General features: G+C 44.7%; 4 non-coding genes across 4 annotated transcripts; all 4 read right to left on the bottom strand.

Annotated features, from left to right (window-relative positions):
* Positions 1 to 20,949: 20,949 nt before the first annotated feature.
* LOC132212935 (5S ribosomal RNA) lies at positions 20,950 to 21,068 on the bottom strand. Its single transcript, XR_009447864.1, has one exon. It is a non-coding gene; the product is annotated as a 5S ribosomal RNA (ribosomal RNA).
* Positions 21,069 to 24,783: 3,715 nt separating this feature from the next.
* Positions 24,784 to 24,902, bottom strand: LOC132212925 (5S ribosomal RNA). Its single transcript, XR_009447860.1, has one exon. It is a non-coding gene; the product is annotated as a 5S ribosomal RNA (ribosomal RNA).
* A 3,715-nt stretch (positions 24,903 to 28,617) lies between these two features.
* On the bottom strand, positions 28,618 to 28,736 carry LOC132212839 (5S ribosomal RNA). The gene has a single exon (XR_009447786.1). It is a non-coding gene; the product is annotated as a 5S ribosomal RNA (ribosomal RNA).
* A 3,749-nt stretch (positions 28,737 to 32,485) lies between these two features.
* LOC132212946 (5S ribosomal RNA) lies at positions 32,486 to 32,604 on the bottom strand. Its single transcript, XR_009447866.1, has one exon. It is a non-coding gene; the product is annotated as a 5S ribosomal RNA (ribosomal RNA).
* Between the last annotated feature and the right edge of the window lie 39,485 nt (positions 32,605 to 72,089).

Raw genomic sequence — 72,089 nt, 5'->3', positions numbered from 1 at the left:
GGCAGGGGTGGCTGGAGAGTCCCAGCTGTTACCTCAGGGCACCCTGGGTGGATGTGAGGCTGGGCCCTCAGTTACATCAGCTCTCCCCTTTGAAAAGGCGAGGCCTCTGAAGAGGAGCTGGCCTCACAGTACTGTTTGCAATGGTCGCTGCGGCTGCTTAGTTAGGCTGCCCGGTTAGCCTGTCCCTGAAGGTCCTGCGGGGTTTAACTGCGTCTCAGTCTCACACACACACACTCCTCTTTTGCTCCCTCGCTGCCGCCTTCTTCCTGCCTCTGTAGCTGGGTCTAGGGCAGGGGTGGGCAAACTTTTTGACTCGAGGGCCACAATGGGTTCTTAAACTGGACTCAGAAGAAGGAGCTGCGGCCGTGATTCCCAACGTTGCCATGTTAACACTGCTGCTGGTGAAGGAGCGGAGGGGAGAGCAAGAGAACCCTCCGCTCTTTCGGCTCCACGGGCCGGATAGAACAGCCGAACGGGCCCGATCCGGCCCGCGGGCCGTAGTTTGCCCACGGCTGGTCTAGGGTGTAATTGACCCATTTGTTAATGAAGTTTCCTTTCCAGGTGTCTGGTTATGTGGCTTGTTCTCTAGCACTTTAGCCAGACAGGATAAAATTCACCTTAGCAAGACATGACCCAAAGGGAACAAAGCATGAATGTACTCACGACACTGATAGCCCCAATATAAGTAACCGCCTGAGAAAAGAGAATTAGGGGAGAGAAAAGGGAGCACCAATGATATCTAAGAGAGAAAGAAAAAACAAGATAGGAGAGAAAAGAAAGAGGAAGAATATATCCTATCTAATAATAGACAAACATGGTAATTGACCATACCTTTGCTACACCTCCCATGGGCTAATCAGCACGATATGCAAATTAACCACCAACAAAGATGGCAGATAATTTGCATACTGCAGGCAGGGCAGGACACTGCAGCCGCCAGCGCAAGAGCTGCCATCCAGGCCCCCGTGTGCGACCCCAGTACCTGCCTGCCTGCCGCCCGTGATTGAATCTGATCCCCGGCCACAGGCCGGCCCCAGAAGCCCCAGAAGCCAGTGATCAGGGGGAGATGGGTGTCCCCTACCCAGGCCAGACACCTTTGGCGGAGGCGTCAGGCCTGGGCAAGGGGCCGATTCGGCGATCGGAGGGTGATGGGGGTCGACGCTTCTAGTCGAAGCGTCAGGCCTGGGCGAGGGTGGAGCCGGTGATCAGGGGGGTGATGGGGTTCCCCTGCCCAGGCCTGACACCTCTGGTGGAGGCGTCAGGCCTGGGCAAGGGGCCGATCCAGTGATTGGAGGGTGATGGGGATCAATGCCTCTGGCCGAGGTGTCAGGCCTGGGCGGGGGGTGGAGCTGGTGATCGGGGGGAGATGGGGGTCCCCTGCCCAGGCCTAAAGCCTGGGCCAGAGTTGTCAGGCCTGGGCCAGGGGGGCCAAGCCAGGATCGGTGTGAACGACAGAGGAAACACCTTTTCTGACCTGTTATTGGCTAAGCTCCCTGTATGCCACTGGTAATATTCTTAGTAACTTGGGTAATAAGAATCCAAAAAGGTGATCTAGGGTTTTTCACCACACTCCTGGCGAAAAAAACGGAGGTCTGCTGTTGGAGGGCTAAGAAATGTCATATCCTGCCCTAGCCACTTTGGCTCAGTGGATAATGCCTTGGCCTGCCGATGGCAGGGTCTGGGTTCAATTCTGACCAAGGGCATGTACCTAGGTTGCAGGCTCCTCCCTGGCCAGGGCCCAGGTCAGGGCTCATGCAGGAGGCAACCAATCAAAGTGTTCCTCTCACTTTGATGTTTCTCTCTGTCTTTCCCTTTCTCTTCCACATTCTCTAAAAATCAGTGGAAACATATCCTCAGGTGAGGATAAAAAAATAATAATAAAGAAATTATTATTTGAAAGACACATCTTGAAAATGCCTAAAGAAAGTTGTCGTTTTTTCATGGTGAAGGGACTGGAGTCCGTGTTGATGAGAAAACCTTGCTGGCTGCGGTGACTGGCAGTGGCTGCAGCAACAGGGTGATGGGGCTGGTGCCTTCCCCTGATCAGCCCGGTCACCTCCCACAAAGGGAGGCCAGACTTCGGTTTAGGCCCTATCCCCAAGGGGAGCAGGGAGCGGGCCTAAGCCGTCACTAGGACATCCCCTCAGGGCTCCCAGTATGTGAGAGGGGGCAGGCTGGGCTGAGGGACACCCCCCCCCCCAGTGCATGAATTTTGTGCACCGGGCCATCCATATATAGAGGGGGGGGGGGGAGGGAGAGAGAGAGAGAACACCACAGAACCAATAGATAAACCAAACACCAAACACCCAGTAAAGAGGGTGGGGACAGAATCTCACCCATAATAAATCTTGATGTATAATGCAATACATATGATGAATCTTTGGACCCATCATAAATTTCACTTTTTCTTTTTGCAGTAATGCCACGAAACCATTGTTTTTTCCAGTCATCAAAGGAGCTCTATCTGTAGCTACAGAAGTTAATTTTGAGAGAGGTAGATTGTATTTTTGCAGAAGTTTAGAAACAAATATATCTTGTCCTGTAGTTTTATGTGTCGGTACTAGTTCCAGTAATTCCTCAAAAATGTTGAAATCCATGTCACAAGCACGAAAAAACACAGCTAACTGAGCTACGCCTCTAATGTCTATACTCTCGTTACAGTCAATGGAAAAGCTTTGAAACTAGGTGATTTTGCTTTGATCTGAATACTTAAATTGTCAGCCAAATCAGTAACTCTTTCTGCAACTGTATTTTGAGACAAAGAGATTATTTGAAAAGACTTCACATTTCCAGGACTAACAATTTCTGCAGCTTTAATTAGACATTCCTTGATGAAATCACCTTCAGTAAAAGGTGAGTGTTTTAGCTATCAACTCCGACAAGATGTAGCTTGCATGCTCCCCCCGCTTCTTGTGATACTTTAGTAAACGTGAACTGTTGTTTTTTCAGTCCCAACTTGAGCTCTTTCAACTTTTCTTGTCTCATTAATCCCTCGTAATTATATTTTGATTTATGTTGTTCATAGTGACGATTAATGTTGTGTAACTTTGGTACACTAATAGCATTTTTACACATCAAGTAGATTACTTTAGTTTTTTATTTCACAGCAAAAATACTTCAATTCCCACTTTTCTTAGAAATTCTGATGTTCGTCAGTAATTTTTCGTTTATTTTTACTACCACTTGATTTAGATAGAGATATGCTGAATACAGAGGACTGAAATAAATGAGTAATCATTAACATAAAATAATAGAACATTTTAATAAAAATATTTTTTCTTGAACAGTAACTTACCAGACACTGAATAACTGCACAAATTTTTTTTAAATATATTTTATTGATTTTTTTACAGAGAGGAAGGGAGAGAGGTAGTCAGAAACATCGATGAGAGAGAAACATCGATCAGCTGCCTCCTGCACATCTCCCACTGGGGATGTGCCCGCAACCCAGGTACATGCCCTTGACCGGAATCGAACCTGGGACCTTTCAGTCTGCAGGCCGACGCTCTATCCACTGAGCCAAACCGGTTTCGGCAACTGCACAAATTAATAAGCATAATGCAAATAAACCTATTTTTCTTGTTCTCCGGAAGCAAAATATTTCCTGTTGCGCACACCAAACAACATTAATGATGTGCCAATCAACTGCTAAAATATTCACTGCTAGTATTAGTAAGGCACATAAGAGAAATGAATGCAACACCATGATAGTAGTCATTAGCGAATGTTGTCATTCATTTTAATAATTATGTGTAACACGATATTGTAAACATTAAGTTATGAATTTTTTATTAAAACGTTCATATATACCGTTATATTGGTTGGGCCGCAAAAATATTCGTTGTGAGTTTGACATGCTTGGTCTAAACTAAATTACAGCAGCTGGATCGTGAGAGAGAGAGACAGGGACAGTGGCCCAGGCGATGCTGACAGTGGGCACCTTCCTGTGTGTGCCTTAGGGCTTTGGATCAACACCATTCAAGGACAGTGTGTCCCACACGCGTACAAACTTACTGAAGCTTGTCTGTAGCCAACTAGAGGCAGTAACTGTTCCTTCAGACGGTGCTGCCCTGCTTCACCTTTCCCCACCCCCTTATCTGCAGCTGATGTAAATTCTCTCAAGACAAACTAGAACTTTCTTCCTGGTACTTGTACTTATAGAGAGCCCTCACCTCCAGAAAGGGCGGCATGTTGCCTTTGCACGCAGTGCTGCTGCTGGTGGCTTAGACTTCATGCCCCAGGACATGGTCCTTTTTTTCTTGCTAGCACATGGCTCAATAAACTCATTTAAAAAGACTTTCAGCCCTGGGCGGTGTGACTCAGGTGGCTGGAGCATCATCCCATGCACTGAGGGTAGGAGGTTCAATTCCAGGTCAGGGCACATATCAGGTTGTGAGTTCGATCCCCGATCAGAGTGAGCATGTGTGAGAGGCAGCTGATGGATGTTTCTCTCTCCCTCTCCTCTGTTAAATCAATAAAAAATAATAAAAAGGACTCAGCTGTGGAAGTTAAGATTTGTGTTTGACAAACATAGCCAATACCCTTAGTTCATTTGGGCTGCTAGAACAAAAGACCAAATAAGTGGCTTATAAACAACAAATTCTGGAGGCTGGGCTTCAAGATCAGGTTGCCAGCATGATTGGGAGAGCGCCTTCTTCCTGGAGCATATTCCCTGCTGTGTCCTCAGGTGCAAGGGGTGAGGAGCCCACTTGGGCTTCTTTCATAAGGGACTCCTGGTCATTCAGATCACAGCAACTATCTAAAACAGACTCCACATGATGGCACAGATCCCATAAAAAAGGATAAAATCATAGCAGTAGACATGATTTTATGGAAGGGAATTTATACTCTCTAGTTTCAACTATCAGCTGCATGTTTATAGTCCTCAAATCTGTGCATGCAGCTCATATTTTTCTTTTTTAAATTTTATTTTATTGTTTAAGGTATTACAAATAGTAGTACATATGTCTCCTTTTTTTTCCTCATTGATCTCCCTCCGGCCTCCCCTAACCCCCGGCACTTGCCCTCCCCCCTCCCCCACAAGTGTCTTACGCCTGTTGGTTGTGTTTATATACAAGCATACAAGTCCTTCGGTTGATCTCTTAACACCCCCCACCCCACCTCCCCTACCTTCCCCCTGTAGTTTGACAGTCTGTTCAATGATGCTTTGCCTCTATCTATTTTTGTGCATCAGTTTATAATGTTCTTTAATAAATGAGTGAGATCATGTGGTATTTATCTTTCACAGACTGGCTTATTTCACTTAGCATAATGCTCTCCAGTTCCATCCATGCTGTTGCAAATGGTAAGAATTCCTTCGTTTTTACAGCAGCATAGTATTCCATTGTGTAGGTGTACCACTGTTTTCTAATCCATTTATCTGCTGATGGGCACTTACGCTGTTTCCAAATCTTAGCTATTGTAAATTGTGCTGCTATGAACATAGGGGTGCATATATCCTTTCTGATTAGTGTTTCTGGTTTCTTGGGATAGAGTCCTCGAAGTGGGATCACTGGGTCAAATGGGAGTTCCACTTTAAATATATTGAGGTGCCGAGACCGGTTTGGCTCAGTGGATAGAGCGTCGGCCTGCGGACTGAAGGGTCCCAGGTTCGATTCCGGTCGGGGGGCATGTACCTGGGTCGTGGGCACATCCCCAGTGGGAGATGTGCAGGAGGCAGCTGATCGATGTTTCTCTCTCATCGATGTTTCTGACTCTCTATCTCTCTCCCTTCCTCTCTGTGAAAAATCAATAAAATATATTGAAAAATATATATATATTGAGGAAACACCATACTGTTTTCCAGTGGCTGCACCAGTCTGCATTCCCACCAGCAGTGTATGAGGGTTCCTTTTTCTCTGCATCCTCGCCAGCACTTGCCATTTGTTGATGGTAGCCATTCTGACAGGTGTGAGGTGATACCTCGTTGTTGTGATTTGCATTTCTCGGATAATTAGTGACTTTGAGCATGTTTTCATATGTCTCTTGGTTTTCTGAATGTCCTCTTTAGACAAGTGTCTATTTAGGTCTTTTGCCCATTTTTTTATTGGATTGTTTATCTTCCTTTTGTTAAGTTGTATGAGTTCCCTATAAATATTAGAGATTAAACCCTTATTGGTGATAACATTGGCAAATATGTTCTCTCATGCAGTGGGCTTTCTTGTTGTTTTGTTGATGGTTTCTTTTGCTGTGCATAAGCTTTTTATTTTGATGTAGCCCCATTTGTTTATTTTCTCTTTAGTCTCCATTGCCCTAGGAAAGTGATGGCGAACCTTTTGAGCTCGGTGTGTCAGCATTTTGAAAAATCCTAACTTAACTCTGGTGCCGTGTCACATATAGAAATTTTTTGATATTTACAACCATAGTAAAACAAAGATTTATATTTTTGATATTTATTTTATATATTTAAATGACATTTAACAAAGAAAAGTCAACCAAAAAAATTAGTTCGTGTGTCACCTCTGACATGTGTGTCATAGGTTTGCCATCACTGCCCTAGGAGCTGTATTGGTAAAGATATTGCTACGACAAATGTCTGCTATTTTGCTGCCTATGGCTTCTTCAAGATTTTTATGGTTTCCCATCTTACATTTTGAGTTTATTTTTATGTATGGTGTAAGTTGGTGGTCTAGTTTCATTTTTTTTGCATGTATCTGTCCAGTTTCCCCAACACCATTTATTGAAGAGACTGTCTTGTCTCCATTGCATACTCTTTCCTCCTTTGTCAAATATTAATTGAGCATACTGGCTTGTGTTGATTTTTCGGTTCTCTGTTCTGTTCCATTGTCTGTATGTCTCTTCTTGTGCAATTACCAGGCAGTTTTGAGAACAGTGGCTTTGTAGTATAGCTTGATAACTGGTATTGTGATCCCTCCAACATTGTTCTTCTTTCTCAAGATTGCTGCAGCTATTTGGGGTCTTTTTTATTCCAGATGAATTTTTAGAGAATTTGTTCGAGGTCTTTGAAGTATGCCGTTGATATTTTAATGGGGATTGCGTTGAATTTATAGATTGCTTTGGGTAGTATGGACATTTTAATGATGTTGATTCTACCAATCCATGAACATGGTATATTCTTCCACTTGTACATGTCTTCCTCTATCTCTTTTTTTAGTGTCCTGAAATGTTCTGAGTACAAGTCCTTTGTCTCCTCGGTTAAGTTTATTCCTAGGTATCTTAATTTTTTTGTTGCAATGGTAAATGGGATTGCTTTTTTAATTTCTCTTTCTGTGAGTTCTATATTGGTGTATAGAAAAGCCATAGACTTTTGGGTGTTAATGTTGTATCCGGCCACATTGCCTAATTGATCTATTAAGTCTAGTAGTTTTTTGATAGAGTCTTGGGGGTTTTCTATGTACAATATCATGTCATCTGCGAATAAGGACAGTTTTACTTCTTTTCCAATTTGGATGCCTTTTATTTCTTCTTGTCTAATTGCAATGGCTAGTACTTCTAGTACTATGTCAAACAGGAGTGGTGAGAGTGGGCATCCCTGTCTTGTTTCTTTCTTAGGGGAAGTGGTTTTAGTTTTTGCCCATTGAGTATGATGTTGGCTGAGGATTTGTCATATATGGCTTTTATTATGTTGAGGTATGATCCTTCTAAAGGGTGTCCCAAAATTCATGCAAGATTTGAATTTTGCATGAGCATTAACAACAACAACAACAACAAAATAAAAGCCTAATTTTACTTGGTTTATTGAATCAGATTCTAATATCTGTTGCCCTTTGATTTCAATCCCTTCAATTTGATAGGCATTACCAAATACCAATTATGGCCCAGGAGCAGGGACAATGAAGACCAATGAAGACCAGGGGTTTGCGTATGTGCCAGCAAAGCCGTGGAGGCTATTTACCTGATGTGCTATTCCATACATAACCCTATACTTTATACTTTATGAATCAATAAAAAATTTACAATTTTTAATTATAAACCTGTGTTTTCTATCAAAATAACTTCTTGCGTGAATTTTGGGACACCCTTTATATATGGGTCATGTTTTCTTTTCTTTTTTTAAAAGTAGATTTTATTGATTTTTTAGAGAGGAAGGGAGAGGGAAAGAGAGTTAGAAACATCGATAAGAGAGAAACATCGACCAGCTGCCTCCTGCACACCCCTCCTGCACTGGGGATGTGCCTGCAACCAAGGTACATATCCTTGACCGGAATTGAACCTGGGACCCTTGAGTCCGCAGGCCAACACTCTATCCACTGAGCCAAACCGGTTAGGGCGGGTCATGTTTTCTTATCCATTCACTCACTCGATGTCTTTTGATTGGAGCATTTAATCTATTTAAGTTTAATGTTGTTATCGATAGGTACTTGTTTGTAGCCATTTCTGTACTTTATGCCTGTGTTCCTTCCTCCCTTTCTATTTCTTCTTTTTACAGCATTCCCTTTAGTATTTCATTGCTGGCTTGGTAGTGATAAACTACCTTAGACTTTTTTTTTTTTGTCTACGAAGCTGCTGATTTCCCCTTCAATTTTTTTTTAATTAAATCTTTATTGTTCAGATTATTACATTTGTTCCTCTTTTTTTTTCCCCCCATAACTCCCCTCCTCCCAGTTCCCACCCCACCCTCCGCCCTCACTCCCCACCCACTGTCCTCATCCATAGGTGCACGATTTTTGTCCAGTTTCTTCCCACATCTCCCACACCCCTTTCCCCCCCAAGAATAGTCAGTCCATTCCCTTTCTATGTCCCTGATTCTATTATAATCAACAGTTCATTCTGTTCATCAGATTATTTATTCACTTGATTCTTAGATTCACTTGTTGATAGATGCATATTTGTTGTTCATAATTTGTATCTTTACCTTTTTCTTCCTCTTCCTCTTCTTAAAGGATACCTTTCAGCATTTCATATAATCCTGGTTTGGTGGTGATGAATTCCTTTAGCTTTTCCTGATCTGTGAAGCTCTTTATCTGACCTTCAATTCTGAATGATAGCTTTGCTGGATAAAGTAATCTTGGTTGTAGGTTCTTGGTATTCATCTCTGAATATTTCTTGCCACTCCCTTCTGGCCTGCAAAGTTTCTGTTGAGAAATCAGCTGACAGTCGTATGGGTATTCCCTTGTAGGTAACTGAGTTACTTTCTCTTGTTGTTTTTAAGATTCTCTCTTTATCTTTTGCTCTTGGCATTTTAATTATGATGTGTCTTGGTGTGGTCCTCTTTGGATTCCTTTTGTTTGGGGTTCTCCGCGCTTCTTGGACCTGTAAGTCTATTTCTTTCACCAGGTGGGGGAAGTTTTCTGTCATTATTTCTTCAAATAGGTTTTCAATATCTTGCACTCTCTCATCTTCTGGCACCCCTATAATTCTGATGTTGGTACGCTTGAAGCCGTCCCAGAGGCTCCTTACACTATCCTCGCATTTTTGGATTCTTCTTTCATTTTGCTTTTCCGGTTGGATGTTTTTTGCTTCCTCGCATTTCAAATCATTGACTTGATTCTTGTGCTCCTCTGGTCTGCTGTCGGGCGTCTGTATAATATTCGTTATTTCAGTCCGTGTATGCTTAATTTCTAGTTGGTTCCCCAATATAAGATCGAGGGTCTTATTAGTTTTCGTGTAGATCTCATTAAGTTTATCGGCAGCTTCTAAACAGTTCTTGAGAGACCTTAAAAGTGTGGTTCTGAACTCTATATCTTCCTTTGACAATTTTGTCCTGTTTCTTTGTCTCCGCATTTTGTTATACTTCCTTGGTGCACCCCCTAGTGGTCTTTGTTCGCAGTCTTATAGTTAAATCTTGATTGTTGTAGCTAATTCCAGGGAGGGTTTGACCTCCAGGCCAAGTGGCTATGAGAATCAGCTGTGTCAGCAGTGAGAGAACTTCTGTCCTCTAGGGAGGTGCTAATCTAGCCTTTGCCTGAGGCTATCCGGCAAATGCCTCTGTGCAGGGCTTGGGGGGGGCGGGTCGCACAGGATCAACTGGGTGGGCCGGAGAGAGCAGTTATGGCGGCTCTCAGTCCTGTCCCCAGGGGTTCTGCCTCTCTGAGTCCCAGCACCTGCTGCAAAGCTCGGAGAGAAAGCTGCACTCGCTCTGACCGAAGCCAGACAGTCCCGCTTCTCCCGTTTGAGTCTGGGTCCCTAAAGACTCGCCCGGATCTGGTGCTCAGAGTCTGCAACTCCCTCCCGATTGAAAACAACAACGGCGCCCTCCGCCGCCAGCCCGCTCCGCACACTCCGCACCTCAGAATTTGACTTCAGCACTGCGCCTCCTCTGAGTGTCCGTGTGCGTTTCTCTTTCCTCCTAGTTGTAGGACTTCCACTCAGCCAGCGTTCCTGTGGTTCTGGGTGATGTCCCTTCCGTTTTTTGGTTTCACTTTTGAAGTAGTTGTTCAAAGCAGCAAACTCCCGCGTTAACCTATGCCGCCATCTTGGTTCTCTCCTCCCCTTCAATTTTGATTGATAGTCTTGCTGGATAGAGTATTCTTGGATTCAGTCCTTTGCTTTGCATCACTTTGTATACCTCCTTCCATTCCCTTCTAGCTTGATGTGTTTCTGTTGAGAAATCATTTGATAATCTAATGGGGGATCCTTTGTAGGTAACTCTGTCTCTCTCTTGCAGCCTTTAAGATTCTCTCCTTGTCGTTAACATTTGCCATCGTTATTATGACATGTCTTGGTGTGGGTTTTTGGGGGATTCATCTTGCTTGGGACTCTCTGTACTTGTGTAACTTTTTTCTTCCCCATATCAGGGAACTTTTCTGTCATTATTTCTCCAAATAGATTTTCTAATCCTTGCTCTTCCTGTCCTTCTGGCAGCCCTATTATAGGTATGTTACTTTGTTTTGTGTTGTCCCAAAGCTCCCTTAGGCTCTCCTCCTGCTTTTTAATTTTTTTCTCCTGTTGCTGTTCAGATTGAGCTTGTTTCTCAACCTTATCTTCTAAATCACTAATTCGGTCCTCTGCTTCTTCTAGTCTACTGTTGAAACCTTCCATGGTGTTTTTTATTGTAGCTATATCACTTTTGGTTTCTTCCTGATTTTTGCATAGGTTGTTGATTGTCTCATCCATCCGGTGTAGGAACTGTACGACCATTAATCTGAATTCTTTTTCAGTCATGTTGCATGCTTCCGTTTCACTTATTTGCTATCTTGGCAATTCCTCATTTTCTTTCCTCTGGTGATTGTTTCATTGTCTCCCCATTCTGTCACCAGAATGTTCAAACGTCAAGTTGTGTGGGCCTGGGCCATGTGCAATGGGAGCTTCGCACCACCTGAGTGTCACTGAAGAGCTCCAACACTTCCAAACGAAGATGTGTGGCTGCCGTGAGTTGGTGGGAGCCATGCTCGCCCAGGATCCTAGTCACTGGTGCTCAATGTGGCCTTGTGTGCGCACCTAGAATCAGGGACCACTGCCTGCGCTGCACTGAAAAAGAGACCCCTGCTGGTGTGTGTCGAAAATCAGAGTTCCCTAGTGCGTGCCAGGAGTCAGAGTCCCCCTAGTCCTGCACCAAGAATTGAGTATCAGAGTGTCTGTTGCTTGGTGTGGCCTTGCACCGAGAATCAGGGTCCCTGTGTGCACATGCACCGAGAATTGGAGTCAGTGGCTGTAAGTGTGCGTGCACTGGAAATCAGGGATCCCGGGTGCACGTGATGAGAAACAGAGTCAAGTCACTGGTGCTCAGTGCTGCCTCTCGTGTGGAGAATCAGGGTCCCTGGTCTGCTTGGGGGATTGGGTTGCACAGCCGCCCTGTGTTGGCAGGAGGTCCACTCCTGCGCTGCAGAGAACAGACTTCCCTGTGCACTTTCCAGAATCGAAGTCAGGTAGCACTGCCACCCTGAGTGGGCATGGGGCCTAGTCACATAATTTCACACTGCGGGGGAGAGATTCCCAGTGGGTGCGCATGCACCCAGGCTCAAATTCTGGCAGCATATCCGCCCTGTGTGGGCATGGGGCCTGGTCACACAATTGCGCACTGCAGGGAACAGATTCCCAGCCGCTACACACACGCCCAGGCTCAAATTCTGGTAGTGGAGCCGCAGCCCTGTGCCAGGGGCAGGTCTAGCAGTTCCTGTGGCGCTGCAGCGAGCCTGCAGGGAGTGGGATGGGTTCTGTGACTCACAGAAATCTGCGGCCAGGATTTCTGGATCCTTGGTGTCTGTGGGTCTGCAGCTGTGGTTGCAGGTCTTTGTCCCTAGTGGCTGTAGGGTCCTGGTTTGCATCTGAGACCAGATTCGGTGGTGGTGAGGCTAGGATCCTAGTCTCAAGCAGTTCTGTTTTTCAAGATGGCGTGGTCTCTGTGCCCATGCTAGCTGCCCCCGGAGTGTCTGTGGTGGCAGCGGGGTTTGGCTGTCTAAGACTGCCCGGTTTGGCAGCCCCTTGGAAGACCTGCAGGATCTAACTGTCCCTAGCTCATAAACACAGCACACACATCCACACACTCCTCTATCGCTCCCCTACTCTCTCACACTCTCTCCTTCTCTACCTTCTTGCCGGTCGCCATCTTCTGATTCAAGATAGCAATTCTTTTTTTCTTTTTTTTTTATTGCTTAAAGTATTACAAAGGGTATTACATATGTGTCCCTTTTTTTTCCCCGCCCTTGACAATCGCCTGGCCTTCCCTACCCGCCAGTGTCTTATGTTCATTGGTTATGCTTATATGCATGCATACAAGTCCTTTGGTTGATCTCTTACCCCCCTACCTCCTGTCCCCCAACCCTCCACGGCCTTCCCGCTGCAGTTTGACAATCTGTTTGAGGCAGCTCTGCTTCTGTATCTATTATTATTCATAAGTTTATATTGGTCTTTATTATCCATAAATGAGTGAGATCATGTGGTATTTTTCCTTCATTGACTGGCTTATTTCACTTAGCATAATGCTCTCCAGTTCCATCCATGACGTTGCAAATGGTAAGAGTTCCTTCCTTTTTAGAGCAGCATAGTATTCCATCGTGTAGATGTACCACAGTTTTCTAATCCATTCATCTACTGATGGGCACTTAGGCTGTTTCCAGATCTTAGCTATGGTGAATTGTGCTGCTATAAACATAGAGATGCATATATCCTTTCTGATTGGTGTTTCTGGTTTCTTGGGATATATTCCTAGAAGTGGGATCACTGGGTCAAATGGGAGTTCCATTTTTAGTTTTTTGAGGAAACTCCATACTGTCTTCCATAGTGGCTGCACCAGTCTGCATTCCCACCAGCAGTGCACAAGTGTTCCTTTTTCTCCACATCCTCTCCAGCACTTGTCGTTTGTTGATTTGTTGATGTCTGACAGGTGTGAGATGGTACCTCATTGTTGTTTTGATTTGCATCTCTCAGATGATTAGTGACTTTGAGCATGTTTTCATATGTCTCTTGGCTTTCTGAATTTCCTCTTTTGAAAGGTATCTATTTAGATCCTTTGCCCATTTTTTGATTGGATTGTTTATCTTCCTTTTGTTAAGTTGTATGAGTTCCCTATAAATTTTGGAGATTAGGCCCTTATCAGATATGACATTGGCAAATATGTCTTCCCATGCAATGGGTTTTCTTATTGTTTTTTGATGGTTTCTTTTGCTGTGCAGAAGCTTTTTCTTTTGATGTAGTCCCATTTGTTCATTTTCTCTTTAGTTTCAAGTGCCCTAGGAGCTGTATCAGTGAAGAAATTGCTTCGGCATATGTCTGAGATTTTGTTGCCTTTGGATTCTTCTAGAACTTTTATGATTTCCCGTTGTACATTTAAGTCCTCTATCCATTTTGAGTTTATTTTTGTGTATGGTGTAAGTTGGTGGTCTAGCTTCATTTTCTTGCATTTATCTGTCCAATTTTCCCAACACCATTTATTGAAGAGACTATCTTGACTCTATTGTATGTTCTTGCCTCCTTTGTCAAATATTAATTGAGCATATTGGTTCGGGCCGTACCAATGTCCGTTCTTGTGCCAGTACCAGGCAGTTTTGAGAACAGTGGCTTTGTAATACAGCTTGATATCTGGTATTGAGATCCCACCTACTTTGTTCTTCTTTCTCAGGATCGCTGCAGCTATTCGGGGTCTTTTTTTATTCCCAATGAATTTTTGGAGAGTTCGTTCTAGATCTGTGAAGTATGCCGTTGGTATTTTAATGGGAAGTGCGTTGAATTTATAGATTGCTTTGGGTAGTATGGACATTTTAATGATGTTGATTCTACCAATCCATGAACACGGTATGTTCTTCCATCTGTTTATGTCTTCCTCTATCTCTTTTTTCAACATCCTGCAGTTTTCTGAGTAGAGGTCTTTTACCTCTTTAGTTAAGTTTATTCCTAGGTAGCTTAATTTTTTTGGTGCTATGGTAAATGGGATTTTTTTTTGGTCTCTCTTTCTGAAAGTTCACTATTGGTGTATAGAAATGCCTCAGATTTCTTGAGGTTAATTTTGTATCCTGCTACATTGCCAAATTCATGTATTAAGTCTAGTAGTTTTTTGATGGAGTCTCTAGGGTTTTGCATGTATAATATCATGTCGTCTGCAAATAAGGACAGTTTTACTTCCTCTTTTCCAATTTGGATGCTTTTTATTTCTTTTTCTTGTCTAATTGCAATGGCTAATACTTCCAGTACCATGTTGAACAGAAGTGGTGAGAGTGGGCATCCCTGCCTTGTTCCTGTTCTTAGGGGAAATGGTGTTAGTTTTTTTTTTTTTTTTAATATATTTTATTGATTTTTCACAGAGAGGAAGGGAGAGAGATAGAGAGAGTTAGAAACATCGATGAGAGAGAAACATCGATCAGCCGCCTCCTGCACATCCCCCACCGGGGATGTGCCCGCAACCCAGGTACATGCCCTTGACCGGAATCGAACCTGGGACCTCTCAGTCCGCAGGCCGACGCTCTATCCACTGAGCCAAACCGGTTTCGGCATGGTGTTAGTTTTTGTCCATTGAGTATGATGTTGGCTGTGGGCCTGTCATACATGGCTTTTATTATGTTGAAGTATGATCCTTCTAGTCCCACCTTACTGAGAGTTTTTTATCAAAAATGGGTGTTGGATTTTGTCAAAGGCTTTTTCTGCATTAATTGATATGACTATGTGGTTTTTTTCTTTCAGTTTGTTTATGTGATGTATCACGTTTATTGATTTGTGGATATTGTACCATCCTTGCATTCCTGGGATAAATCCTACTTGGTCATGGTGTATGACAAGATAGCAATTCTTTATCACTGAGTGTCCTGACAGTCCTGTCTTAGCTTGGGGTCCTGCCTGGTCAACCCTGGCTCTGCCACCTTCAGACGTCACACCTCTTTAAACGCGAATTGTCAGTGTTTCAACTCTTTACATATTTCACAGCTCTGTAAGCACAAATTCTAAGGACTTCAACGACTTACCTACATATATCCCAGCACTTGCAGCATGAATTATAACTCTTTCAAACACTTTCGTGCATATTTTCCAGGGCTTTCAACATGAGTTTTAAGTATTTTATACACCATCCTACGCATTTCACAGTTTATTGAATGCTAATTCTCAGTGTTTCAACAATTTTGTACAGATATCAGAGCTCTGTAATCATGTATTCCAAGTGTTTCAAAAACTCTCCTAAACATTTCCTCACTCTATCAATGTGAATTCTAAGTGTTTGATACACTTTCCTACAGTTTTCTAAGCTCTTTCAACATGAATTTTAAGTATTTGAAACAAAATCCTACACATTTCACAGCCCTTTGAACTCAGATTCTCGCTGTTTCAACACTTCCCTACAGGTATCACAGCTCTATCAACAAGTATTCCATGTGTTTCAAACATTTTTCATAACATTTCTTGGCTCTATCAATGTCAATTCTAACTGTTTTATACATTTTTGTACAGTTTTCTAGCTTCTTGAAACTGAATTCTGAGGGTTTAAACCACTTTATTACATCAATCCCAGCTTAATTAGCATGAATTATCAGTTTTTTGAACATTGTGGTACACACTTCACAGCCCTTTGAACATTAATTCTTGGTGTTTCACATTTCCCAACAGATGTCAGAACTCTTATCAACATGTATTCTAAGAGTTTCAAACACATTCCTAAATGTTTCTCAGCTCTGTCAATATAAGTTCCAAGTGTTTTATAGATTTTCATACAGCTTTCTAAGCTCTTTAAATGAGAATTCTAAGTGTTTAAACCACTTACTTACATATATCCTAGCACTTTCAGCATGAACTACAAGTGTTTCAAACACTCTCCTACACATTTCCTAACCCTAACACTAAATGCTAACCCTAATTCTAACCCTACCCCTAACTCCTAACACTAACCCTAACGCAATACCTAACTCTAACCTTAACACAACCCTGACCCTAAATCCCCTAACCCTAACCTTAACCTACCCCTACCCCTAACCTTACCATAACTGGGCCTTGCATTGGCCAGGGGACGTGGTTTGGGCCAGGAAAAACAAAACAAAACACAAAAAAGCCTACAAGCACCCTGTATTCCCAGGAGGTCTCCCATCCAAGTGCCAACCAGGTCTACCCTGCTTAGCGTCCAAGATCAGAGGAGGTGGGGCTCATTCAGGGTGGTATGGCTGTGGACACTGGGGCAGGCCTCCGGGAGCCCCAAGAGTCCCCGCCAGGCCTTCAGGCCATTCAGCCCCGGGCCCCTCACTGACCTGGTGCTCAGCCCCCCACTCCCCACACCAGCCCCCCAGTCCCCCAGCGGGGCCCAGATCTCTTCTTCCTGAGCCATCTGCTGTCTCTCCCCGCCCATCTTCTGAGTTTCCAAAAGATGTGGGAGGGTGCCTCCCATAGGGGGTGCGATTGCCAGAAAAGCTGGGAAGGGGGTGTCCATCCCAATGGGCAGGAAAAAGCCCCCTAGGGATAGCAAAAAGTGAGGGGTGGTGTGGGGCCTTTGGTGGGGGACTGCGGGGTTCCCTTAGCAGTTTGGGAAGCTACCTCCCTCTTCACCATCAGGGGTTCCATCCTTTCCCCAGGTTGTGGGGCGCCTGAAGAGCACTGGGGGCTTCCACCGGTTGTGAGAATATAATAGACACGCCCCTCCAATCAAGAGGTGCTGTCAGTAAGGCACCAGACCCCATTTTCTGATTTTTGGCAGCAAACAAGGGCAGGGGGCGCACTACGGGGGTGGGCTCAGTTCCAAGAGTAGCTCTGAGGATGGATGGTCTCCCCTCACACTGCCAAAGGGAGATGGGGCAGGATAAAAAGAAATAAAAAACAAAAAAAACCTATCACACCCTAACCAGGCCCCACTCTGCTTAGCTTCCTAGATCGGGCGCGTTCAGGGTGGTATGGCCGTAGACGCGGGAGCCGGCCTCCGGGAGCCTCAAGAGCCCGCGGCGCCGGGGCTCCAGGCCCGCTGAGCCCTGGGCCCCCCTGGCTGACCTGGTGCTCAGCTCCCCCCACCCTCCGCCCCGCCCCGCCCCGCCCCGCCCCGCCCGGCCGCCCTCTAGCCGGGACTAGATCTGTCCCTGCGGAGCCACCAGCTGCCTCCCGTCCACCTTCTGAGCTTCCCGGAGAGCGGCTCCCCGGGGGGTGCGATGTCCCGGTGAGCCCGGAAGGGGGCGCCCTCCCCAACTGGGCTCCGCTAGGGAGTCCGCTTCACATCCCCATGGCAGCATTGTGTTGGGGAGAATCCAATGGCCAAACGCTTAGTTGGGACCAAAAATGTGCGAAGGCAGGGCCCAGGGGGAGTGGAGGGAGAGGCGCCCACCAAGTAGGCCCAGCTGGGGTTCCTGTCCCAGCATCCAGAAGGGTTCAGGAATCTGGAGGAGGCTGTGTGTAGATGTGAGATGAGAGGAGCCCAGGGACGAAGAAAGAGTCTGGAGAGGAGACATCATTTTGAAAGGCATTTGGGGGTCAGAGGAGCTTAGCTAAAGGAGCTAAGTTCTAAGGTCTTAAGTCTAAGGCCTTAGGTGCTCCCCGTCCCCAGGACCCCATGCTTTTTATTAACACAACTTGTCCTGAGGCAAGGCAGAGATAGACACGTCAAAGGGTTTACAGAAACATGGTCAGAATGGGGGAATTCGCCTACGGCTGTTCAGGCGTTTGGCCAGTAGGAGGCGATAACATGTAGATTAAGATGCCTTTTAACTGTCTGGCAGCCCAGAATCATCCCTTGTCAGGTTTGGGGAAATGCCTTCAGCCATTCCCAACATGTGGCTTCATGTGTGACTCAACCCTGTTGAGTTCCCAAGTCTCATCAACGTTCTAAAGAAACTCTTGAAATTATGACATGCTGGAATTGGTCTCCGGGAGGCCCACAGCCAGCCCAAGGTCTGATGCGACGTGTCCTGGGAGACCCTAGGAGGGGATATGGCCTGGGTGGTCACCCCTTAGTGTCCTCCATTTCACCCTCTTCCAGGTGGAGACCTAGCCAGGTGGCCCAGGGCGGTGTGCCTCTCCCAGGACCGCAGTGCTGAAGCCCGGGCCTGTTGAAAGCGGCCGTCCAGGCCACATCCCCCACCCTGTCTAGCGACCTGGCCCTCTCTGAGTTTTTGCATCCGGCGCAGGTCACCAGGCCCACAGGTGTGGCAGGTGTGATGTCATATGCACCGGTGCAGGTCAATAGAAAAGTGTTTCTTGAATCATCCCTCATGTGTGTGCCGGCAGGGTCCCTGGGAAGGCCCAGGAGGACACAGTGGCTTTGCCAGGACACTAAACCGATCAGACAGCACAGGTCTCACGGGGCTCTCCTGAACCCTAGGACCCTGGTGGCAAGAACGGGGAGCTGGGGGAGGGGAAAGCTGAGTTGGAGAACTTGGAGTATTTCTGGGGGTGTCAGTCAAAAGCCCAGAGGGCTTTCTGGGCAAGTGTGCTTAAAGGAACACGGACAGGTAATGGAACCCTGCAAACTTTATGCCACTTCCTCAGTGACAGGACAATGCAGAAGCTAGAACTCTGGTCACCAGGCACCACATTGCTGAGACAGGCCCCTATCACCTCACTTGACGGGATGCTCTCCACTGGTCTCCAGATGTCCTTGGGGTGTGCCTTTGGAAAAGCTCACAGCAAAACTGTTTCCCTCACGCAGACAGTGGCTCTAGTCTCCCTTCTGACGCCTGCTGACCTTGAGCGGTGTGTAGCCCTCAGGTAACTTAGGACAGCCTAGCGTTGGCCAATCCCAGGTAGGCCACAACTGGGGGCACTTGAGGGCGTCATATCTGTCCTTGCCACTGTGTGTGCGTGCGTGCGTGCCTGCGTGCGTGCGTGCGTGCGTTGTGTGTGTGTCTGTGTTTGTGTGTGGGTGTGTGTGTGTGTGTGTGTGTGTTTGTGCTGGAGTGGAAGAAACTGCAGGAGGGGTGGTTTGCTGGGTCTCTCTAGTGCCTACCTCAGGTCATGGGGGGCATAAGAGGAAGTGAGTGCTGGGGACCAAGGTCCCGTACCCTCTGGAAATCCTAGGGGTTGAGGGCTCATTTTATTCCTTCATGGCTGGAAGTCTATTCAGACAACCCTGTGCACCTGATCAGGGAAAATGACTTCATGGTGGGTTTTCCTACTGTGGTGAGACCCAGGCAATTTTCCAATGGCCCGGACACCAGGCGTTGCCTTATCAGAGCTCCACCCAGGTGGTCATGGAGACTCAGTTGCACTAGTACAACTCCTTCCAATCCTTGTCCGGGAGCTAGAGACCAGAGCACCGGCAGTCGGAGTGGGCCCAGGGTTGAGGGTGGGTACAGAGGGCGCTGTCCCCGGGGGATGAAGAGGACCCAGGAGAGCCACATATCAGATTCCCCCGAGAGTGTTCAGCGGTTCCGCCTGCATTTATTTATAATTTATTAATTAATTAATTTATTCATTCATTCATTCATTTCTTTCTTTCTTTCTTTCTCGTAATCCTCGGCCAGGATATCTCTCCCTTGACTTTTAGGGAGACTGGAAAAAAGCGGGAGAGGCAGAGAGAAACATGGATGTGAGGGAGACACCTGGATTGGTTGCCTCCGAGGGGGCAGGGATCCGGCCTGCAAGGGAGGTAAGTGCCCTTGACCCCAATCGAACCCGAGACCCTTCCATCCACAGGCCTGCGCTCTGTCCACTGAGCCAAACCCGCTGGAGCCTCCTCCACTGGCGTCACAGACACATCCCTCCCATCCAGGGGTGCCCTCTGTCAGGCGGGAGACCCCTTTCCCTGCCTGATTGGGGGTGGAGGTCGTGGTGGCCGGGGGTGGGGGATCCAAGAGTAGCCCCAGGGGTCCCCCCACCAAACCCTCAACACCGCCAAGGCGAGGCGGGGAGTGGCCCAGCCGCTCTCCTGGGCCCAGGGTGGGTGTTTGGGGGTGGGGAGGTGGAGTGCTGCAGAGTGGCGGGAAGGGGGCGGGCGTCCTATAGTGGACCTCAGGGCCGGCCCTGCCTTGGCCACGGGGCGGAGCTTGGGCAAGGAAAACAGAAACATCCCAAAGCCCTGTCCCCGCACCCGGCACCCCGCACCCCGCACCCCGCTCCCCGACCTGGTGCTCCGCCACCCGACTCCGCACACCCGCCGCCCCGGCCCGGCCCGGACCAGATCTCTTCTTGCAGAGCCATCAGCTGTCTCTGGCCCGCCCATCTCCTGAGCTTCGACAAGACGCAGGAGGGCGCCTTCCTTTGGGGGTGCGATTGCCTGAAAGGCGCAAGGGGGTGTCCACCGCCACCGGGTAGGACGAAGCCCCCCGAGGGATGGCACAAAGCGAGGGGCGGCCTGGGCCTGTGGTGGGGCCCGCGGGGTTCCCTTAGCGGTTGGGGAGCTACCTCCGTCCGCAGCACCGGGGGTTCCATGGGTTCCCCCGGGTGTGGGTGTGGGTGTGGGTCCCCTGTTGCCCCCGCAGAGCACGGAGCGCTTGGGGCTTGCGCGGGGGCGGGAGAAGGGAAGAGACACGCCCCTGCAACGCAGGGCTGCTGTCTGTTGGGCGCGAGACACCACCTCCTAAGTTTGGACGGCCCATGAGGGGGGGCGGGGGCGGGGGCGGGGGTTCGGTTCTGAGAGCAGCCCCGCGGGGGGCGATGGGAGGTTCCCCCCACACCGCCAAAGGGCGGATGGGGCGGGCTCCAAAAATGGCCATCAAAAGCCTACAGCACCCGGTATTCCCAGGCGGTCTCCCATCCAAGTACTAACCAGGCCCGACCCTGCTTAGCTTCCGAGATCAGACGAGATCGGGCGCGTTCAGGGTGGTATGGCCGTAGACACCGGAGCCGGCCTCCGGGAGCCTCAAGAGCCCGCGGCGCCGGGGCTCCAGGCCCGCTGAGCCCTGGGCCCCCCTGGCTGACCTGGTGCTCAGCTCCCCCCACCCTCCGCCCCGCCCCGCCCCGCCCCGCCCCGCCCGGCCGCCCTCTAGCCGGGACTAGATCTGTCCCTGCGGAGCCGCCAGCTGCCTCCCGTCCACCTTCGGAGCTTCCCGGAGAGCGGCTCCCCGGGGGGCGCGATGTCCCGGTGAGCCCGGAAGGGGGCGCCCTCCCCAACTGGGCTCCGCTAGGGAGTCGGCTTCACATCCCCATGGCAGCATTGTGTTGGGGAGAATCCAATGGCCAAACGCTTAGTTGGGACCAAAAATGTGCGAAGGCAGGGCCCAGGGGGAGTGGAGGGAGAGGCGCCCACCAAGTAGGCCCAGCTGGGGTTCCTGTCCCAGCATCCAGAAGGGTTCAGGAATCTGGAGGAGGCTGTGTGTAGATGTGAGATGAGAGGAGCCCAGGGACGAAGAAAGAGTCTGGAGAGGAGACATCATTTTGAAAGGCATTTGGGGGTCAGAGGAGCTTAGCTAAAGGAGCTAAGTTCTAAGGTCTTAAGTCTAAGGCCTTAGGTGCTCCCCGTCCCCAGGACCCCATGCTTTTTATTAACACAACTTGTCCTGAGGCAAGGCAGAGATAGACACGTCAAAGGGTTTACAGAAACATGGTCAGAATGGGGGAATTAGCCTACGGCTGTTCAGGCGTTTGGCCAGTAGGAGGCGATAACATGTAGATTAAGATGCCTTTTAACTGTCTGGCAGCCCAGAATCATCCCTTGTCAGGTTTGGGGAAATGCCTTCAGCCATTCCCAACATGTGACTACATGTGTGACTCAACCCTGTTGAGTTCCCAAGTCTCATCAACGTTCTAAAGAAACTCTTGAAATTATGACATGCTGGAATTGGTCTCCGGGAGGCCCACAGCCAGCCCAAGGTCTGATGCGACGTGTCCTGGGAGACCCTAGGAGGGGATATGGCCTGGGTGGTCACCCCTTCGTGTCCTCCATTTCACCCTCTTCCAGGTGGAGACCTAGCCAGGTGGCCCAGGGCGGCGTGCCTCTCCCAGGACCGCAGTGCTGAAGCCCGGGCCTGTTGGAAGCGGCCGTCCAGGCCACATCCCCCACCCTGTCTAGCGACCTGGCCCTCTCTGAGTTTTTGCATCCGGCGCAGGTCACCAGGCCCACAGGTGTGGCAGGTGTGATGTCAGATGCACCGGTCCAGGTCAATAGAAAAGTGTTTCTTGAATCATCCCTCATGTGTGTGCCGGCAGGGTCCCTGGGAAGGCCCAGGAGGACACAGTGGCTTTGCCAGGACACTAAACCGATCAGACAACACAGGTCTCACGGGGCTCTCCTGAACGCTAGGCCCCTGGTGGCAAGAACGGGGAGCTGGGGGAGGGGAAAGCTGAGTTGGAGAACTTGGAGTATTTCTGGGGGTGTCAGTCAAAAGCCCAGAGGGCTTTCCGGGCAAGTGTGCTTAAAGGAACACGTACAGGTAATGGAACCCTGCAAACTTTATGCCACTTCCTCAGTGACAGGACAATACAGAAGCTAGAACTCTGGTCACCAGGCACCACATTGCTGAGACAGGCCCCTATCACCTCACTTGACAGGATGCTCTCCACTGGTCTCCAGATGTCCTTGGGGTGTGCCTTTGGAAAAGCTCACAGCAAAACTGTTTCCCTCACGCAGACAGTGGCTCTAGTCTCCCTTCTGACGCCTGCTGACCTTGAGCGGTGTGTAGCCCTCAGGTAACTTAGGACAGCCTAGCGTTGGCCAATCCCAGGTAGGCCACAACTGGGGGCACTTGAGGGCGTCATATCCGTCCTTGCCACTGTGTGTGTGTGTGCGTGCGTGCGTGCGTGCGTGCGTGCGTGCGTGCCTGTGTGTGTGTGCGTTGTGTGTGTGTGTGTGTGTGTGTGTGTGTGTGTGTGTGTGTGTTTGTGCTGGAGCGGAAGAAACTGCAGGAGGGGTGGTTTGCTGGGTCTCTCAAGTGCCTACCTCAGGTCATGGGGGGCATAAGAGGAAGTGAGTGCTGGGGACCAAGGTCCCGTACCCTCTGGAAATCCTAGGGGTTGAGGGCTCATTTTATTCCTTCATGGCTGGAAGTCTATTCAGACAACCCTGTGCACCTGATCAGGGAAAATGACTTCATGGTGGGTTTTCCTACTGTGGTGAGACCCAGGCAATTTTCCAATGGCCCGGACACCAGGCGTTGCCTTATCAGAGCTCCACCCAGGTGGTCATGGAGACTCAGTTGCACTAGTACAACTCCTTCCAATCCTTGTCCGGGAGCTAGAGACCAGAGCACCGGCAGTGGGAGTGGGCCCAGCGTTGAGGGTGGGTACAGAGGGCGCTGTCCCCACGGGATGAAGAGGACCCAGGAGAGCCACATATCAGATTCCCCCGAGAGTGTTCAGCGGTTCCGCCTGCATTTATTTATAATTTATTAATTTATTTCTTTCTCGTAATCCTCGGCCAGGATATCTCTCCCTTGACTTTTAGGGAGACTGGAAAAAAGCGGGAGAGGCAGAGAGAAACATGGATGTGAGGGAGACACCTGGATTGGTTGCCTCCGAGGGGGCAGGGATCCAGCCTGCAAGGGAGGTAAGTGCCCTTGACCCCAATCGAACCCGAGACCCTTCCATCCACAGGCCTGCGCTCTGTCCACTGAGCCAAACCCGCTGGAGCCTCCTCCACTGGCGTCACAGACACATCCCTCCCATCCAGGGGTGCCCTCTGTCAGGCGGGAGACCCCTTTCCCTGCCTGATTGGGGGTGGAGGTCGTGGTGGCCGGGGGTGGGGGATCCAAGAGTAGCCCCAGGGGTCCCCCCACCAAACCCTCAACACCGCCAAGGCGAGGCGGGGAGTGGCCCAGCCGCTCTCCTGGGCCCAGGGTGGGTGTTTGGGGGTGGGGAGGTAGAGTGCTGCAGAGTGGCGGGAAGGGGGCGGGCGTCCTATAGTGGACCTCAGGGCCGGCCCTGCCTTGGCCACGGGGCGGAGCTTGGGCAAGGAAAACAGAAACATCCCAAAGCCCTGTCCCCGCACCCGGCACCCCGCACCCCGCACCCCGCTCCCCGACCTGGTGCTCCGCCACCCGACTCCGCACACCCGCCGCCCCGGCCCGGCCCGGACCAGATCTCTTCTTGCAGAGCCATCAGCTGTCTCTGGCCCGCCCATCTCCTGAGCTTCGACAAGACGCAGGAGGGCGCCTTCCTTTGGGGGTGCGATTGCCTGAAAGGCGCAAGGGGGTGTCCACCGCCACCGGGTAGGACGAAGCCCCCCGAGGGATGGCACAAAGCGAGGGGCGGCCTGGGCCTGTGGTGGGGCCCGCGGGGTTCCCTTAGCGGTTGGGGAGCTACCTCCGTCCGCAGCACCGGGGGTCCCATGGGTTCCCCCGGGTGTGGGTGTGGGTGTGGGTCCCCTGTTGCCCCCGCAGAGCACGGAGCGCTTGGGGCTTGCGCGGGGGCGGGAGAAGGGAAGAGACACGCCCCTGCAACGCAGGGCTGCTGTCTGTTGGGCGCGAGACACCACCTCCTAAGTTTGGACGGCCCATGAGGGGGGGCGGGGGCGGGGGCGGGGGTTCGGTTCTGAGAGCAGCCCCGCGGGGGGCGATGGGAGGTTCCCCCCACACCGCCAAAGGGCGGATGGGGCGGGCTCCAAAAATGGCCATCAAAAGCCTACAGCACCCGGTATTCCCAGGCGGTCTCCCATCCAAGTACTAACCAGGCCCGACCCTGCTTAGCTTCCGAGATCAGACGAGATCGGGCGCGTTCAGGGTGGTATGGCCGTAGACACCGGAGCCGGCCTCCGGGAGCCTCAAGAGCCCGCGGCGCCGGGGCTCCAGGCCCGCTGAGCCCTGGGCCCCCCTGGCTGACCTGGTGCTCAGCTCCCCCCACCCTCCGCCCCGCCCCGCCCCGCCCCGCCCCGCCCGGCCGCCCTCTAGCCGGGACTAGATCTGTCCCTGCGGAGCCGCCAGCTGCCTCCCGTCCACCTTCGGAGCTTCCCGGAGAGCGGCTCCCCGGGGGGCGCGATGTCCCGGTGAGCCCGGAAGGGGGCGCCCTCCCCAACTGGGCTCCGCTAGGGAGTCGGCTTCACATCCCCATGGCAGCATTGTGTTGGGGAGAATCCAATGGCCAAACGCTTAGTTGGGACCAAAAATGTGCGAAGGCAGGGCCCAGGGGGAGTGGAGGGAGAGGCGCCCACCAAGTAGGCCCAGCTGGGGTTCCTGTCCCAGCATCCAGAAGGGTTCAGGAATCTGGAGGAGGCTGTGTGTAGATGTGAGATGAGAGGAGCCCAGGGACGAAGAAAGAGTCTGGAGAGGAGACATCATTTTGAAAGGCATTTGGGGGTCAGAGGAGCTTAGCTAAAGGAGCTAAGTTCTAAGGTCTTAAGTCTAAGGCCTTAGGTGCTCCCCGTCCCCAGGACCCCATGCTTTTTATTAACACAACTTGTCCTGAGGCAAGGCAGAGATAGACACGTCAAAGGGTTTACAGAAACATGGTCAGAATGGGGGAATTAGCCTACGGCTGTTCAGGCGTTTGGCCAGTAGGAGGCGATAACATGTAGATTAAGATGCCTTTTAACTGTCTGGCAGCCCAGAATCATCCCTTGTCAGGTTTGGGGAAATGCCTTCAGCCATTCCCAACATGTGACTACATGTGTGACTCAACCCTGTTGAGTTCCCAAGTCTCATCAACGTTCTAAAGAAACTCTTGAAATTATGACATGCTGGAATTGGTCTCCGGGAGGCCCACAGCCAGCCCAAGGTCTGATGCGACGTGTCCTGGGAGACCCTAGGAGGGGATATGGCCTGGGTGGTCACCCCTTCGTGTCCTCCATTTCACCCTCTTCCAGGTGGAGACCTAGCCAGGTGGCCCAGGGCGGCGTGCCTCTCCCAGGACCGCAGTGCTGAAGCCCGGGCCTGTTGGAAGCGGCCGTCCAGGCCACATCCCCCACCCTGTCTAGCGACCTGGCCCTCTCTGAGTTTTTGCATCCGGCGCAGGTCACCAGGCCCACAGGTGTGGCAGGTGTGATGTCAGATGCACCGGTCCAGGTCAATAGAAAAGTGTTTCTTGAATCATCCCTCATGTGTGTGCCGGCAGGGTCCCTGGGAAGGCCCAGGAGGACACAGTGGCTTTGCCAGGACACTAAACCGATCAGACAACACAGGTCTCACGGGGCTCTCCTGAACGCTAGGCCCCTGGTGGCAAGAACGGGGAGCTGGGGGAGGGGAAAGCTGAGTTGGAGAACTTGGAGTATTTCTGGGGGTGTCAGTCAAAAGCCCAGAGGGCTTTCCGGGCAAGTGTGCTTAAAGGAACACGTACAGGTAATGGAACCCTGCAAACTTTATGCCACTTCCTCAGTGACAGGACAATACAGAAGCTAGAACTCTGGTCACCAGGCACCACATTGCTGAGACAGGCCCCTATCACCTCACTTGACAGGATGCTCTCCACTGGTCTCCAGATGTCCTTGGGGTGTGCCTTTGGAAAAGCTCACAGCAAAACTGTTTCCCTCACGCAGACAGTGGCTCTAGTCTCCCTTCTGACGCCTGCTGACCTTGAGCGGTGTGTAGCCCTCAGGTAACTTAGGACAGCCTAGCGTTGGCCAATCCCAGGTAGGCCACAACTGGGGGCACTTGAGGGCGTCATATCCGTCCTTGCCACTGTGTGTGTGTGTGCGTGCGTGCGTGCGTGCGTGCGTGCGTGCGTGCCTGTGTGTGTGTGCGTTGTGTGTGTGTGTGTGTGTGTGTGTGTGTGTGTGTGTGTGTGTTTGTGCTGGAGCGGAAGAAACTGCAGGAGGGGTGGTTTGCTGGGTCTCTCAAGTGCCTACCTCAGGTCATGGGGGGCATAAGAGGAAGTGAGTGCTGGGGACCAAGGTCCCGTACCCTCTGGAAATCCTAGGGGTTGAGGGCTCATTTTATTCCTTCATGGCTGGAAGTCTATTCAGACAACCCTGTGCACCTGATCAGGGAAAATGACTTCATGGTGGGTTTTCCTACTGTGGTGAGACCCAGGCAATTTTCCAATGGCCCGGACACCAGGCGTTGCCTTATCAGAGCTCCACCCAGGTGGTCATGGAGACTCAGTTGCACTAGTACAACTCCTTCCAATCCTTGTCCGGGAGCTAGAGACCAGAGCACCGGCAGTGGGAGTGGGCCCAGCGTTGAGGGTGGGTACAGAGGGCGCTGTCCCCACGGGATGAAGAGGACCCAGGAGAGCCACATATCAGATTCCCCCGAGAGTGTTCAGCGGTTCCGCCTGCATTTATTTATAATTTATTAATTTATTTCTTTCTCGTAATCCTCGGCCAGGATATCTCTCCCTTGACTTTTAGGGAGACTGGAAAAAAGCGGGAGAGGCAGAGAGAAACATGGATGTGAGGGAGACACCTGGATTGGTTGCCTCCGAGGGGGCAGGGATCCAGCCTGCAAGGGAGGTAAGTGCCCTTGACCCCAATCGAACCCGAGACCCTTCCATCCACAGGCCTGCGCTCTGTCCACTGAGCCAAACCCGCTGGAGCCTCCTCCACTGGCGTCACAGACACATCCCTCCCATCCAGGGGTGCCCTCTGTCAGGCGGGAGACCCCTTTCCCTGCCTGATTGGGGGTGGAGGTCGTGGTGGCCGGGGGTGGGGGATCCAAGAGTAGCCCCAGGGGTCCCCCCACCAAACCCTCAACACCGCCAAGGCGAGGCGGGGAGTGGCCCAGCCGCTCTCCTGGGCCCAGGGTGGGTGTTTGGGGGTGGGGAGGTAGAGTGCTGCAGAGTGGCGGGAAGGGGGCGGGCGTCCTATAGTGGACCTCAGGGCCGGCCCTGCCTTGGCCACGGGGCGGAGCTTGGGCAAGGAAAACAGAAACATCCCAAAGCCCTGTCCCCGCACCCGGCACCCCGCACCCCGCACCCCGCTCCCCGACCTGGTGCTCCGCCACCCGACTCCGCACACCCGCCGCCCCGGCCCGGCCCGGACCAGATCTCTTCTTGCAGAGCCATCAGCTGTCTCTGGCCCGCCCATCTCCTGAGCTTCGACAAGACGCAGGAGGGCGCCTTCCTTTGGGGGTGCGATTGCCTGAAAGGCGCAAGGGGGTGTCCACCGCCACCGGGTAGGACGAAGCCCCCCGAGGGATGGCACAAAGCGAGGGGCGGCCTGGGCCTGTGGTGGGGCCCGCGGGGTTCCCTTAGCGGTTGGGGAGCTACCTCCGTCCGCAGCACCGGGGGTCCCATGGGTTCCCCCGGGTGTGGGTGTGGGTGTGGGTCCCCTGTTGCCCCCGCAGAGCACGGAGCGCTTGGGGCTTGCGCGGGGGCGGGAGAAGGGAAGAGACACGCCCCTGCAACGCAGGGCTGCTGTCTGTTGGGCGCGAGACACCACCTCCTAAGTTTGGACGGCCCATGAGGGGGGGCGGGGGCGGGGGCGGGGGTTCGGTTCTGAGAGCAGCCCCGCGGGGGGCGATGGGAGGTTCCCCCCACACCGCCAAAGGGCGGATGGGGCGGGCTCCAAAAATGGCCATCAAAAGCCTACAGCACCCGGTATTCCCAGGCGGTCTCCCATCCAAGTACTAACCAGGCCCGACCCTGCTTAGCTTCCGAGATCAGACGAGATCGGGCGCGTTCAGGGTGGTATGGCCGTAGACACCGGAGCCGGCCTCCGGGAGCCTCAAGAGCCCGCGGCGCCGGGGCTCCAGGCCCGCTGAGCCCTGGGCCCCCCTGGCTGACCTGGTGCTCAGCTCCCCCCACCCTCCGCCCCGCCCCGCCCCGCCCCGCCCCGCCCGGCCGCCCTCTAGCCGGGACTAGATCTGTCCCTGCGGAGCCGCCAGCTGCCTCCCGTCCACCTTCGGAGCTTCCCGGAGAGCGGCTCCCCGGGGGGCGCGATGTCCCGGTGAGCCCGGAAGGGGGCGCCCTCCCCAACTGGGCTCCGCTAGGGAGTCGGCTTCACATCCCCATGGCAGCATTGTGTTGGGGAGAATCCAATGGCCAAACGCTTAGTTGGGACCAAAAATGTGCGAAGGCAGGGCCCAGGGGGAGTGGAGGGAGAGGCGCCCACCAAGTAGGCCCAGCTGGGGTTCCTGTCCCAGCATCCAGAAGGGTTCAGGAATCTGGAGGAGGCTGTGTGTAGATGTGAGATGAGAGGAGCCCAGGGACGAAGAAAGAGTCTGGAGAGGAGACATCATTTTGAAAGGCATTTGGGGGTCAGAGGAGCTTAGCTAAAGGAGCTAAGTTCTAAGGTCTTAAGTCTAAGGCCTTAGGTGCTCCCCGTCCCCAGGACCCCATGCTTTTTATTAACACAACTTGTCCTGAGGCAAGGCAGAGATAGACACGTCAAAGGGTTTACAGAAACATGGTCAGAATGGGGGAATTAGCCTACGGCTGTTCAGGCGTTTGGCCAGTAGGAGGCGATAACATGTAGATTAAGATGCCTTTTAACTGTCTGGCAGCCCAGAATCATCCCTTGTCAGGTTTGGGGAAATGCCTTCAGCCATTCCCAACATGTGACTACATGTGTGACTCAACCCTGTTGAGTTCCCAAGTCTCATCAACGTTCTAAAGAAACTCTTGAAATTATGACATGCTGGAATTGGTCTCCGGGAGGCCCACAGCCAGCCCAAGGTCTGATGCGACGTGTCCTGGGAGACCCTAGGAGGGGATATGGCCTGGGTGGTCACCCCTTCGTGTCCTCCATTTCACCCTCTTCCAGGTGGAGACCTAGCCAGGTGGCCCAGGGCGGCGTGCCTCTCCCAGGACCGCAGTGCTGAAGCCCGGGCCTGTTGGAAGCGGCCGTCCAGGCCACATCCCCCACCCTGTCTAGCGACCTGGCCCTCTCTGAGTTTTTGCATCCGGCGCAGGTCACCAGGCCCACAGGTGTGGCAGGTGTGATGTCAGATGCACCGGTCCAGGTCAATAGAAAAGTGTTTCTTGAATCATCCCTCATGTGTGTGCCGGCAGGGTCCCTGGGAAGGCCCAGGAGGACACAGTGGCTTTGCCAGGACACTAAACCGATCAGACAACACAGGTCTCACGGGGCTCTCCTGAACGCTAGGCCCCTGGTGGCAAGAACGGGGAGCTGGGGGAGGGGAAAGCTGAGTTGGAGAACTTGGAGTATTTCTGGGGGTGTCAGTCAAAAGCCCAGAGGGCTTTCCGGGCAAGTGTGCTTAAAGGAACACGTACAGGTAATGGAACCCTGCAAACTTTATGCCACTTCCTCAGTGACAGGACAATACAGAAGCTAGAACTCTGGTCACCAGGCACCACATTGCTGAGACAGGCCCCTATCACCTCACTTGACAGGATGCTCTCCACTGGTCTCCAGATGTCCTTGGGGTGTGCCTTTGGAAAAGCTCACAGCAAAACTGTTTCCCTCACGCAGACAGTGGCTCTAGTCTCCCTTCTGACGCCTGCTGACCTTGAGCGGTGTGTAGCCCTCAGGTAACTTAGGACAGCCTAGCGTTGGCCAATCCCAGGTAGGCCACAACTGGGGGCACTTGAGGGCGTCATATCCGTCCTTGCCACTGTGTGTGTGCGTGCGTGCGTGCGTGCGTGCGTGCGTGCGTGCGTGCGTGCCTGTGTGTGTGTGCGTTGTGTGTGTGTGTGTGTGTGTGTGTGTGTTTGTGCTGGAGCGGAAGAAACTGCAGGAGGGGTGGTTTGCTGGGTCTCTCAAGTGCCTACCTCAGGTCATGGGGGGCATAAGAGGAAGTGAGTGCTGGGGACCAAGGTCCCGTACCCTCTGGAAATCCTAGGGGTTGAGGGCTCATTTTATTCCTTCATGGCTGGAAGTCTATTCAGACAACCCTGTGCACCTGATCAGGGAAAATGACTTCATGGTGGGTTTTCCTACTGTGGTGAGACCCAGGCAATTTTCCAATGGCCCGGACACCAGGCGTTGCCTTATCAGAGCTCCACCCAGGTGGTCATGGAGACTCAGTTGCACTAGTACAACTCCTTCCAATCCTTGTCCGGGAGCTAGAGACCAGAGCACCGGCAGTCGGAGTGGGCCCAGGGTTGAGGGTGGGTACAGAGGGCGCTGTCCCCACGGGATGAAGAGGACCCAGGAGAGCCACATATCAGATTCCCCCGAGAGTGTTCAGCGGTTCCGCCTGCATTTATTTATAATTTATTTATTTATTCATTCATTCATTCATTCATTCATTCATTCATTTCTTTCTTTCTTTCTTTCTCGTAATCCTCGGCCAGGATATCTCTCCCTTGACTTTTAGGGAGACTGGAAAAAACCGGGAGAGGCAGAGAGAAACATGGATGTGAGGGAGACACCTGGATTGGTTGCCTCCGAGGGGGCAGGGATCCAGCCTGCAAGGGAGGTAAGTGCCCTTGACCCCAATCGAACCCGAGACCCTTCCATCCACAGGCCTGCGCTCTGTCCACTGAGCCAAACCCGCTGGAGCCTCCTCCACTGGCGTCACAGACACATCCCTCCCATCCAGGGGTGCCCTCTGTCAGGCGGGAGACCCCTTTCCCTGCCTGATTGGGGGTGGAGGTCGTGGTGGCCGGGGGTGGGGGATCCAAGAGTAGCCCCAGGGGTCCCCCCACCAAACCCTCAACACCGCCAAGGCGAGGCGGGGAGTGGCCCAGCCGCTCTCCTGGGCCCAGGGTGGGTGTTTGGGGGTGGGGAGGTGGAGTGCTGCAGAGTGGCGGGAAGGGGGCGGGCGTCCTATAGTGGACCTCAGGGCCGGCCCTGCCTTGGCCACGGGGCGGAGCTTGGGCAAGGAAAACAGAAACATCCCAAAGCCCTGTCCCCGCACCCGGCACCCCGCACCCCGCACCCCGCTCCCCGACCTGGTGCTCCGCCACCCGACTCCGCACACCCGCCACCCCGGCCCGGCCCAGACCAGATCTCTTCTTGCAGAGCCATCAGCTGTCTCTGGCCCGCCCATCTCCTGAGCTTCGACAAGACGCAGGAGGGCGCCTTCCTTTGGGGGTGCGATTGCCTGAAAGGCGCAAGGGGGTGTCCACCGCCACCGGGTAGGACGAAGCCCCCCGAGGGATGGCACAAAGCGAGGGGCGGCCTGGGCCTGTGGTGGGGCCCGCGGGGTTCCCTTCGCGGTTGGGGAGCTACCTCCGTCCGCAGCACCGGGGGTTCGATGGGTTCCCCCGGGTGTGGGTGTGGGTGTGGGTCCCCTGTTGCCCCCGCAGAGCACGGAGCGCTTGGGGCTTGCGCGGGGGCGGGAGAAGGGAAGAGACACGCCCCTGCAACGCAGGGCTGCTGTCTGTTGGGCGCGAGACACCACCTCCTAAGTTTGGACGGCCCACGAGGGGGGGCGGGGGCGGGGGCGGGGGTTCGGTTCTGAGAGCAGCCCCGCGGGGGGCGATGGGAGGTTCCCCCCACACCGCCAAAGGGCGGATGGGGCGGGCTCCAAAAATGGCCATCAAAAGCCTACAGCACCCGGTATTCCCAGGCGGTCTCCCATCCAAATACTAACCAGGCCCTACCCTGCTTAGCTTCCGAGATCAGACGAGATCGGGCGCGTTCAGGGTGGTATGGCCGTAGACACCGGAGCCGGCCTCCGGGAGCCTCAAGAGCCCGCGGCGCCGGGGCTCCAGGCCCGCTGAGCCCTGGGCCCCCCTGGCTGACCTGGTGCTCAGCTCCCCCCACCCTCCGCCCCGCCCCGCCCGGCCGCCCTCTAGCCGGGACTAGATCTGTCCCTGCGGAGCCACCAGCTGCCTCCCGTCCACCTTCTGAGCTTCCCGGAGAGCGGCTCCCCGGGGGGTGCGATGTCCCGGTGAGCCCGGAAGGGGGCGCCCTCCCCAACTGGGCTCCGCTAGGGAGTCGGCTTCACATCCCCATGGCAGCATTGTGTTGGGGAGAATCCAATGGCCAAACGCTTAGTTGGGACCAAAAATGTGCGAAGGCAGGGCCCAGGGGGAGTGGAGGGAGAGGCGCCCACCAAGTAGGCCCAGCTGGGGTTCCTGTCCCAGCATCCAGAAGGGTTCAGGAATCTGGAGGAGGCTGTGTGTAGATGTGAGATGAGAGGAGCCCAGGGACGAAGAAAGAGTCTGGAGAGGAGACATCATTTTGAAAGGCATTTGGGGGTCAGAGGAGCTTAGCTAAAGGAGCTAAGTTCTAAGGTCTTAAGTCTAAGGCCTTAGGTGCTCCCCGTCCCCAGGACCCCATGCTTTTTATTAACACAACTTGTCCTGAGGCGAGGCAGAGATAGACACGTCAAAGGGTTTACAGAAACATGGTCAGAATGGGGGAATTCGCGTACGGCTGTTCAGGCGTTTGGCCAGTAGGAGGCGATAACATGTAGATTAAGATGCCTTTTAACTGTCTGGCAGCCCAGAATCATCCCTTGTCAGGTTTGGGGAAATGCCTTCAGCCATTCCCAACATGTGACTACATGTGTGACTCAACCCTGTTGAGTTCCCAAGTCTCATCAACGTTCTAAAGAAACTCTTGAAATTATGACATGCTGGAATTGGTCTCCGGGAGGCCCACAGCCAGCCCAAGGTCTGATGCGACGTGTCCTGGGAGACCCTAGGAGGGGATATGGCCTGGGTGGTCACCCCTTCGTGTCCTCCATTTCACCCTCTTCCAGGTGGAGACCTAGCCAGGTGGCCCAGGGCGGCGTGCCTCTCCCAGGACCGCAGTGCTGAAGCCCGGGCCTGTTGGAAGCGGCCGTCCAGGCCACATCCCCCACCCTGTCTAGCGACCTGGCCCTCTCTTGAGTTTTTGCATCCGGCGCAGGTCACCAGGCCCACAGGTGTGGCAGGTTTGATGTCATATGCACCAGTCCAGGTCAATAGAAAAGTGTTTCTTGAATCATCCCTCATGTGTGTGCCGGCAGGGTCCCTGGGAAGGCCCAGGAGGACACAGTGGCTTTGCCAGGACACTAAACCGATCAGACAGCACAGGTCTCACGGGGCTCTCCTGAACGCTAGGCCCCTGGTGGCAAGAACGGGGAGCTGGGGGAGGGGGAAAGCTGAGTTGGAGAACTTGGAGTATTTCTGGGGGTGTCAGTCAAAAGCCCAGAGGGCTTTCCGGGCAAGTGTGCTTAAAGGAACACGTACAGGTAATGGAACCCTGCAAACTTTATGCCACTTCCTCAGGGACAGGACAATACAGAAGCTAGAACTCTGGTCACCAGGCACCACATTGCTGAGACAGGCCCCTATCACCTCACTTGACAGGATGCTCTCCACTGGTCTCCAGATGTCCTTGGGGTGTGCCTTTGGAAAAGCTCACAGCAAAACTGTTTCCCTCACGCAGACAGTGGCTCTAGTCTCCCTTCTGACGCCTGCTGACCTTGAGCGGTGTGTAGCCCTCAGGTAACTTAGGACAGCCTAGCGTTGGCCAATCCCAGGTAGGCCACAACTGGGGGCACTTGAGGGCGTCATATCCGTCCTTGCCACTGTGTGTGCGTGCGTGCGTGCCTGTGTGTGTGTGTGTGTGTGTGTGTGTGTGTTTGTGCTGGAGCGGAAGAAACTGCAGGAGGGGTGGTTTGCTGGGTCTCTCAAGTGCCTACCTCAGGTCATGGGGGGCATAAGAGGAAGTGAGTGCTGGGGACCAAGGTCCCGTACCCTCTGGAAATCCTAGGGGTTGAGGGCTCATTTTATTCCTTCATGGCTGGAAGTCTATTCAGACAACCCTGTGCACCTGATCAGGGAAAATGACTTCATGGTGGGTTTTCCTACTGTGGTGAGACCCAGGCAATTTTCCAATGGCCCGGACACCAGGCGTTGCCTTATCAGAGCTCCACCCAGGTGGTCATGGAGACTCAGTTGCACTAGTACAACTCCTTCCAATCCTTGTCCGGGAGCTAGAGACCAGAGCACCGGCAGTCGGAGTGGGCCCAGGGTTGAGGGTGGGTACAGAGGGCGCTGTCCCCACGGGATGAAGAGGACCCAGGAGAGCCACATATCAGATTCCCCCGAGAGTGTTCAGCGGTTCCGCCTGCATTTATTTATAATTTATTAATTTATTTCTTTCTCGTAATCCTCGGCCAGGATATCTCTCCCTTGACTTTTAGGGAGACTGGAAAAAACCGGGAGAGGCAGAGAGAAACATGGATGTGAGGGAGACACCTGGATTGGTTGCCTCCGAGGGGGCAGGGATCCAGCCTGCAAGGGAGGTAAGTGCCCTTGACCCCAATCGAACCCGAGACCCTTCCATCCACAGGCCTGCGCTCTGTCCACTGAGCCAAACCCGCTGGAGCCTCCTCCACTGGCGTCACAGACACATCCCTCCCATCCAGGGGTGCCCTCTGTCAGGCGGGAGACCCCTTTCCCTGCCTGATTGGGGGTGGAGGTCGTGGTGGCCGGGGGTGGGGGATCCAAGAGTAGCCCCAGGGGTCCCCCCACCAAACCCTCAACACCGCCAAGGCGAGGCGGGGAGTGGCCCAGCCGCTCTCCTGGGCCCAGGGTGGGTGTTTGGGGGTGGGGAGGTGGAGTGCTGCAGAGTGGCGGGAAGGGGGCGGGCGTCCTATAGTGGACCTCAGGGCCGGCCCTGCCTTGGCCACGGGGCGGAGCTTGGGCAAGGAAAACAGAAACATCCCAAAGCCCTGTCCCCGCACCCGGCACCCCGCACCCCGCACCCCGCTCCCCGACCTGGTGCTCCGCCACCCGACTCCGCACACCCGCCGCCCCGGCCCGGCCCGGACCAGATCTCTTCTTGCAGAGCCATCAGCTGTCTCTGGCCCGCCCATCTGCTGAGATCCTGTACTTTGAGGAAAACTCTCTATTGTGTTAAAACTCTTAAAATACGCAATTATAGTTTCCAGAAATGATTAAAAACTTGTAAGAAACACTTGAAATAAAAGTAAATAGATTCTTACTACATTTCCTGCTGCTTTCAATCACAGAGATTACCAGTGGAAAGCTGGAAAATGACCAGATAACTGATAATATTTACAACTCCGGCTACTTTAGGGAGCGTTTTCACCTGAATTTGCTTTTAAATATTAGGAATTCATGTTTATACAGCTCCAAATTTGTGTAGAAAGACTGTAAGTAAGGACTATACTGTTTATGTTTACAATTGAGGTCGAATTTCTCGGGTGTTTTTTGGGTGAATCAGTTAAAATCCTGACGATTCCAGTACATACTTGTGAGATAACTCTCTAATTGTGGTAAAACTCTTAAAATATGCAATTGCAGTTTCCAGAAATGATTATAAACTTGTAATAAACACTTGAAATAAAAGGAAATAGATTCTTACTACATTTCCTGCCGTTTTCTATCACGGAGGTTACCAGTGGAAAGCTGGGAAATGACCAGAAAACTGATAATATTTAAAACTCCCACTACTGTAGGGAGCGTTTTCACTTGAATTTGCTTTCAAATATTAGGAATTCTTTTTTATACAGCTCAAAATTTGTGTAAAAAGACTGTAGTGAGGCCTATCCTGCTTATGTTTACAATTGAGGCCGAATTTCTCTGGTGTTTTTTGTGTGAATCAGATAAAATTTAGACGATTCCAGTACATACTTGTGAGAAAACTCTCTAATTGTCTTAAAACTCTTAAAATACGCAATGATAGTTTCCAGAAATGATTAAAAACTCGTAATAAACACTTGAAATGAAACAAACTAGATTCTTACTACATTTCCTGCCGTTTTCTATCACAGAGGTTACCAGTGGAAAGATGGGAAATGACCAGAAAACTGATGATGTTTACAACTCCGGCTACTTTAGGGAGCGTTTTGACTTGAATTTGCTTTCAAATATTAGGAATTCAGGTTTATACAGCTCAAAATTTGTGTAGAAACACTGTAAGTGAGGACTATTGTGTTTATGTTTACAATTGAGGCCGAATTTCTCTGGCATTTTTGTGTGAATCAGTTAAAATCCTGACTATTCCAGTATATACTTGTAGGAAAACTCTATAATTGTGGTAAAACTCTTCAAATACGCAATTATAGTTTCCAGAAATGATTAAAAACTTGTAAGAAACACTTGAAATTAAAGGAAATAGATTCTTACTACATTTCCTGCCGTTTTCTATCACGGAGTTCCCAGTGGCAATCTGGAAATGACCAGAAAACTGATAATATTTACACCTCCGGCTACTTTAGGGAGCATTTTCACTTGAATTGGCTTTCAAATATAAGGAATTCATGTTTATACAGCTCAAAATTTGTGTAGAAAGACTGTAAGTGACGACTATACTGTTTATTTTTACAACTGAGGCCGAATTTCTCTGGCGTTATATGTGTGAATGAGTTAAAATGCTAACCTTTCCAGTATATACTTGTAGGAAAACTCTCTAATTGTGCTATACCTCTTAAAATACGCAATTTAGAATTTGTGTATAAAGCCTTGGAATGATGAGAAAATGTTTATGTTTACAATTAAGGCTGATTGGCTTTGACGGTTTTTTTTGTGAATCAGTTAAAATGGTTACGATTCCAGTAAGTACTTCTAAGAAAACTGTCTAATTGTGGTAAAACTGTTAAAATACACAATGATAGTTCCCTGAAATGATTAAGAACGTGTAAGAAACACTGCAATTACACATAAGTAGATTCTTACTACATTTCCAGTGGAAATCTGTGCAATGACGAAAATACTGGTAATATTTACAACTCTGGGTACTTCAGGTGGCGTTTTGACGGGAATGTGCTTTCAAATATTAAGAGTTCATGTTTACAGAGCTCAGAATTTGTGTATAAAGCCTTGGAATGACGGGAATAGTGTTTATGTTTACAATTAAGGCTTATTGGCTTTGGCGTTTTTTTGTGTGAGTCACTTCAAATGGTGACGATTTCAGTAAATACTTCTCAGAAAACTATCTAATTGTGGTAAAACTGTTAAAATACACAATGAGAGTTCCCACAAATGATTAAGAATGTGTAAGAAACACTTCAAGTACACGTAAATAGATTATTAGTACATTTACTGTCCTATTCAATCACGGAGGTTTCCAGTGGAAAGCTGTGAAATGACGAAAATACTGGTAATATTTACAACTCCGGGTACTCCAGGTGGCGTTTTCACGGGAATGTGCTTTCAAATATTAAGAGTTCATGTTTACAGAGCTCAGAAATTGTGTATAAAGCCTTGGAATGATGAGAAAATGTTCATGTTTACAATTAAGGCTGATTGGCAATCCTGAAAAAGAACAAAGTAGGTGGAATCTCAATACCAGATATCAAGATGTATTACAAAGCCACTGTTCTCAAAACTGTCTGGTACTGGTACAAGAATAGGCATATAGATCAATGGAATAGAATAGAGAGCCCAGAAATCGGCCCGAACGAATATGCTCAATTAATATTTGACAAAGGAGGCAAGAACATACAATGGAGCCAAGATAGTCTCCTCAATAAATGGTGTTGGGAAAACTGGACAGATATATGCAAGAAAATGAAACAGGACCACCAACTTACACCATACACAAAAATAATCTCAAAATGGATAAAGGACTTAAATGTACGACAGGAAACCATAAAAATTCTAGAAGAATCCAAAGGCAACAAAATCTCAGACATATGCCGAAGCAATTTCTTCACTGATACAGCTCCTAGGGCACTTGAAACGAAAGAGAAAATGAACAAATGGGACTACATCAAAATAAAAAGCTTTTGCACAGCAAAAGAAACCATCAACAAAACAATGAGAAAACTCACTGTGTGGGAAAACATATTTGCCAATGACATATCTGATAAGGGCCTAATCTCCAAAATTTATGGGAAATCAAACAACTTAACAAAAGGAAGATAAACAATCCAATCAAAAAATGGGCAAAGGACCTAAATAGACACCTTTCAAAAGAGGACATTCAGAAAGCCAAGAGACATATGAAAACATGCTCAAAGTCACTAATCATCCGAGAGATGCAAATCAAAACAACAATGAGGTACCATCTTACACCTGTCAGACTGGCTATCATCAACAAATCAACAAACGACAAGTGCTGGAGAGGATGTGGAGAAAAAGGAACACTTGTGCACTGCTGGTGGGAATGCAGACTGGTGCAGCCACTATGGAAGACAGTATGGAGTTTCCTCAAAAAACTGAAAATGGAACTCCCATTTGACCCTGTGATCCCACTTCTAGGAATATATCCCAAGAAACCAGAAACACCAATCAGAAAGGATATATGCACCCCTATGTTCATAGCAGCACAATTCACCATAGCTAAGATCTGGAAACAGCCTAAGTGCCCATCAGTAGATGAATGGATTAGAAAACTGTGATACATCTACACGATGGAATACTATGCTGCTCTAAAAAGGAAGGAACTCTTACCATATGCAACAGCATGGATGGAACTGGAGAGCATTATGCTAAGTGAAATAAGCCAGTCAATGAAGGAAAAATACCACATAATCTCACTCATTCATGGATAATAGAGACCATTATAAACTTTTTTTTTTAGAGCTCCATATTTAATTAATTAATTTATTTTTTTTAAAAATTAAATCTTTATTGTTCAGATTATTACATTTGTTCCTCTTTTTTCCCCTCCATATCTCCCCTCCTCCCAGTTCCCGCCCCACCCTCCGCCCTCACTCCCCACCCACTGTCCTCATCCATAGGTGCACGATTTTTGTCCAGTCTCTTCCCGCATCTCCCACACCCCTTTCCCCCCGAAGAATAGTCAGTCCATTCCCTTTCTATGTCCCTGATTCTATTATAATCACCAGTTCATTCTGTTCATCAGATTATTTATTCACTTGATTCTTAGATTCACTTGTTGATAGATGCATATTTGTTGTTCATAATTTGTATCTTTACCTTTTTCTTCCTCTTCCTCTTCTTAAAGGATACCTTTCAGCATTTCATATAATCCTGGTTTGGTGGTGATGAACTCCTTTAGCTTTTCCTTATCTGTGAAGCTCTTTATCTGACCTTCAATTCTGAATGATAGCTTTGCTGGATAAAGTAATCTTGGTTGTAGGTTCTTGGTATTCATCACTTTGAATATTTCTTGCCACTCCCTTCTGGCCTGCAAAGTTTCTGTTGAGAAATCAGCTGACAGTCGTATGGGTATTCCCTTGTAGGTAACTGAGTTTCTTTCTCTTGCTGTTTTTAAGATTCTCTCTTTATTTTTTGCTCTTGGCATTTTAATTATGATGTGTCTTGGTGTGGTCCTCTTTGGATTCCTTTTGTTTGGGGTTCTCCGCGCTTCTTGGACCTGTAAGTCCATTTCTTTCACCAGGTGGGGGAAGTTTTCTGTCATTATTTCTTCGAATAGGTTTTCAATATCTTGCACTCTCTCATCTTCTGGCACCCCTATAATTCTGATGTTGGTACGCTTGAAGCTGTCCCAGAGGCTCCTTACACTATCCTTGCATTTTTTTTTATTTATTGCTTAAAGTATTACAAAGGGTATTACATATGTATCCATTTTATCCCCCCGCCCTAGACAGTCCCCTAGCCTCCCCTATCACCCAGTGTCTTATGTCCATTGGTTATGCTTATATGCATGCATACAAGTCCTTTAGTTGATCTCTTACCCCCCTACCTCCTGCCCCCCAACCCTCCCCGGCCTTCCCGCTGCAGTTTGACAATCTGTTTGAGGCAGCTCTGCCTCTGTATCTATTATTGTTCAAAAGTTTATAATGGTCTCTATTGTCCATGAATGAGTGAGATCATGTGGTATTTTTCCTTTATTGACTGGCTTATTTCACTTAGCATAATGCTCTCCAGTTCCATCCATGACGTTGCAAATGGTAAGAGTTCCTTCCTTTTTACAGCAGCATAGTATTCCATCGTGTAGATGTACCACAGTTTTCTAATCCATTCATCTACTGATGGGCACTTAGGCTGTTTCCAGATCTTAGCTATGGTGAATTGTGCTGCTATGAACATATGGGTGCATATATCCTTTCTGGTTGGTGTTTCTGGTTTCTTGGGATATATTCCTAGAAGTGGGATCACAGGGTCAAATGGGAGTTCCATTTTCAGTTTTTTAAGGAAACTCCATACTGTCTTCCATAGTGGCTGCACCAGTCTGCATTCCCACCAGCAGTGCACAAGTGTTCCTTATTCTCCACATCCTCTCCAGCACTTGTCGTTTGTTGATTTGTTGATGATAGCCAGTCTGACAGGTGTGAGATGGTACCTCATCTTGGTTCTCCCTTTCTTATCCTCACATTTTTGGATTCTTTTTTCATTTTGCTTTTCCGGTTGGGTGTTTTTTGCTTCCTCGCATTTCAAATCATTGACTTGATTCTTGCGCTCCTCTGGTCTGCTGTCGGGAGTCTGTATAATATTCGTTATTTCAGTCCGTGTATGCTTAATTTCTAGTTGGTTCCCCAACATAACATCGAGGGTCTCATTAGTTTTCTTGTAGATCTCACTAAGTTTATCGGCGGCTTCTAAACAGTTCTTGAGATACCTTAAAAGTGTGGTTCTGAACTCTATATCTTCCATTGACAATTTTGTCCTGTTTCTTTGTCTCCGCATTTTGTTATGCTTCCTTGGTGCACCCCCTAGTGGTCTTTGTTCGTAGTCTTATAGTTAAACCTTGATTGTTGTAGCTAATACTAGGGAGGGTTTGACCTCCAGGCCAAGTGGCTATGAGAATCAGCTGTGTCAGCAGTGAGAGAACTTCTGTCCTCTAGGGAGGTGCTAATCTAGCCTTTGCCTGAGGCTATCCGGCAAATGCCTCTGTGCAGGGATTGGACAGGGCGGGTCGAACAGGATCAACAGCGTGGGCCGGAGAGAGCAGTTATGGCGGCTCTCAGTCCTGTCCCCAGGGGCTCTGCCTCTCTGAGTCCCAGCACCCGCTGCAAAGCTCGGAGAGAAAGCTGCACTCGCTCTGACCGAAGCCAGACAGTCCCGCTTCTCCCGTTTGAGTCTGGGTCCTTAAAGACTCGCCTGTATCTGGAGCTCAGAGTCTGCGACTCCCTCCTGATTGAAAATGCCAACTTCGCCCCCCGCCGCCAGCCCGCTCCGCGCACTCCGCACCTCAGAATTTGACTTCAGCACTGCGCCTCCTCTGAGTGTCCGTATGCATTTCTCTTTCCTCCTAGTTGTAGGACTTCCACTCAGCCAGCGTTCCTGTGGTTCTGCGTGATGTCCGTTCCGTCTTTTAGTTTCACTTTTGAAGTAGTTGTTCAAAGCAGCAAACTCCGGCATTATCCTATGCCGCCATCTTGGTTCTCTCCCCGAGACCATTATAAACTTTTGAACAAAAATAGCTACAGAGGCAGAGCTGCCTCAAACAGATTGTCAAACTGCAGCGGGAAGGCCAGGGAGGGTGGGTGCAGGAGGTAGGGGGGTAAGAGATCAACCGAAGGACTTGTATGCATGCATATAAGCATAACCAATGGACATAAGACACCGGGGGATAGGGGAGGCTAGGGGACTGTCTAGGGCGGAGGGAAAAAATGGACACATATGTAATACCCTTTGTAAGACTTTAAGCAATAATAAAAAAAAAAGGCTGATTGGCTTTGGCTTTTTTTTATGTGTGAATCAGTTAAAATGGTGACGATTCCAGTAAATACTTCTCAGAAAACTGTATAATTGTGGTAAAACTGTTAAAATACACAATGATACTTCCCAGAAATGATTAAGAATGTGTAAGAAACACTTCAAGTACACGTAAATTGATTCTTACTACATTTACTGTCGTATTCAATCACGGAAGTTTCCAGTGGAAACCTGTGAAATGACGAAAATACTGGTGATATGGACAACTCCGGGTACTTCAGGTGGCGTTTTCACGGGAATGTGCTTTCAAATATTAAGAGTTCATGTTTACAGAGCTCAGAATTTGTGTACAAAGCCTTGGAATGATGAGAATAGTGTTTATATTTACAATTAAGGCTGATTGGCTTTGGCGTTTTTTTTGTGTGAGTCAGTTAAAATGGTGCGATTCCAGTAAATAATTCTAAGAAAACTGGCTAATTTTGGTAAAACTGTTAAAATACACAATGATAGTTCCCAGAAATGATTAAGAACGTGGAAGAATCACTTCAAGTACACGTAAATAGATTCTTACTATGTTTACTGTCCTATTCAATAATGGTGTTTGCTAGTGGAAAGCTGGGAAATGACGGAAATACTGGCAATATTTACAACTCCGGGTAATTCCGGTGGCGTTTTCATGGGAATGTGCTTTCAGGTTATAAGAGTTCATGTTTACAGAGCTCAGAATTTGTGTACAAAGCCTTGGAATGACGAGAATAGTGTTTATGTTTACAATTAAGGCTGATTTGCTTTGGCGTTTTTTTGTGTGAGTCAGTTAAAATGGTGACGATTCCAGTAAATACTTCTCAGAAAACTGTCTAATTGTGTTAAAACTGTTAAAATACACAACGATATTTCCCATAAATGATTAAGAACTCGTAAGAAAAATTTCAAGTACACGTAAATAGATTCTTACTACGTTTGCTGTCCTATTGAATCAAGGAAGTTTCCAGTGGAAAGCTGTGAAATGACGAAAATACTGGTAATATTTACAACTCCGGGTACTTCCGGTGGCGTTTTCAAGGGAATGTGATTTCAAATATTAAGATTTCATGTTTTCAGAGATCAGAATTTGTGTTTAAAGCCTTGGAATGACGAGAATAGTGTTTACGTTTACAATTAAGGCTGATTGGCTTTGGCGTTTTTTTGTGTGAGTCAGTAAAAATGGTGACGATTCCGGTAAATACTTCTCAGAATACTGTCTAATTGTGGGAAAACTGTTAAAATACACAATGATAGTTCCCAGAAATGATTAAGAAAGTGTAAGAAACATTTCAAGTACACGTAAATAGATTCTTACTACGTTTACTTTCCTATTCAATAATGGTGTTTTCCAGTGGAAAGCTGTGAAATGACGGAAATATTGGAAATGTTTACAACTGCGGGTACTTCCAGTGGCGTTTTCACGGGAATGTGCTTTCAGATATTAAGAGTTAATGTTTTCAGAGAACAGAATTTGTGTCTAAAGCCTTGGAATGACGAGAATAGTGTTTATGTTTACAATTAAGGGTGATTGGCTTTGGCGTTTTTTTGTGTGAGTCAGTAAAAATGGTGTCGATTCCAGTAAATACTTCTCAGAATACTGTCTAATTGTGGGAAAACTGTTAAAATACACAATGATAGTTCCCATAAATGATTAAGAACTCGTAAGAAAGATTTCAAGTACACATAAAGAGATTCTTACTACGTTTGCTGTCCTATTCAATCAAGGAGGTTTCTAGTGGAAAGCTGTGAAATGACGGAAATAGGGGCAATATTTCCAACTGCGGGTACTTCCGGTGGCCTTTTCACGGGAATGTGCGTTCAAATATTAAGAGTTCATGTTTTCAGAGCTCAGAATTTGATTTGTGTAGAAAGCCTTGGAAAGACGAGAATAGTGTTTATGTTTACAATTAAGGGTCATTGGCTTTGCGTTTTTTTCTGTGAGTCAGTTAAAATGGTGACGATTAAAGTAAATACTTCTCAGAAAACTGTCTAATTGTGGTAAAACTGTTAAAATACACAATGATAGTTCCCAGAAATGATTAAGAACGCGGAAGAATCACTTCAAGTACACGTAAATAGATTCTTACTACGTTTACTGTCCTATTCAATAACGGAGTTATCCAGTGGAAAGCTGTGAAATGATGGAAATAGTGGCAATATTTACAACTGCGGGTAATTCCGGTGGCGTTTTCACAGGAATGTGCTTTCAGATATTAAGAGTTCATGTTTACAGAGCTCAGAATTTGTGTACAAAGCCTTGGAATGAAGAGAAGAGTGTTTTTGTTTACAACTAAGGCTGTTTGGCTTTGGCGTTTTTTTGTGTGAGTCAGTAAAATGGTGACGATTCCAGTAAATACTTCTCAGAAAACTGTCAAATTGTGGGAAAACTGTTAAAATACACAATGGTAGTTCCCCAAAATGATTAAGAACGTGGAAGAATCACTTCAAGTACACGTAAATAGATTCTTACTACGTTTACTGTCCTATTCAATAATGGTGTTTTCCAGTGGAAAGCTGTGAAATGACGGAAATACTGGGAATATTTACAACTCTGGGTACTTCCGGTGGCGTTTTCACGGGAATGTGCTTTCAGATATTAAGAGCTCAGGATTACAGAGCTCAGAATGTATGTATTAAGACTTGGAATGACGAGAAGAGTGTTTATGTTTACAATTAAGGGTGATTGGCTTTGACGTTTTTTTGTGTGAGTCAGTAAAAATGGTGACGATTCCAGTAAATACTTCTCAGAAAACTGTCTAATTGTGGCAAAACTGTTAAAATACACAATGATAGTTCCCAGAAATGATTAAGAACGTGTAAGAAACATTTCACGTACACGTAAATAGATTCTTACTACATTTACTGTCTTATTCAATCACGGAGGTTTACAGTGGAAAGCTGTGAAATGAAGAAAATACTGGTAATATTTACAACTCTGGGTACTTAAGGTGGCATTTTCACGGGAATGTGCTTTCAAATATTAAGAGTTCATGTTTTCAGATCTCAGAATTTGTGTTTAAAGCCTTGGAATGACGAGAATAGTGTTTATGTTTACAATTAAGGCTGATTGGCTTTGGCGTTTTTTTGTGTCAGTCAGTAAAACTGGTGACGATTAAAGTAAATACTTCTCAGAAAACTGTCTAATTGTGGTAAAACGGTTAAAATACACAATGCTAGTTTCCAGAAATTATTAAGAACGTGGAGGAATCACTTCAAGTACACGTAAATAGATTCTTACTACGTTTGCTGTCCTATTCAATCAAGGAGGTTTCCAGTGGAATGCTGTGAAATGACATAAATACTGGTAATATTTACAACTCCGGGTACTTCCGCTGGCGTTTTCACGGGAATGTGCTTTCAAATATTAAGAGTTCATGTTTTCAGAGCTCAGAATTTGTGTACACAGCCTTGGAATGACGAGAATAGTGTTTATGTTTACAATTAAGGCTGATTGGCTTTGGCGTTTTTTTGTGTGAGTCAATTAAAATGGTGATTGTTCCAGTAAATACTTCTCAGAAAACTGTCAAATTGTGGGAAAACTGTTAAAATACAAAATGATAGTTCCCATAAATGATTACAAACTCCTAAGAAAGATTTCAAGTACACGTAAATAGATTCTTACTACGTTTGCTGTCCTATTCAATCTAGGAGGTTTCTAGTGGAAAGCTGTGAAATGACGAAAATACTGGTAATATTAACAAATCCGGGTACTTCCGGTGGCGTTTTCATGGGAATGTTCTTTCAAATATTAAGAGTTCATGTTTTCAGAGCTCAGAATTTGTGTTTAAAGCCTTGGAATGACGAGAATATGTTTATGTTTACAATTAAGGCTGATTGGCTTTGGCGTTTTTTTGTGTGAGTCAGTAAAAATGCTGACGATTCCAGTAAATACTTCTCAGAAAACTGTCTAATTGTGGTAAAACTGTTAAAATACACAATGATAGTTCCCAGAAATGATTAAGAACGTGTAAGAATCACTTCAAGTTCACGTAAATAGATTCTTACTACGTTTACTGTCCTATTCAATAATGGTGTTTTATAGTGGAAAGCTGTGAAATGACGGAAATACTGGTAATATTGACAACTCTGGGTACTTCCGGTGGCGTTTTCACGGGAATGTGCTTTCAGATATTAAGAGCTCATGATTACAGAGCTCAGAATGTATGTATTAAGACTTGGAATGACAAGAAGAGTGTTTATGTTTACAATTAAGGGTGATTGGCTTTGGCGTTTTTTTGTGTGAGTCAGTAAAAATGGTGACGATTCCAGTAAATACTTCTCAGAAAACTGTCTGTGGTAAAACTGTTAAAATACACAATGATAGTACCCAGAAATGATTAAGAACGTGTAAGAAACATTTCAAGTACACGTAAATAGATTCTTACTAAGTTTACTGTCCTATTCAATCAAGGAGGTTTCCAGTGGAAAGCTGTGAAATGACGGAAATACTGGCAATATTTAAAACTCTGGGTACTTCTGGTTGCGTTTTCACGGGAATGTGCTTTCAGATATTAAGAGTTCATGTTTACACAGCTCAGAATTTGTGTAGAAAGCCTTGGAATGACGAGAATAGTGTTTATGTTTACAATTAAGGCTGATTTGCTTTGGCGTTTTTTTGTGTGAATCAGTAAAATGGTGATGATTCCAGTAAATACTTTTCAGAAAACTGTCTAATTGTGGGAAAAATGTTAAAATACACAATGGTAGTTCCCAAAAATGATTAAGAACGTGGAAGAATCACTTCAAGTACACGTAAATAGATTCTTACTACGTTTACTGTCCTATTCAATAATGGTGTTTTCCAGTGGAAAGCTGTGAAATGACGGAAATACTGGGAATATTTACAACTCTGGGTACTTCCGGTGGCGTTTTCACGGGAATGTGCTTTCAGATATTAAGAGCTCAGGATTACAGAGCTCAGAATGTATGTATTAAGACTTGGAATGACGAGATGAGTGTTTATGTTTACAATTAAGGGTGATTGGCTTTGACTTTTTTTTGTGTGAGTCAGTAAAAATGGTGACGATTCCAGTAAATACTTCTCAGAAAACTGTCTAATTGTGGCAAAACTGTTAAAATACACAATGATAGTTCCCAGAAATGATTAAGAACGTGTAAGAAACATTTCACGTACATGTAAATAGATTCTTACTACGTTTACTGTCTTATTCAATCACAGAGGTTTACAATGGAAAGCTGTGAAATGACGAAAATACTGGTAATATTTACAACTCCGGGTACTTCCGGTGGAATTTTCACGGGAATGTGCTTTCAAATATTAAGAGTTCATGTTTTCAGAGCTCAGAATTTGTGTACACAGCCTTGGAATGATGAGAATAGTGTTTATATTTACAATTAAGGCTGATTGGCTTTGGCGTTTTTTTTGTTTGCGTCAGTTAAAATGGTGCGATTCCAGTAAATAATTCTAAGAAAACTGGCTAATTTTGGTAAAACTGTTAAAATACACAAAGATAGTTCCCATAAATGATTACGAACTCGCAAGAAAGATTTCAAGTACATGTAAATAGATTCTTCCTACGTTTGCTGTCCTATTCAATCAAGGAGGTTTCTAGTGGAAAGCTGTGAAATGACGAAAATACTGGTAATATTTACAAATCCGGGTACTTCCGGTGGCGTTTTCACGGGAATGTTCTTTCAGATATTAAGAGTTCATGTTTTCAGAGCTCAGAATTTGTGTTTAAAGCTTTGGAATGACGAGAATAGTGTTTACGTTTACAATTAAGGCTGATTGGCTTTGGCGTTTTTTTGTGTGAGTCAGTAAAAATGCTGAAGATTCCAGTAAATACTTCTCAGAAAACTGTCTAATTGTGGGAAAACTGTTAAAATATACAATGATAGTTCCCAGAAATGATTAAGAACGTGTAAGAAACACTTCAAGTACACGTAAATAGATTCTTACTACGTTTACTGTCTTATTCAATTACAGAGGTTTACAGTGGAAAGCTGTGAAATGACGAAAATACTGGTAATATTTACAACTCCGGGTACTTCAGGTAGGGCATTCGCGGGAATGTGCTTTCAAATATTAAGACTTGATATTTACAGAGCTCAGAATTTGTGTATAAAGCATTGGAATGACGAGAATAGTGTTTATGTTTACAGTTAAGGCTGATTGGCTTTGGCGTTTTTTTGTGTGAGTCAGTAAAAATGCTGAAGATTCCAGTAAATACTTCTCAGAAAACTGTCTAATTGTGGTAAAACTGTTAAAATACACAATGATTGTTCCCAGAAACACTTAAGAACGTGTACGAAACACTTCAAGTACACATAAATCGATTCTTAATACGTTTACTGCCCTATTCCGTCCCGGAGGGTTCCAGTGGAAAGCTGTGAAAGGACGAAAATACTGGCAATATTTACAACTCCGGGTACTTCAGGTGGCGTTTTCACGGGAATGTCCTTTCAAGTATTAAGAGTTTATGTTTACAGAGCTCACAATTTGTGTATAAAGCATGGAATGACGAGAATAGTGTTTATGTTTACAATTAAGGCTGATTGGCTTTGGCGTTTTTTTTTGTGAGTCAGTAAAAATGGTGACGATTCCAGGAAATACTTCTCAGAAAACTGTCATATTGTGGTAAAACTGTTAAAATACACAATGATAGTTCCCAGAAATGATTAAGAACGTGTAATAAACACTTCAAGTACCCGTAAATCTATTCTTAATACGTTTACTGCCCTATTCCGTAATGGAGGTTTCCAGGGGAAAGCTGTGAAATCACGAAAATACTGGTAATATTTACAACTCCGGGTACTTCAGGTTGGGCATTCACGGGAATGTGCTTTCAAATATTAAGACTTGATGTTTACATAGCTCACATTTTGTGTATAAAGCATTGGAATGACGAGAATAGTGTTTATATTTACAATTAAGCCTGATTGGCTTTGGCGTTTTTTTGTGAGAATCAGTAAAAATGTTGAAGATTCCAGTAAATACTTCTCAGAAAACTGTCTAATTGTGGTAAAACTGTTAAAATAAACAATGATAGTTCCCTGAAATGATCAAGAACGTGTAAGAGAGAGAACCGAGATGGCGGCGATATAGGCAGACGTGTCCCAGGTCGTGTCCCGGAGCAAATGGAGCGAGCAGCTGAAGCTAGTAACACTCAGACCGAATTGGCGATATTCCTCAGCTGGTGAGAGGGTTTGCAGCCGGGAAGAGCAGAACTCCCCTGGAAAGGTAAAAAAACCCAGGGATTTTGGCAGGAAATTTTGCCAGACCTCTGAGCCCAGAGAGTCGGAGGGAGACCGTGTGGCAGACAGCAGAGTCCCTTGGGACAGGCACAGCCCCTGACGGGGGAAAGGAGGACCGCGGGATTCCTGGCGCCGCCAGGGAAATTGAGAGCTGGGTTCTGTGATCACGGAGGACTGAGCCTAAAGGGGGCAGCCTGAAGAGCTGACCTGACCATTTCCGCGGCCGGCATTTGTTTGTTTGTTTTCACTGAATCCTGTTCATGGGACATTTCGGATACAGACACTCACCTGTGCTGAAGAGAGGGAGAGTGTGTGGAGGAGCGGAATCTGGGGAGAGACTGGGGAAAGAGGGGCAGCCGGGAGAGGTGGCAGTGAATTGAGTGCTGAGACACCCCTGAGCCCAGGACTGGGGCAGCCACCCTCTCCGGAGAGTGAGACTCCTCCCCCCAGCCCCCAGGCAAGGAGCACAGCCACACCCAGATTCCACCCTGTAGGAGATCAAGGATTAAGATAACCTGATCAGTCCCTGGGAGTTAACAGGGTCTGGCCTATAGGGGGATTTTCAATCCCAGCAACAACATAGCGCCGGTAACTAACTATTACGCAGTCAGCTCTGGGCAGTGAACTTCCACTGGACAGAGAGGCCCTATAGCCTCAGAGGCCAACCCCAGAACACTGCCACCCAGAGGCTGACCCACAAACTGACTCTTTGCTAAACACAAAATAAGGCAGTCTGGGAAATAAATGCGGCATGCTTTAAAATAAGGACTGTGGTTTACAACACAGAGGAACAGTATATCGCAGGGAAACTCAACACTCTCCTGAATACTTGGAAGGTCTAAGGCGAGCCACACTGAAGAATAGAAGAAACGAAGGACCTTCACTACTGCAATTTTTTTTTCTTTTTTCACTTTTTAACTAAGAAACCAATTTTTTTTCATTTTTTTTCTGTTCTTTTTTTTTTCTCTTCTTCTTTTTCCATCACGTGATTTTACCCTTTTAATTACTACCTTCTTATTTTTAACCAGTATTATTACTGCTACCATTTTACCATTTTTTAAAGTGCCATTTTATTTTTTCTTTATTTTATTTTGGGATTAGTGTTCACCATTCTATTTTCATCGTTATATTATTGGTTGTTTCTAGTTTGCATTCATATCCAGGGAGCTGTTGCTGGAATTTGTTGGGATTAATGGCTGTTCTATAGGAGTATTCTCCTCATATAAAAAGTCTCTTCCTCTCTTCCACTTCATTCTCTCTTTTCACTCTTTTTTTTTCTTTTCTTTTCTCGCTTTTATTTTCCCCCCTCCTTTTTCCCAATTTCATTTTTGCACTCCCTTTTTTTGGTCCCTACTTTTCTTTTCCTTTTTCTCTTTTATCTTTTTCTCTTCCTTCTTCCTTATCCCCTAATTCTCTTAATTCAGGTGGTCACCTTTAATTGGGGTTATTAATATCGTGAATATATTTATGTATAGTGCCTGGTACGTGGTGCCTTGTTGTGTTGTATTTTGTGCCTTTAAATCAACGCAGCAGATCCAAGCAACAGCAACCTCCTGAGCACCACATCCTCTGCTGAGGAACAGCAGCTGTACGTGAAACCTCGCCCCACCAGCCAGAAGAGCCACCACAGCTGTGAACAGCACCCACCAGAGGAGCTGCTGACAACTGAAGAGCAGCTGCTACCGCAACCGCCCGAAGAGCAACCACAGACCAAGGAGTCACTGCCACCAAGGGAGCAACCACTGAACGACTCAACGTCTAGATATGTCAGTGAGATCAAACATGGGTAGACAAAGAAACCCCCAAAGGAAAGAGAAGGAGGACTCTCCAGAAAAGCAGCTAAGTAATACAGAGGCATGCAACATGACAGATAAAGAATTCAGAATAAGGATCCTAGAGTGCATAAACCGGATGGAGGAAATAATCGACAACCTCTGCAAGAAGCAAGAAGAAACAGATGAAAAAATCGATAACATATGGAAGAAGCTAGAAGAAACAGATGAAAAAATCAACAACCTAAGTAAGACCCAAGAAGAAATGAAGAGTGATATAGCTGCAATGAAAAACTCCATTGAAAGTATCAACAGTAGACTAGGAGAAGCGGAGGACTGAATTAGTGAATTAGAAGACAAGGAAGCAAAACACACCCAAAATGTACTGCAATTGGAGAAAAAAATTAAAAGACAGGAGGAGAGCCTAAGGGAGCTTTGGGACAACATGAAACGAAACAACATACGAATAATAGGAGTACCAGAACAACAGAAGGATGAACAAGGCTTAGAAAACCTACTCGAAGAAATAATATCAGAAAACTTTCCTGAGGTGGGGAAGAAAAAAGTCACACAAGACCAGAGAGTCCCAAACAAGGTGAACCCGAAAAGACCCACACCAAGACACATCATAATCACCATGGCAAATGTTCAGGACAAAGAGAGAATCTTATAGGCTGCAAGAGAGAGACAGAAAGTTACATACAAGGGATCTCCCATTAGATTGTCAAATGATTTCTCAACAGAAACACATCAGGCCAGAAAAGAATGGACTGAAATTTACAAAGTGATGCAAAGCAAAGGACTGAATCCAAGAATACTCTATCCAGCAAGGCTATCATTCAAACTTGAAGGGGAAATAAGAAGCTTCACAGACAAAAAAAGGCTAAGGGAGTTTGTCACCACCAAGCCAGCAATGCAAGGAATGCTAAAGGGACTGGTATAAAAATAAGAAATAAAAAGCTCAGAAAGAAAACAGCCACACAAAAAAAGAAATGGCTACAAACAAGTACCTTTCAATAATAACCTTAAACGTAAACGGACTAAATGCTCCAACCAAAAGACATCGAGTGGCTGAATGGATAAAAAAACATGACCCATACATCTGCTGTCTACAAGAAACCCACCTCATTAGAAGGGACTCACACAGACTGAAAGTGAAGGGATGGAAAAATATCTTTCAGGCAAATGGAAAGGAAAAGAAAGCTGGGGTAGCAATACTTATATCGGACAAAATAGACCTCAAAGTGAAGGCCTTAACAAGAGATAAGGAAGGCCACTTCATAATACTAAAGGGATCAATACAACAAGAAGATATAACCCTGGTAAACATATATGCACCCAATGTAGGAGCACCCAAATTCATAAAAAAACTCCTGGAAGATATCAAAGGAGAGATCGACAACAATACAATCATAGTAGGGGACTTTAATACACCATTGACAGCACTGGATAAGTCCTATAGACAAACAACCAGCAAAGATACAGCAATCCTAAATGACTCACTAGATCAGATGGACTTAATAGACATCTTCAGAACACTTCACCCCAAAGCCAGAGAATATACGTTCTTCTCAGGTGCTCATGGGACATCTTCAAAAATAGACCACATATTGGGTCACAAGCAAAGTATCCCCAAATTCAAGAAGATTGAAATCATAAAAAGCGTCTTCGCAGACCACGATGGCATAATATTAGAAATAAACTACAATAAAAACAACCCAAAATACTCAAACACCTGGAAGCTGAATAGCATGCTATTAAATATTGATTGGGTTACCAATGAGATCAAAGAAGAAATTAAAAACATCCTGGAAACTAATGACAATGAAAACACAACAATCCAAAACCTATGGGACACATTGAAAGCAGTCCTGAGAGGGAAGTTTATAGCGCTACAGGCCTATCTCAAAAAACAAGAAAAAATGGTAGTAAATCATCTAACTCTACAACTCAAAGAATTAGAAAGAGAGCAACAAGAAAACCCCAGAGTGAGCAGAAGGAAGGAGATAATAAAGATTAGAGCAGAAATAAATGATATAAAGACCAAAAAAACAATACAGAAAATCAATGAAACCAAGAGCTGTTTCTTTGAAAGGATAAACAAGATTGATAAACCTCTAGCCAGACTCACCAAGAAGCAGAGAGAGAGGACCCAAATAAATAAAATCAGAAACGATAGAGGTGAAATAACAACAGACCCCACAGAAATACAAATGATTGTTAAAAAATACTATGGACAGCTTTACTCCAACAAACTAGACAACCTGGAGGAAATGGACAAATTCCTAGAAAAATACAACATTCCAAAACTCAATCAGGAAGAATCTAAAAATCTCAACAGGCCAATAACTATGGAAGAAATTGAAGCAGTCATCAAAAAGCTTCCATCAAACAAAAGCCCAGGACCAGATGGCTTCACAGGGGAGTTTTACCAAACATTCAAGGAAGAACTAAAACCTATCCTCCTCAGACTACTACAAAAAATTCAAGAGGAAGAAACACTTCCAAGCTCATTCTATGAAGCCAGCATCACCCTAATACCAAAACCAGGTAAAGACAACACAATGAAAGAGAATTACAGGCCAATATCCCTCATGAACATAGATGCAAAAATCCTCAACAAAATCTTAGCAAATCGGATCCAGCAGTACATCAGAAAGATCATACACCATGACCAAGTAGGATTTATCCCAGGGATGCAAGGATGGTACAATATCCGCAAATCAATAAACGTGATACATCACATAAACAAATTGAAAGAAAAAAACCACATGGTCATATCAATTGATGCAGAAAAAGCATTTGACAAAATTCAACACCCATTTTTGATAAAAACTCTCAGCAAGGTGGGAGTAGAAGGATCATACCTCAACATAATAAAAGCCATATATGACAGGCCCACAGCCAACATCATACTCAACGGACAAAAACTAACACCATTTCCCCTAAGAACAGGAACAAGACAGGGATGCCCCCTCTCACCACTCCTGTTCAACATAGTACTGGAAGTGTTAGCCATTGCAATTCGGCAAGAAGAAGAAATAAAAGGCATCCAAATTGGAAAAGAGGAAGTAAAACTGTCCTTATTTGCAGACGACATGATATTATACATACAAAACCCTAGAGATTCCATCAAAAAGCAACTAGACTTAATACATGAATTTGGCAATGTAGCAGGATACAAAATTAACCGGAAGAAATCTGAGGCATTTCTATACACCAATAGTGAACTTGCAGACAGAGAGATTATAAAAACAGTCCCGTAAATAGATTCTTACTACGTTTACTGTACTATTCAATCACGGAGGTTTCTAGTGGAAAGCTGTGAAATGACGACAATACTGGCAATATTTACAACTCCTGGTACTTCAGGTGGCGTTTTCACGGGAATGTCCTTTCAAATATTAAGAGTTTATGTTTACAGAGCTCAGAATTTGTGTATAAAGCATGGAATGACGAGAACAGTGTTTATGTTTACAATTAAGGCTGATTGGCTTTGGCGTTTTTTGTGTGAGTCAGTAAAAATGCTGACGATTCCAGTAAATACTTCTCAGAAAACTGTCTAATTGCGGGAAAACTCTTAAAATATACAATGATAGTTCCCAGAAATGATTAAGAACGTGTAAGAAACACTTCAAGTACACGTAAATAGATTCTTACTACGTTTACTGCCCTATTCAGTCACGGAGGTTTCCAGCGGAAAGCTGTGAAAGGACGAAAATACTGGCAATATTTACAACTCCGGATACTTAAGGTGGCGTTTTCACCGGAATGAGCTTTCAGATATTAAGATTTCATGTTTACAGAGCTCTAAATTTGTGTATAAAGCCTTGGAATGACAAGAATAGTGTTTATGTTTGCAATAAAGGCTGATTGGCTTTGGCGTTTTTTTTTTTGTGAGTCAGTTAAAATGGTGACGATTCCAGTAAATACTTCTCAGAAAACTGTCTAACTATGGTAAAACTCTTAAAATACACAATGATAGTTCCCTGAAATGATTAAGAACGTGTAAGAGACATTTCAAGTACATGTAAATAGATTCTTACTACGTTTACTGCCCTATTCCGTCACGGAGTTTTCCAGTGGAAAGCTCTGAAACGAGGAAAATACTGGTAATATTTCCAACTCAAGGTACTTCAGTTGGCATTTTCACGGGAATGTGCTTTCAAATATTAAGAGTTCATGTTTACAGAGCTCAGAATTTGTGTATAATGCCTTGGAATGAGGAGAATAGTGTTTATGTTTACAATTAAGGCTGATTGCCTTTGCTGTTTTTTTGTGAGAATCAGTAAAAATGTTGACGATTCCAGGAAATACTTCTCAGAAAATTGTCTAATTGTGGTAAAACTGTTAAAATACACAATGATAGTTCCCAGAAATGATTAAGAACGTGTAAGAAACACTTCGAGTACACGTAAATAGATTCTTACTACCTTTACTGTCCTAGTCAATCACGGAGGTTTCTAGTGGAAAGCTGTGAAATAACGAAAATACTGGCAATATTTACAACTCCGGGTACTTCAGGTGGTGATTTCACGGGAATGTCCTTTCAAATCTTAAGAGTTTATGTTTACAGAGCTCAGAATTTGTGTATAAAGCATGGAATGACGAGAATAGTGTTTATGTTTACAATTAAGGCTGATTGGCTTTGGCGTTTTTTTGTGTGAGTCAGTAAAAATGGTGACGATTCCAGTAAATACTTCTCAGAAAACTGTCTAATTGTGGTAAAACTGTTAAAATACACAATGATAGTTCCCAGAAATGATTCAGAACGTGTAAGAAACACTTCAAGTACACGTAAATGGATTCGTAATACGTTTACTGCCCTATTCAGTCACGGAGGTTTCCAGTGGAAAGCTGTGATATCGCGAAAATACTGGTAATATTTACAACTCCGGGTACTTCAGGTTGGGAATTCGCGGAAATGTGCTTTCAAATATTAAGACTTGATGTTTACAGACCTCAGAATTTGTGTATAAAGCATTGGAATGACGAGAATAGTGTTTATGTTTACAATTAAGGCTGATTGGCTTTGGCTATTTTTGTGTGAGTCAGAAAAAACGGTGACGATTCCAGAAAATACTTCTCAGAAAATTGTCTAATTGTGGTAAAACTGTTAAAATACACAATGATAGTTACCAGAAATGATTAAGAACGTGTAAGAAACACTTCAAGTACTGGTAAATAGATTCTTACGACCTTTAGTGTCTTATTCAATCACGGAGGTTTCTAGTGGAAAGCTGTGAAATGACGACAATACTGGAAATATTTACAACTCCTGGTACTTCAGGTGGCGTTTTCACGGGAATGTCCTTTCAAATATTAAGAGTTTATGTTTACAGAGCTCAGAATTTGTGTATAAAGCATGGAATTACGAGAACAGTGTTTATGTTTACATTTAAGGCTGATTGGCTTTGGCGTTTTTTTGTGTGAGTCAGTAAAAATGCTGACGATTCCAGTAAATACTTCTCAGAAAACTGTCTAATTGTGGGAAAACTGTTAAAATATACAATGATAGTTCCTAGAAATGATTAAGAACGTGTAAGAAAAACTTCAAGTACACGTAAATCGATTCTTAATACGTTTACTGCCCTATTCAGTCATGGAGGTTTCCAGCGGAAAGCTGTGAAAGGACGAAAATACTGGCAATATTTACAACTCCGGGTACTTAAGGTGGCGTTTTCACCGGAATGTGCTTTCAGATATTAAGATTTCATGTTTACAGAGCTCTAAATTTGTGTATAAAGCCTTGGAATGACAGAATAGTGTTTATGTTTGCGATAAAGGCTGATTGGCTTTGGCGTTTTTTTTTTGTGAGTCAGTTAAAATGGTGACGATTCCAGTAAATACTTCTCAGAAAACTGTCTAACTGTGGTAAAAATGTTAAAATACACAATGATAGTTCCCTGAAATGATTAAGAACGTGTAAGAGACATTTCAAGTACATGTATATAGATTCTTACTACCTTTACTGCACTATTCCGTCACGGAGTTTTCCTGTGGAAAGCTCTGAAACGAGGAAAATACTGGTAATATTTCCAACTCAAGGTACTTCAGTTGGCATTTTCACTGGAATGTGCTTTCAAATATTAAGAGTTCATGTTTACAGAGCTCAGAATTTGTGTATAATGCCTTGGAATGAGGAGAATAGTGTTTATGTTTACAATTAAGGCTGATTGCCTTTGCCGTTTTTTTGTGAGAATCAGTAAAAATGTTGACGATTCCAGGAAATACTTCTCAGAAAATTGTCTAATTGTGGTAAAACTGTTAAAATACACAATGATAGTTCCCAGAAATGATTAAGAACGTGTAACAAACACTTCAAGTACTGGTAAATAGATTCTTACTACGTTTACTGTACTATTCAATCACGGAGGTTTCTAGTGGAAAGCTGTGAAATGACGACAATACTGGAAATATTTACAACTCCTGGTACTTCAGGTGGCGTTTTCACGGGAATGTCCTTTCAAATATTGAGAGTTTTTGTTTACAGAGCTCAGAATTTGTGTATAAAGCATGGAATGACGAGAATAGTGTTTATGTTTACAATTAAGGCTGATTGGCTTTGGCGTTTTTTTGTGTGAGTCAGTAAAAATGGTGACGATTCCAGTAAATAATTCGCAGAAAATTGTCTAATTGTGGTAAAACTGTTAAAATACACAATGATAGTTCCCAGAAATGATTAAGAACCTGTAAGAAACACTTCAAGTACACGTAAATAGATTCTTACTACATTTACTGTACTATTCAATCACGGAGGTTTCTAGTGGAAAGCTGTGAAATGACGACAATACTGGAAATATTTACAACTCCTGGTACTTCAGGTGGCGTTTTCACGGGAATGTCCTTTCAAATATTAAGAGTTCATGTTTACAGAGCTCAGAATTTGTGTATAATGCCTTGGAATGAGGATAATAGTGTTTATGTTTACAATTAAGGCTGATTGCCTTTGCCGTTTTTTTGTGAGAATCAGTAAAAATGTTGACGATTCCAGGAAATACTTCTCAGAAAATTGTCTAATTGTGGTAAAACTGTTAAAATACACAATGATAGTTCCCAGAAATGATTAAGAACGTGTAAGAAACACTTCGAGTACACGTAAATAGATTCTTACTACCTTTACTGTCCTAGTCAATCACGGAGGTTTCTAGTGGAAAGCTGTGAAATGACAAAAATACAGGCAATATTTACAACTCCGGGTACTTCAGGTGGTGTTTTCACGGGAATGTCCTTTCAAATCTTAAGAGTTTATGTTTACAGAGCTCAGAATTTGTGTATAAAGCATGGAATGACGAGAATAGTGTTTATGTTTACAATTAAGGCTGATTGGCTTTGGCGTTTTTTTGTGTGAGTCAGTAAAAATGGTGACGATTCCAGTAAATACTTCTCAGAAAACTGTCTAATTGTGGTAAAACTGTTAAAATACACAATGATAGTTCCCAGAAATGATTAAGAACGTGTAAGAAACACTTCAAGTACACATAAATCGATTCGTAATACGTTTACTGCCCTATTCAGTCACGGAGGTTTCCAGTGGAAAGCTGTGATATCGCGAAAATACTGGTAATATTTACAACTCCGGGTACTTCAGGTTGGGAATTCGCGGAAATGTGCTTTCAAATATTAAGACTTGATGTTTACAGAGCTCAGAATTTGTGTATAAAGCATTGGAATGACGAGAATTGTGTTTATGTTTACAATTAAGGCTGATTGGCTTTGGCTATTTTTGTGTGAGTCAGAAAAAACGGTGACGATTCCAGTAAATAATTCGCAGAAAATTGTCTAATTGTGGTAAAACTGTTAAAATACACAATGATAGTTCCCAGAAATGATTAAGAACGTGTAAGAAACACTTCAAGTACACGTAAATCGATTCGTAATACGTTTACTGCCCTATTCAGTCACGGAGGTTTCCAGCGGAAAGCTGTGAAAGGACGAAAATACTGGCAATATTTACAACTCCGGGTACTTAAGGTGGCGTTTTCACCGGAATGTGCTTTCAGATATTAAGATTTCATGTTTACAGAGCTCTAAATTTGTGTATAAAGCCTTGGAATGACAGAATAGTGTTTATGTTTGCGATAAAGGCTGATTGGCTTTGGCGTTTTTTTTTTGTGAGTCAGTTAAAATGGTGACGATTCCAGTAAATACTTCTCAGAAAACTGTCTAACTGTGGTAAAAATGTTAAAATACACAATGATAGTTCCCTGAAATGATTAAGAACGTGTAAGAGACATTTCAAGTACATGTATATAGATTCTTACTACCTTTACTGCACTATTCCGTCACGGAGTTTTCCTGTGGAAAGCTCTGAAACGAGGAAAATACTGGTAATATTTCCAACTCAAGGTACTTCAGTTGGCATTTTCACTGGAATGTGCTTTCAAATATTAAGAGTTCATGTTTACAGAGCTCAGAATTTGTGTATAATGCCTTGGAATGAGGAGAATAGTGTTTATGTTTACAATTAAGGCTGATTGCCTTTGCCGTTTTTTTGTGAGAATCAGTAAAAATGTTGACGATTCCAGGAAATACTTCTCAGAAAATTGTCTAATTGTGGTAAAACTGTTAAAATACACAATGATAGTTCCCAGAAATGATTAAGAACGTGTAAGAAACACTTCGAGTACACGTAAATAGATTCTTACTACCTTTACTGTCCTAGTCAATCACGGAGGTTTCTAGTGGAAAGCTGTGAAATGACGAAAATACTGGCAGTATTTACAACTCCGGGTACTTCAGGTGGTGTTTTCACGGGAATGTCCTTTCAAATCTTAAGAGTTTATGTTTACAGAGCTCAGAATTTGTGTATAAAGCATGGAATGACGAGAATAGTGTTTATGTTTACAATAAAGGCTGATTGGCTTTGGCTATTTTTGTGTGAGTCAGAAAAAACGGTGACGATTCCAGAAAATACTTCTCAGAAAATTGTCTAATTGTGGTAAAACTGTTAAAATACACAATGATAGTTACCAGAAATGATTAAGAACGTGTAAGAAACACTTCAAGTACTGGTAAATAGATTCTTACTACGTTTACTGTACTATACAATCACGGAGGTTTCTAGTGGAAAGCTGTGAAATGACGACAATACTGGAAATATTTACAACTCCTGGTACTTCAGGTGGCATTTTCACGGGAATGTCCTTTCAAATATTGAGAGTTTTTTTTTACAGAGCTCAGAATTTGTGTATAAAGCATGGAATGACGAGAATAGTGTTTATGTTTACAATTAAGGCTGATTGGCTTTGGCGTTTTTTTGTGTGAGTCAGTAAAAATGGTGACGATTCCAGTAAATACTTCGCAGAAAACTGTCTAATTGTGGTAAAACTGTTAAAATACACAATGATAGTTCTCAGAAATGATTAAGAACGTGTAAGAAACACTTCGAGTACACGTAAATAGATTCTTACTACCTTTACTGTCCTAGTCAATCACGGAGGTTTCTAGTGGAAAGCTGTGAAATGACAAAAATACAGGCAATATTTACAACTCCGGGTACTTCAGGTGGTGTTTTCACGGGAATGTCCTTTCAAATCTTAAGAGTTTATGTTTACAGAGCTCAGAATTTGTGTATAAAGCATGGAATGACGAGAATAGTGTTTATGTTTACAATTAAGGCTGATTGGCTTTGGCGTTTTTTTGTGTGAGTCAGTAAAAATGGTGACGATTCCAGTAAATACTTCTCAGAAAACTGTCTAATTGTGGTAAAACTGTTAAAATACACAATTATAGTTCCCAGAAATGATTAAGAACGTGTAAGAAACACTTCAAGTACACATAAATCGATTCGTAATACGTTTACTGCCCTATTCAGTCACGGAGGTTTCCAGTGGAAAGCTGTGATATCGCGAAAATACTGGTAATATTTACAACTCCGGGTACTTCAGGTTGGGAATTCGCGGAAATGTGCTTTCAAATATTAAGACTTGATGTTTACAGAGCTCAGAATTTGTGTATAAAGCATTGGAATGACGAGAATTGTGTTTATGTTTACAATTAAGGCTGATTGGCTTTGGCTATTTTTGTGTGAGTCAGAAAAAACGGTGACGATTCCAGTAAATAATTCGCAGAAAATTGTCTAATTGTGGTAAAACTGTTAAAATACACAATGATAGTTACCAGAAATGATTAAGAACGTGTAAGAAACACTTCAAGTACTGGTAAATAGATTCTTACGACCTTTAGTGTCTTATTCAATCACGGAGGTTTCTGTGAAATGACGACAATACTGGAAATATTTACAACTCCTGGTACTTCAGGTGGCGTTTTCACGGGAATGTCCTTTCAAATATTAAGACTTGATGTTTACAGAGCTCAGAATTTGTGTATAAAGCATGGAATTACGAGAACAGTGTTTATGTTTACATTTAAGGCTGATTGGCTTTGGCGTTTTTTTGTGAGAATCAGTAAAAATGTTGACGATTCCAGTAAATACTTCTCAGAAAATTGTCTAATTGTGGTAAAACTGTTAAAATACACAATGATAGTTCCCAGAAATGATTAAGAACGTGTAAGAAACACTTCAAGTACACGTAAATCGATTCTTAATACGTTTACTGCCCTATTCTGTCACGGAGGTTTCCAGCGGAAAGCTGTGAAAGGACGAAAATACTGGCAATATTTACAACTCCGGGTACTTAAGGTGGCGTTTTCACCGGAATGTGCTTTCAGATATTAAGATTTCATGTTTACAGAGCTCTAAATTTGTGTATAAAGCCTTGGAATGACAAGAATAGTGTTTCTGTTTGCAATAAAGGCTGATTGGCTTTGGCGTTTTTTTTTTTTTTAGTCAGTTAAAATGGTGACGATTCCAGTAAATACTTCTCAGAAAACTGTCTAACTGTGGTAAAAATGTTAACATACACAATGATAGTTCCCAGAAATGATTAAGAACGTGTAAGAAACACTTCGAGTACACGTAAATAGATTCTTACTACCTTTACTGTCCTAGTCAATCACGGAGGTTTCTAGTGGAAAGCTGTGAAATGACGAAAATACAGGCAATATTTACAACTCCGGGTACTTCAGGTGGCGTTTTCACGGGAATGTCCTTTCAAATATTGAGAGTTCTTGTTTACAGAGCTCAGAATTTGTGTATAAAGCATGGAATGACGAGAATAGTGTTTATGTTTACAATTAAGGCTGATTGGCTTTGGCGTTTTTTTGTGTGAGTCAGTAAAAATGGTGACGATTCCAGTAAATAATTCGCAGAAAACTGTCTAATTGTGGTAAAACTGTTAAAATACACAATGATAGTTCCCAGAAATGATTAAGAACGTGTAAGAAACACTTCAAGTACTGGTAAATAGAATCTTACGACCTTTAGTGTCTTATTCAATCACGGAGGTTTCTAGTGGAAAGCTGTGAAATGACGACAATACTGGAAATATTTACAACTCCTGGTATTTCAGGTGGCGTTTTCACGGGAATGTCCTTTCAAATATTAAGAGTTTATGTTTACAGAGCTCAGAATTTGTGTATAAAGCATGGAATGACGAGAACAGTGTTTATGTTTACATTTAAGGCTGATTGGCTTTGGCGTTTTTTTGTGTGAGTCAGTAAAAATGCTGACGATTCCAGTAAATACTTCTCAGAAAACTGTCTAATTGTGGGAAAACTGTTAAAATATACAATGATAGTTCCCAGAAATGATTAAGAACGTGTAAGAAACACTTCGAGTACACGTAAATAGATTCTTACTACCTTTACTGTCCTAGTCAATCACGGAGGTTTCTAGTGGAAAGCTGTGAAATGACGAAAATACTGGCAATATTTACAACTCCGGGTACTTCAGGTGGTGTTTTCACGGGAATGTCCTTTCAAATCTTAAGAGTTTATGTTTACAGAGCTTAGAATTTGTGTATAAAGCATGGAATGACGAGAATAGTGTTTATGTTTACAATTAAGGCTGATTGGCTTTGGCGTTTTTTTGTGTGAGTCAGTAAAAATGGTGACGATTCCAGTAAATACTTCTCAGAAAATTGTCTAATTGTGGTAAAACTGTTAAAATACACAATGATAGTTCCCAGAAATGTTTAAGAACGTGTAATAAACACCTCAAGTACACGTAAATCGATTCTTAATACGTTTACTGCCCTATTCAGTCACGGAGGTTTCCAGCGGAAAGCTGTGAAAGGACGAAAATACTGGCAATATTTACAACTCCGGGTACTTAAGGTGGCGTTTTCACCGGAATGTGCTTTCAGATATTAAGATTTCATGTTTACAGAGCTCAGAATTTGTGTATAATGCCTTGGAATGACGAGAATTGTGTTTATGTTTACAATTAAGGCTGATTGGCTTTGGCTATTTTTGTGTGAGTCAGAAAAAACGGTGACGATTCCAGTAAATAATTCGCAGAAAATTGTCTAATTGTGGTAAAACTGTTAAAATACACAATGATAGTTACCAGAAATGATTAAGAACGTGTAAGAAACACTTCAAGTACTGGTAAATAGATTCTTATGACCTTTAGTGTCTTATTCAATCACGGAGGTTTCTGTGAAATGACGACAATACTGGAAATATTTACAACTCCTGGTACTTCAGGTGGCGTTTTCACGGGAATGTCCTTTCAAATATTAAGAGTTTATGTTTACAGAGCTCAGAATTTGTGTATAAAGCATGGAATTACGAGAACAGTGTTTATGTTTACATTTAAGGCTGATTGGCTTTGGCGTTTTTTTGTGTGAGTCAGTAAAAATGCTGACGATTCCAGTAAATACTTCTCAGAAAACTGTCTAATTGTGGGAAAACTGTTAAAATATACAATGATAGTTCCCAGAAATGATTAAGAACGTGTAAGAAAAACTTCAAGTACACGTAAATCGATTCTTAATACGTTTACTGCCCTATTCAGTCATGGAGGTTTCCAGCGGAAAGCTGTGAAAGGACGAAAATACTGGCAATATTTACAACTCCGGGTACTTAAGGTGGCGTTTTCACCGGAATGTGCTTTCAGATATTAAGATTTCATGTTTACAGAGCTCTAAATTTGTGTATAAAGCCTTGGAATGACAGAATAGTGTTTATGTTTGCGATAAAGGCTGATTGGCTTTGGCGTTTTTTTTTTGTGAGTCAGTTAAAATGGTGACGATTCCAGTAAATACTTCTCAGAAAACTGTCTAACTGTGGTAAAAATGTTAAAATACACAATGATAGTTCCCTGAAATGATTAAGAACGTGTAAGAGACATTTCAAGTACATGTATATAGATTCTTACTACCTTTACTGCACTATTCCGTCACGGAGTTTTCCTGTGGAAAGCTCTGAAACGAGGAAAATACTGGTAATATTTCCAACTCAAGGTACTTCAGTTGGCATTTTCACTGGAATGTGCTTTCAAATATTAAGAGTTCATGTTTACAGAGCTCAGAATTTGTGTATAATGCCTTGGAATGAGGAGAATAGTGTTTATGTTTACAATTAAGGCTGATTGCCTTTGCCGTTTTTTTGTGAGAATCAGTAAAAATGTTGACGATTCCAGGAAATACTTCTCAGAAAATTGTCTAATTGTGGTAAAACTGTTAAAATACACAATGATAGTTCCCAGAAATGATTAAGAACGTGTAAGAAACACTTCGAGTACACGTAAATAGATTCTTACTACCTTTACTGTCCTAGTCAATCACGGAGGTTTCTAGTGGAAAGCTGTGAAATGACGAAAATACTGGCAATATTTACAACTCCAGGTACTTCAGGTGGTGTTTTCACGGGAATGTCCTTTCAAATCTTAAGAGTTTATGTTTACAGAGCTCAGAATTTGTGTATAAAGCATGGAATGACGAGAATAGTGTTTATGTTTACAATTAAGGCTGATTGGCTTTGGCGTTTTTTTGTGTGAGTCAGTAAAAATGGTGACGATTCCAGTAAATACTTCTCAGAAAATTGTCTAATTGTGGTAAAACTGTTAAAATACACAATGATAGTTCCCAGAAATGATTAAGAACGTGTAAGAAACACTTCAAGTACACGTAAATAGATTCTTACTACGTTTACTGTACTATACAATCACGGAGGTTTCTAGTGGAAAGCTGTGAAATGACGACAATACTGGAAATATTTACAACTCCTGGTACTTCAGGTGGCATTTTCACGGGAATGTCCTTTCAAATATTGAGAGTTTTTTTTTACAGAGCTCAGAATTTGTGTATAAAGCATGGAATGACGAGAATAGTGTTTATGTTTACAATTAAGGCTGATTGGCTTTGGCGTTTTTTTGTGTGAGTCAGTAAAAATGGTGACGATTCCAGTAAATACTTCGCAGAAAACTGTCTAATTGTGGTAAAACTGTGAAAATACACAATGATAGTTCCCAGAAATGATTAAGAACGTGTAAGAAACACTTCGAGTACACGTAAATAGATTCTTACTACCTTTACTGTCCTAGTCAATCACGGAGGTTTCTAGTGGAAAGCTGTGAAATGACAAAAATACAGGCAATATTTACAACTCCGGGTACTTCAGGTGGTGTTTTCACGGGAATGTCCTTTCAAATCTTAAGAGTTTATGTTTACAGAGCTCAGAATTTGTGTATAGAGCATGGAATGACGAGAATAGTGTTTATGTTTACAATTAAGGCTGATTGGCTTTGGCGTTTTTTTGTGTGAGTCAGTAAAAATGGTGACGATTCCAGTAAATACTTCTCAGAAAACTGTCTAATTGTGGTAAAACTGTTAAAATACACAATTATAGTTCCCAGAAATGATTAAGAACGTGTAAGAAACACTTCAAGTACACATAAATCGATTCGTAATACGTTTACTGCCCTATTCAGTCACGGAGGTTTCCAGTGGAAAGCTGTGATATCGCGAAAATACTGGTAATATTTACAACTCCGGGTACTTCAGGTTGGGAATTCGCGGAAATGTGCTTTCAAATATTAAGACTTGATGTTTACAGAGCTCAGAATTTGTGTATAAAGCATTGGAATGACGAGAATTGTGTTTATGTTTACAATTAAGGCTGATTGGCTTTGGCTATTTTTGTGTGAGTCAGAAAAAACGGTGACGATTCCAGTAAATAATTCGCAGAAAATTGTCTAATTGTGGTAAAACTGTTAAAATACACAATGATAGTTACCAGAAATGATTAAGAACGTGTAAGAAACACTTCAAGTACTGGTAAATAGATTCTTACGACCTTTAGTGTCTTATTCAATCACGGAGGTTTCTGTGAAATGACGACAATACTGGAAATATTTACAACTCCTGGTACTTCAGGTGGCGTTTTCACGGGAATGTCCTTTCAAATATAAAGACTTGATGTTTACAGAGCTCAGAATTTGTGTATAAAGCATGGAATTACGAGAACAGTGTTTATGTTTACATTTAAGGCTGATTGGCTTTGGCGTTTTTTTGTGTGAGTCAGTAAAAATGCTGACGATTCCAGTAAATACTTCTCAGAAAACTGTCTAATTGTGGGAAAACTGTTAAAATATACAATGATAGTTCCCAGAAATGATTAAGAACGTGTAAGAAAAACTTCAAGTACACGTAAATCGATTCTTAATACGTTTACTGCCCTATTCAGTCATGGAGGTTTCCAGCGGAAAGCTGTGAAAGGACGAAAATACTGGCAATATTTACAACTCCGGGTACTTAAGGTGGCGTTTTCACCGGAATGTGCTTTCAGATATTAAGATTTCATGTTTACAGAGCTCTAAATTTGTGTATAAAGCCTTGGAATGACAGAATAGTGTTTATGTTTGCGATAAAGGCTGATTGGCTTTGGCGTTTTTTTTTTGTGAGTCAGTTAAAATGGTGACGATTCCAGTAAATACTTCTCAGAAAACTGTCTAACTGTGGTAAAAATGTTAAAATACACAATGATAGTTCCCTGAAATGATTAAGAACGTGTAAGAGACATTTCAAGTACATGTATATAGATTCTTACTACCTTTACTGCACTATTCCGTCACGGAGTTTTCCTGTGGAAAGCTCTGAAACGAGGAAAATACTGGTAATATTTCCAACTCAAGGTACTTCAGTTGGCATTTTCACTGGAATGTGCTTTCAAATATTAAGAGTTCATGTTTACAGAGCTCAGAATTTGTGTATAATGCCTTGGAATGAGGAGAATAGTGTTTATGTTTACAATTAAGGCTGATTGCCTTTGCCGTTTTTTTGTGAGAATCAGTAAAAATGTTGACGATTCCAGGAAATACTTCTCAGAAAATTGTCTAATTGTGGTAAAACTGTTAAAATACACAATGATAGTTCCCAGAAATGATTAAGAACGTGTAAGAAACACTTCGAGTACACGTAAATAGATTCTTACTACCTTTACTGTCCTAGTCAATCACGGAGGTTTCTAGTGGAAAGCTGTGAAATGACGAAAATACTGGCAATATTTACAACTCCGGGTACTTCAGGTGGTGTTTTCACGGGAATGTCCTTTCAAATCTTAAGAGTTTATGTTTACAGAGCTTAGAATTTGTGTATAAAGCATGGAATGACGAGAATAGTGTTTATGTTTACAATTAAGGCTGATTGGCTTTGGCGTTTTTTTGTGTGAGTCAGTAAAAATGGTGACGATTCCAGTAAATACTTCTCAGAAAATTGTCTAATTGTGGTAAAACTGTTAAAATACACAATGATAGTTCCCAGAAATGATTAAGAACCTGTAAGAAACACTTCAAGTACACGTAAATAGATTCTTACTACGTTTACTGTACTATACAATCACGGAGGTTTCTAGTGGAAAGCTGTGAAATGACGACAATACTGGAAATATTTACAACTCCTGGTACTTCAGGTGGCATTTTCACGGGAATGTCCTTTCAAATATTGAGAGTTTTTTTTTACAGAGCTCAGAATTTGTGTATAAAGCATGGAATGACGAGAATAGTGTTTATGTTTACAATTAAGGCTGATTGGCTTTGGCGTTTTTTTGTGTGTCAGTAAAAATGGTGACGATTCCAGTAAATACTTCTCAGAAAACTGTCTAATTGTGGTAAAACTGTTAAAATACACAATGATAGTTCCCAGAAATGTTTAAGAACGTGTAATAAACACCTCAAGTACACGTAAATCGATTCTTAATACGTTTACTGCCCTATTCAGTCACGGAGGTTTCCAGTGGAAAGCTGTGATATCACGAAAATACTGGCAATATTTACAACTCCGGGTACTTAAGGTGGCGTTTTCACCGGAATGTGCTTTCAGATATTAAGATTTCATGTTTACAGAGCTCTAAATTTGTGTATAAAGCCTTGGAATGACAAGAATAGTGTTTCTGTTTGCAATAAAGGCTGATTGGCTTTGGCGTTTTTTTTTTTTTTAGTCATTTAAAATGGTGACGATTCCAGTAAATACTTCTCTGAAAACTGTCTAACTGTGGTAAAAATGTTAACATACACAATGATAGTTCCCAGAAATGATTAAGAACGTGTAAGAAACACTTCGAGTACACGTAAATAGATTCTTACTACCTTTACTGTCCTAGTCAATCACGGAGGTTTCTAGTGGAAAGCTGTGAAATGATGAAAATACTGGCAATATTTACAACTCCGGGTACTTCAGGTGGTGTTTTCACGGGAATGTCCTTTCAAATCTTAAGAGTTTATGTTTACAGAGCTCAGAATTTGTGTATAAAGCATGGAATGACGAGAATAGTGTTTATGTTTACAATTAAGGCTGATTGGCTTTGGCGTTTTTTTGTGTGAGTCAGTAAAAATGGTGACGATTCCAGTAAATACTTCTCAGAAAACTGTCTAATTGTGGTAAAACTGTTAAAATACACAATTATAGTTCCCAGAAATGATTAAGAACGTGTAAGAAACACTTCAAGTACACATAAATCGATTCGTAATACGTTTACTGCCCTATTCAGTCACGGAGGTTTCCAGTGGAAAGCTGTGATATCGCGAAAATACTGGTAATATTTACAACTCCGGGTACTTCAGGTTGGGAATTCGCGGAAATGTGCTTTCAAATATTAAGACTTGATGTTTACAGAGCTCAGAATTTGTGTATAAAGCATTGGAATGACGAGAATTGTGTTTATGTTTACAATTAAGGCTGATTGGCTTTGGCTATTTTTGTGTGAGTCAGAAAAAACGGTGACGATTCCAGTAAATAATTCGCAGAAAATTGTCTAATTGTGGTAAAACTGTTAAAATACACAATGATAGTTACCAGAAATGATTAAGAACGTGTAAGAAACACTTCAAGTACTGGTAAATAGATTCTTACGACCTTTAGTGTCTTATTCAATCACGGAGGTTTCTGTGAAATGACGACAATACTGGAAATATTTACAACTCCTGGTACTTCAGGTGGCGTTTTCACGGGAATGTCCTTTCAAATATAAAGACTTGATGTTTACAGAGCTCAGAATTTGTGTATAAAGCATGGAATTACGAGAACAGTGTTTATGTTTACATTTAAGGCTGATTGGCTTTGGCGTTTTTTTGTGTGAGTCAGTAAAAATGCTGACGATTCCAGTAAATACTTCTCAGAAAACTGTCTAATTGTGGGAAAACTGTTAAAATATACAATGATAGTTCCCAGAAATGATTAAGAACGTGTAAGAAAAACTTCAAGTACACGTAAATCGATTCTTAATACGTTTACTGCCCTATTCAGTCATGGAGGTTTCCAGCGGAAAGCTGTGAAAGGACGAAAATACTGGCAATATTTACAACTCCGGGTACTTAAGGTGGCGTTTTCACCGGAATGTGCTTTCAGATATTAAGATTTCATGTTTACAGAGCTCTAAATTTGTGTATAAAGCCTTGGAATGACAGAATAGTGTTTATGTTTGCGATAAAGGCTGATTGGCTTTGGCGTTTTTTTTTTGTGAGTCAGTTAAAATGGTGACGATTCCAGTAAATACTTCTCAGAAAACTGTCTAACTGTGGTAAAAATGTTAAAATACACAATGATAGTTCCCTGAAATGATTAAGAACGTGTAAGAGACATTTCAAGTACATGTATATAGATTCTTACTACCTTTACTGCACTATTCCGTCACGGAGTTTTCCTGTGGAAAGCTCTGAAACGAGGAAAATACTGGTAATATTTCCAACTCAAGGTACTTCAGTTGGCATTTTCACTGGAATGTGCTTTCAAATATTAAGAGTTCATGTTTACAGAGCTCAGAATTTGTGTATAATGCCTTGGAATGAGGAGAATAGTGTTTATGTTTACAATTAAGGCTGATTGCCTTTGCCGTTTTTTTGTGAGAATCAGTAAAAATGTTGACGATTCCAGGAAATACTTCTCAGAAAATTGTCTAATTGTGGTAAAACTGTTAAAATACACAATGATAGTTCCCAGAAATGATTAAGAACGTGTAAGAAACACTTCGAGTACACGTAAATAGATTCTTACTACCTTTACTGTCCTAGTCAATCACGGAGGTTTCTAGTGGAAAGCTGTGAAATGACGAAAATACTGGCAATATTTACAACTCCGGGTACTTCAGGTGGTGTTTTCACGGGAATGTCCTTTCAAATCTTAAGAGTTTATGTTTACAGAGCTTAGAATTTGTGTATAAAGCATGGAATGACGAGAATAGTGTTTATGTTTACAATTAAGGCTGATTGGCTTTGGCGTTTTTTTGTGTGAGTCAGTAAAAATGGTGACGATTCCAGTAAATACTTCTCAGAAAATTGTCTAATTGTGGTAAAACTGTTAAAATACACAATGATAGTTCCCAGAAATGATTAAGAACCTGTAAGAAACACTTCAAGTACACGTAAATAGATTCTTACTACGTTTACTGTACTATACAATCACGGAGGTTTCTAGTGGAAAGCTGTGAAATGACGACAATACTGGAAATATTTACAACTCCTGGTACTTCAGGTGGCATTTTCACGGGAATGTCCTTTCAAATATTGAGAGTTTTTTTTTACAGAGCTCAGAATTTGTGTATAAAGCATGGAATGACGAGAATAGTGTTTATGTTTACAATTAAGGCTGATTGGCTTTGGCGTTTTTTTGTGTGTCAGTAAAAATGGTGACGATTCCAGTAAATACTTCTCAGAAAACTGTCTAATTGTGGTAAAACTGTTAAAATACACAATGATAGTTCCCAGAAATGTTTAAGAACGTGTAATAAACACCTCAAGTACACGTAAATCGATTCTTAATACGTTTACTGCCCTATTCAGTCACGGAGGTTTCCAGTGGAAAGCTGTGATATCACGAAAATACTGGCAATATTTACAACTCCGGGTACTTCAGGTTGGGAATTCGCGGAAATGTGCTTTCAAATATTAAGACTTGATGTTTACAGAGCTCAGAATTTGTGTATAAAGCATTGGAATGACGAGAATAGTGTTTATGTTTACAATTAAGTCTGATTGGCTTTGGCGTTTTTTTTTTTTTTAGTCATTTAAAATGGTGACGATTCCAGTAAATACTTCTCAGAAAACTGTCTAACTGTGGTAAAAATGTTAACATACACAATGATAGTTCCCAGAAATGATTAAGAACGTGTAAGAAACACTTCGAGTACACGTAAATAGATTCTTACTACCTTTACTGTCCTAGTCAATCACGGAGGTTTCTAGTGGAAAGCTGTGAAATGACGAAAATACAGGCAATATTTACAACTCCGGGTACTTCAGGTGGTGTTTTCACGGGAATGTCCTTTCAAATCTTAAGAGTTTATGTTTACAGAGCTCAGAAT

Source organism: Myotis daubentonii, chromosome 11, assembly GCF_963259705.1.
Source record: "Myotis daubentonii chromosome 11, mMyoDau2.1, whole genome shotgun sequence".
Classification (NCBI taxonomy): domain Eukaryota; kingdom Metazoa; phylum Chordata; class Mammalia; order Chiroptera; family Vespertilionidae; genus Myotis; species Myotis daubentonii.
This window is presented reverse-complemented; position numbering and strand designations above follow the sequence as displayed.